Source organism: Lagopus muta, chromosome 2 (assembly GCF_023343835.1).
Source record: "Lagopus muta isolate bLagMut1 chromosome 2, bLagMut1 primary, whole genome shotgun sequence".
Taxonomy (NCBI): Eukaryota; Metazoa; Chordata; class Aves; order Galliformes; family Phasianidae; genus Lagopus; species Lagopus muta.
The window spans coordinates 26,776,018-26,848,106 of record NC_064434.1 but is presented as its reverse complement, the minus strand read 5'-3'; positions in this window follow the sequence as shown (position 1 = coordinate 26,848,106).

Here is a 72,089-nt window from a genome sequence, read left to right as displayed (position 1 = left end):
TTTCTATTTACCAATAAATGTAGGCATTCTTTGCTGAACTAATGTATCAATGAACTAATGAATCAAAGAATGTACTTTAGGTTTCAGAGGTTTAACCCAACATCAAGGCCTAGTGACTGCTGCTACACAACTTTAGCCTTAAATGTGAGAATGGTCCAGCTGGGAAGGAGGTTACACTCCTATGAGGGGGGAATGTATAGCTGAGGCACTCCACCAAACTACAGCCTGCAACCTGGGAGATGCAAAAGGGTCATAACAGGAAAACGTAAAACGATAGTCCCAAACAGAGCTTAGGGCTGACAACAGAAGTCCTTTTTGTTTGGATCTGGAGATGCAGATCCTTCTCTCTTAACGTGGCATCCCATGTTACTGACATCCCACTACCCTCCTTGAAAAAACTAGTTCAGTTGAACTTACAATCAAAGTAAACTTTGGAAAGACCAGCAAAACACCAAATTATCTATTCTTGTGTAATATGCTTTAGTGTATTATTACCACTGAAGTTTTTCTGCAATTATTTTTGACTGTGAGCACTGATTTTGTGGTAGATAGGATAATATGCTTTCATAGAATCACAGAAAGACATAGGTTGGAGAAGAACTTAAAGATCATCTAGTTCCAATTCTTCTGCCATGGGCAGGATTGTCACCCACCATATCAGGCTGCCCAGAATCTGATTCAACCTGGCCTCATCTGAGCATGAAACCTAATATTTCCAACCTTATGTACACATGAAGAAAAATATGGAAATTAAGCCACACAACTTTATTTTAATTTAGTAAGACTTATGCAACAAAATTCCAGTAGAAGTCAGTTTAAAGTCTTAGCTTTGCTGTTAATGGAGAAAGAATGAATAAAATCAGAAGGAACAAGATTGTTCCTACTCATCACTTCTGCATGAAAAGTAACTCCTCTGAAAAATATTGAGTTGAATTTAACTGCTGGTCCTATTGATGTGAGAGAGATTAACAAACTAATGTTACCATTAGCCTGTTAGCCTGTATTATAGTATTGCCATTCTCAGTAATAGACCATAAAATTCCATGCTGAATGGCAGTCTCTAGATCTAAAACTTGTCAGGCTTGTTGCTTGTGAACTCTTCTTGATCTATCTCCAGCTTTATCTGGTGTAGCTTCTATGCCAGTTTATTTAGCTGGCGAGGTGACTGCAGCACTGGTCACTTTACTTTTGCTTCTTGTGGCACCACCACAGTTAGCCATAAAACACAATTATACAAAAAAATAGGTGTTTGTAACTCTAACACAATGATGCAGTGTAGAAAACAGATTTGACTTGAAAACAAACTTCCAAAGCAAAATGAATATTCCAAGAAGCTGTAATAACCTGGCATTACCTTTCACTAGGAATTTGCAAAACAGTATTTGACATAAATGGAATACATAGGTTGGTTTAATTTATTTGTGTGGAAACTACAACTGATGTAAAGAGCACAATAACATTATGTGATAGAGCACATTCTCAGCTACAGAGCACTCTTTTTCAACATACTATAAGCTATGCATTTTTGCCAGCAACAAACAAGAGCCTGCATGTCATGGTCATAAAAATCTGTACTAGTAGAGATGACCCACTGTTTCACCACTGTTATGACAGCAGTGCCATAAATGAGAAGGCAATTTCAGAATCACATAAGTGTAGGACCATAATGCATTTATTCAAAATCTTGACTACTTATCCCTTCCAGGTTTAATTATGTAAGTATTTGGATACCTACAAATGTGTTTGCTGTTTTCAACAATAGTGAAACAGTGATTAGGGCAGTTTATCAAAAACACATTGTAGGAGGTTGTACATCATCTAGTCTACCCTTCCACTAAAGCAGGTTGTCGACAGTAGGTTGCAGAGGAAGGTATCCAGGAAATACTTGGGTATCTCTGGAAAATAAGGCTTCACAACCTTTCAGGGCAGATTGTTTCAGTGCTCTGTAACCCTCAAAGTAAATGTTTTTCCCCCATGTTCATATGGAACATGCTGTGTTCCAGTTTGTGCTCAGTTCAACAACAACAACAAAAAAAGATTGCTCAAAATCTTGAAATGAGTGAGAGCTAACTCGTTCTTCCAGATTTACTTGTATTTGCAATTGTCTACCTTCAATTTCTGTTATTATTTTGGTCATTCTTCCTTTGTCAAAACATTTCTGTGACTCTAGCAGGGCTTTGTGGTTATGAATAACTGACTTAATTTTGCGCTGCTTAATTATATTATCATATTATTTGTACTGTGGCTTGTATCTTCATTATATCTACTGTGACATTTACTTGCTGAAAATGTGAATGAGAAAAAGGGTAATGTTTTTGTCTTAGCAAAGACAAAAAAGGTAATACTATGGGAAATATGTTCCAATCTTCTTTATTTTGTTTCATATAAATAACTAATAAACTAAGCAGTGGAAGATTACTTCCAAATTTCTGTCAGAAAGAATAAATTTAAGCCTACTTAAAAAAATCCTCAGTCTTTTGAATAACTAATATTCTATCTAAATCTAAAATTCTATCATTTTTCTCCATTCTTAAGAATCAATGATCTCAAGTTGGAAGGGAACTATAATCAGAACATACACAAGGGAGTAGTAAGAACAGGAATCCTTAGAAAATACTGGCAAGGCAGGAGCCAAGAGTGAGTTCTCAACACAGGCGAAGGCAGGAACTAGGAGTAATTCCACTGTTCACAGGCAGGAATAGAGCAGTGATATGTACAGGGTCACCCACAGGTCCAGCAAGGCTAGGTAATGAGTAAGGCATGGGTCCATGGTGAGGAGTGAGGCTGTTCAGGGCAATGAAGAGCTACAGGTGCCCTCAGGACCTATATTTGCAAAAGGTATAAATACTAACAACCTAACAATTCAGCAATATCTGTAGATGTAAATTTATTTACAGGAGAAAAAATCTTTTATATTTACTCAGACAGATACAATTCTGATTATATTTTATTTTATTTTTCATGGATTTGTCAATTTCTGCAATATCATCCATGTATGACATTCTGTTGAAAGCAAAACTGAAGTTAGGATACAAAATTAAATGAAAATCCTTCCCCTCATTTAAGTATTAACCATTCTTTCTCATAGTTTTCTTACAGTTGTAATTTCATCTATATGCATTTAAATGTAGATTTGCCCTCATATTACTAAGGAAAGAATGGGGATATATATGCATCATTTATAAATACCCTCATGATGTATTAAATATTGCACTAGTAAGCACCAAGATAAAATCTTGGAAAGGCAACTAAGTGTCTAGATAGACGGATTATGAGTTCAAAAAGTAGCTGGAATGCTAAAAAGGAAGCTTGACCTTAAGGGAAATGAAGAAAAAGTACGAATAGCACTACTCATATATTAAATCTGTGCAGACTGCCAAATGTAGTTCTAGAAAGGTTATTACATGCTGCCTAATGAAGGACTTTGTAGGTACTAGAACTGAATAGGCTAGGATAAAGTATCCCAAACTGCAGTGTAAATACTAGTGATGAAAACAAGGCTTGCATAGTTGGGAGCTGTTTTTTTCTGCTAAATAGACCCTTAGGGTAGTATGGTTAGGATGTGGTTGGACTAGATAATCTTTTCCAACCTGAGCTTTCCATGATTTTATGATTGATTTTAACACCAATGCCTCTGAAGAGACAACTGATGTTGATCACTGTACTTGACAAAAAGCCTGCAGATAACAAGCCCAATAAACATTACCTGACTTTAATAAACCATTCAAGATAAAAATAGTAGAACTTTATCTTATTTCATAGAAAAGAAAAATTAGCATTACTTTTGACATCACATTTTTTTTCAGCAGTCACCCAATTTCAGAAGGACATCTGTACATAAATATATTAAATACTTATACACTCATTCTTGCACATGTTGTTCTGTGCAAGAAATTCTGTCAGCACATAGGAGGATCTTATATAAAAAATGCTAGTAATGACTTGCAAAGACTGTATTTATTTTTCTGAGATACATATGCTGTCATGTCTGTAGACTTGTTTCATAGCCACTTTAAAAAGATCAGATTGGAAGCACAAAGAAGGTTTTTGCAGCTGAAGGCTTTTCTTGCTGTTGCTGTTTCCAAACTATTACTGGTCTACTAAAATGTGTTACTGTTCCTACAGTCCCTACCATACTATACCCTTAAGCCATCACAGTCATAACCACACAAATAAATAACAAAAGATAAGATTGTGGTATTTTATCTTGCCTGGAAATCCATGTTTCTTATCTTTGAAACTCAGACATGAACCTGTATTATCTGTAACATTTTCTGTTCCACAGGAGCTTTCCTCATGTAACCATATGCAACAAACTTCCAAACTTTCTTTTATTAACCTTGCTAATTATTAAAGAAGCTTTGTCCCTCTGAATATTCTTATGTCTCCTTTCAGTTTTACAGTTTCATCAGCAGTGTTAGTGGTGACAGCACTGGAGATGGCATTCAGTCACAACTGCTAGCTCTAATAGATGACAAATACATTTTTGCTCTGTCAGTGAAGAAGCAGCAGAGCTTTTTTTTATATATATTTAGAGGATATTCACTGCGCTGTCATGAGTTTTTGTAAGTTTGACTCCAACAGTTCTATTCCAGCTACTAATATCTACATCAACAGGACTTCATTAAGGGATGTTGGACATATAATTTCAATAGTTGATATACTGATGGTATCCCTAAGATCTATAACATAAGAATTTTCCATAGATGGATAAATCCTACTCTACCTTACATAACGACAACAGACAAACACTTTGCTACAGTAGTAAAAAAATTTAAAATGAACATATTTGCACATAGAATTTTTAGTAATTATACATATTTATTCCAAGAAAGACTATGGTAATATCTGACAGTCATTGTAGTTATTTGAGTAATACACATCTTCAAATTTAAATTAGATTGCCAGTTGTAGATACTGCTCAAAAGAATGCATACAGTGGGAGTTCTACAGTTTCTTTCTTTATGAGCACATCACCTGTGCTCCTAGGGCTGACCCGTTGCTCACTTCAGGTGATTAATCAGAGGTTCAGGCCATGATTCAGCAGTTCCCATACATACATGATTATAATATTAAATTACCAACGGTCTTGGTTTAGTCCAGAAGTAGATGCTTGGATTTTCAAGGGAAAAATTGCCTTTTACATTTGGTTTAAATATTGATTATCTGTTTCATGTTTAAATTCTATGAAGAACAGATTCAAGCAGTGTAAGAAACAGAGGAGAAGGGTAGTCTAATAACAAAAACTGAATGAATCCCTAATGTCCTCAGACAAGAAAGAAATGTCACCATTTGGACAGTGGACTTTCAGATGCTGAGTTAGGAAACTCTCATAAACAGTACTACCAAAAATCCTTTCAAATGATGACAATATCAAGATTCTGGAATGCTTTTTCCAAAACATAGGAAAAAAAATGCCAGTAGCTGCTGTTGTTACAACAATAAAGAGCCATGAACTGTTCAAAGTACAAATGCATACCTCTATAGAAAATAGCAAGCATAAGAAAGCTACTACTAAGTAGAAATGCACCTTCTGCTTCTATAGGAGAAACACAGAGAAAATCAAAGAGTTGAGAACTTGAAAAGTCACAGATGTAAAATTATTATTTTGTGGTGGATTACAAAGATTGGCTTGTGACAAAAATCTGTGATTATGGAATGTTCCATGGTCACGTCCTTCAGAAAGAAATATGTCCAGTAAGAAAAGTGATCTGAATATAAATCTATCTTGGGCTAACTTAAACCAACAAACATATAAAATAGGAAGAATTGCTTTACAGAGACAGAAAGAAAATGAACATTACTAGAGCTGCTATTTGGTCAAAGGACAAAATGGGAGTGTGAGAAGAAGCAAAGAGTCTGGCAGGTGCTGTGATTCAGTGAGGAATTTGGATACAGTTCCTAGTAGAGTAACATATTCTCATTTTCAGAAGTCTGTTAAGGGTATCCAAAAACAAAAGCAAAAAACCCTGATTAATGTAATGGCTTGAAAATATGATTTACATAAGTCTTTGAACTCAAGAGATTATGAGGAGAAAAGTAGGATAAGGCCAGAGCATGTATTGTTCCATTGAATGATAGTTTTAATAATGATCAAGATTTAAAATATCAGTGTAAAAATCTTAATAATTAAAATGAAAAATGTGATCTTTCCCCAATCAGTGGGAGACACAATGTCAGAGAAGCAGAGGATGACAGAAGGTGTCTTGATCATGCAGAATATTACCTATAGTGTTCAAATTTGTCATCACAATGTAAAATTTATTAATTTCTGCTGAAAAATTTATTTAAAAATATCTATATAGGGGCTTTTTCTTGGTGCAGTTAAATAATTAATATTGTGAAATATTTCTACATTGATGGACAAAACCAAAGCTTTTTTGGTTTTATGACAGGAATTTCATAACCTTGGCAATTCATTTAAAATTTGTGGAGAAAATCTTTGCTTGACAAATACCTTCTGTGCATTAGTAATGTCTTGTCCCCATGTCGACTCAGGCACAATAGTGGTCCATTATTTGTAAAAACAATATTTTTTCCTAATAACAGGCCCAGAAAATATGCTAAAATGAAAATAAAATAAAATTCTTAATTTTTCCTGTTATCGAAATTATTTATAAAGATATTAGAAATTATAAAGTAACAAATATATGTTCTCCATTTAATTCTTATAGAATTCTATATTTCTTGTAAAATTTATACGTAACTTGAAGGCTAACTTGGAAAGTTAGCTCTGCCATTAATGGATATTTGACTGACTGCTAAAAAGTTCTTGTCACAGCAAATGCTCAAAAAGCATTATTGTCAGTAGGTCCAGTTTTCAAATTAAGTCTCAGAAAAGATATTTCTTATTTTTATGATGAATTGAAAGTCTGTTTTTCATCTGGATCTGAGTTTGGTATTAGTTATTAGATTAATACTACTTTCTGCACTTATCAATTGCAAATAGTGAAAAACAAAAACAAACTGGCTGACTAACTTACAGATAGCATCAAACACATCAAGTGATCTGAGTAGTCATGACCTGACATGACCTAGCTGAGAAAGAGTACTTTAGAAAGAATATGATGGCTTCACTTTTTCTCTTGGATTTTTCAGAGACTTCTGAATATTGGACAGCCATTTCTTTTACAGAAAGCACTCTCATGCTAGATTCAGTAGAGTTCTGTTTTATTTTTCCTTTGTTAATCAGGTAATGAAGATGGCATCCCTGTATTCTTCCCAGGTGACATGCCTTGTTTCCAGAGCTTGTACTCACCTTTCTTTGCCCTCAGCACGCCCAGCAGGTCCTTACTGAGCCACGCCAACTTCCTACCTCCTCTGCTTGCTTTCTTATTCAGAGGGACAGGGAGCCCTTGTGCTCTCAGAAAGACACCCTTGAAGAGTAGCCAGCTCTCCTCAACATCTTTGTTTTTAAAGACAGCATCCCAGGGGATCTTGGCCAACAGTCCATTGAACAGCTTAAAGTTCTCACTTCCTGTTTAATGTACATCTTATATTATTTTGAAATGTTTGTAGCTTTTACATTTATTTTTGACAGAATAGGTTCCTGTCATTAAAATCCAGTAACATTCAACTGATAAATTCTGAAAAGCTGAATAGTACATGATTGCATAATGGCTTTGAAATAGCTTTGAAAACCAAAATGAGTAAGTTTTTCAAAGAAGGACAGATAATTCTGGTTTGTAATTTTTCTGTGTCAACGTTGTTATCTTTAGATCTTTTTATTGTAATTAGTGTCCTGGATATCTACCTTGTTACACTGGGGAAATATATCTGATTTAGCTCCAGTGTTAGTACATCATTACTTGAGCAAATCTGTTGATCTTATACATTGTTGTTTGTTGTATAAAAGAGAAAATGCAGATTAAAAAAATATCTGTTGATACAAATCACAATTAATTGTGAAATATGCAACAGATGGTGAAACTTATAATCATTCTATCAGACTAATAGTATACTGTCTGCATTTTGGAATTTGCTTTTCCCAAAAGCTGCTGTTGGGCTCAAGCCATATTGACAGCTGGTATGTTCCTAACGTATTTAGTTTGATATACCTCATCTATTAGATTCTGTGCATTTTCCAAAATAACAGATGACAAGTGCAATTGACCACCTGGGAAAAAGAATCTTCAGTTGAAAGTTTAAAGTACTCTTTTTTGTGTGTGTTTTTGTTTTGGTTTGGTTTCGTTTGGTTTTGTTTTGGAACTGTAATGATATGAACTGCTTTTCTATTTTGGGTGACATTATTAACTACTAACATTCTATTTGCTTTCCAAAAGTATGGTATTTTTTTCTACCAACATAATGATCAAAAATAATCTGAGGACAACTAACAGATGCTGTAGCTATCATCCTTTTAGAAAACTATGTCATGCTTATCAGCATGCTTCTTCAAACGTGGTATTTAGGAATCATATTGCATAGACTGTAAATTGAATTATCAATCTCAGGCAGAGTTACTCTAAAATGAGTTCTAAACATATCATACAGAAAGCTTTATAAGATACAGTAATTTAATAAATCAACTTTTTCTCTGCAACAAACAACATACAGTGACATTATTTATTGAAGGTCTCTTATTTTCTATATAAAAGCACCACTACACGTTATTGATGTTAAAAAAAAAAAAAAAAAAAAAAGGGGGGGGAAACAGTACTGCTTACAGTTTTGAAAACACGCATTTATATGCAGTTTATATGTATTGTAAATGATTTACATTTGTTAAAAATTCAGTATTTTCTGATTCTGAAATTATTTTCAAACGTTGGTTCAGCTAGTTTTAAACTACAAGTCTAGTGATTATGTATTTATAAATTATGATATTCATTGTATTTATGCTCCAATATCACATTTACAAAGGTCTACATAATTTTTCATTAATAAGGCTATTCCACCCCAAATTACAAGTCTCTACTACTCAGTTTTTTGAGCTGTTCCCATTATGTAGCCCATATAATAGTCTTGGTTAAGGATTTAAGGAAAACACGTCATGGTTTTGTGATTTTTGGTTTTCGGTATTCCACATCATAACATCATGCGGGGCACTGGGAGTTTAACTGTTAATGCTCAAGTTCTGGGTACCTGCCCTGAAGAGAAGAAGAACTACATTCCCCAGGGGACTTTGTGGTCACAGAGAGGAGATAGAACTCCTGGCAAGGTCACCTGATGTGCTCTTCTTCATCCATGCTTCTTCATTGGCTCTCCTCCTGTTTCCCTGCTGCTCAACTGGACTGCGCATCTCACCTCAGTGTTGTGGTGAGGCCTATCCGCCTTTCGGACATTCTCTCTCTCATTATATTTGATTTATTAACTTCAATTCTAATTATATTGTATTATAGTGTGCTATCTTGCATTCCAATAATATATTTAGTAAATTAGTTTGTTTTGCAGATCGTTCCCGCTGTTGTTTTTTTTTATTATTATTATTTTGGGGTCCCCTGTTTCCTTTTTGCAGAGGATTTTGTGAAATCCCTCCGCCCCGCTAGTCACAGAACTGGGCTGAATCAGCCCGTAAACCACTGACAACACATATATGGTATGTGTTGGTATAATGGTATAATACAATAATCTGGTATAATACAAAAATCTGTTGTAGTTTCCATGGAAATAAATAGGAGGCATTACTTTCATGACAACCTGTCTATAATACAGTTCTGATTAACCCTGTACAGTTCATTTAAAAAATAGCAAGAATTTCCTTTTATGATTATTTCTTTAACCTTTTGCTTATGCTGTGTCAACACAGACTAGAACTCATGTGATACTCCAATTATTTGATGGATGTTGAACAGATATGATTGTTTGTTTTACATTTCCCTTGACAAAGGCTGTGACAAAACTGCCTGCCTTGTTCCTCACTGTCATACTTTCTTCTCTACATTCTCTTCAACATTATGCAGTACTCTTACACTGAAGAAATGGTTTGAAATATCATTTTTCTCCCAAAGGCTATCTTTGTTAAAGAGAAAAAATTTGTTTAACTACTTTTTATCCTTATCTGAGTTGGCTGATACAATGAAACTTGTTACAGAAGGGGGGAGTGAGGTGGAATATTTCAGGTCAAAACTTTAATATAGTTGTCTTGTAATTTCAGTCCTTCTCCTGTAAGTTTTGCAAAAATATCTAAGAAATGTCCCAACATATTTTGAAACACAAAATCTTGAGATTGAACACACAGCCTGTTAGGATTAATATCCTAATGTAGTAGGAACAATGCAGTCATTATGGAGACTCCCAGATAATATGATGAAGACTACTAATATATGAACCTATGAAGATGTGTGATGAAGAACATTTATGCATTAGTGCTGCCACCTTCCTAAGCCTAAGTAGTATTCATCAGTTTTATGAGTAGAGACTCCAATAGGTTCTTTAGTTTGCATCATCTGATAAACTGAACTATCCAGCAAAATGAATCATAACTGCACAGTAATTACTGTTATTGCAAAGATGAGAGTATGGAAAAAGACAGTGAGAAAATGTCTAATAGTTCTACTTTTATGTCTGGCAACAGGATTTCAGATACTTTAATGAAGAATTTGATATACAAACTTAGATGAATGGATGGGCAGATAGATGGACTATTATTTGTCTCTGAAACATACATTACTGTTATGGACATTAAAGTTATAACGTACGTATTTTTCCAGCTTGGTGAATTTTAGAAAAATGTAAGTATTCAAGCAGCTGAAATAAAGAAAAAAAATGCTTGTTTTCTTACTTAAAATCTGTTCCTGTTCCCTCTAGCATAATGACACTACTGCAAAGTGGGCACAACAGAGATCTCTATATATTACAGAAGAATATTTGGAATTTTTATTTAACCCCTAATGATTTTGTTTCCTTATAAACAAATAATTTGGGCATAATGCTATACTTCATTTCTCCAGGTTTTCTGGTTTTGAATTTTGAATTTCCTATAATGTATGTTATATTTGGTTTGTTATATTAGTCTCATGCTGATTTTCAATACACAGCACAGTAAGGGAGCAGCTCTGACACAAAGTCTAATTCAAAATTGGGCTGTCTATTTGTATTGAAATATGGTGTTCCTCAGTACACAGAGTGAGAGTACTCCATTCAAACTCTCTGCAGTCACTACTGGGGACCATATGCTTGATACCAGACATTATGGTGTATTACAGTCATCCTTGCTTCAATACTGAAAGCACCTGAGGAGGAAGTGCAAAAACAAAAACAAAAACAAAAACAAAAAAAACCAACTGAATGCTGCATCCTCCAAATTTTCTACGATTTATTATCACTGCCTGCTGTGTCAGCAGAGCAGGACTCGAGATCCCTCTTCAATCATTTCTATTTAGTGCAAACTTGTCTTCTCCAGAGTGACTTAAAATGATGGTGCTGAGTCAGTTACAGAAACCTATTCACTAGAAAGGATGTAAGGATAAAGAGTGCAAATCAGTATATTTTAAATTATGCATACAAATCTGTCTGTCTATAGGACCCAACAAGACTGTGGATCTGTGTTTTCATTGAAACCTATGTAGAAAGAGAAACAATTCTGTATCACTTTCACTTGAAGTCTACATTCTCAGTCTTTGTGAAACAAAAGTGAAATATTATTTTCATTACAGGGTAAATGTTATGGGTTGATTAACATACCAAAATATATATCTTTAGATATATGGATTCAACTACAAATATGCATTTTCGCAAGCAAACAAAAGGTGTTTATGTAGACTGTGTAATCAACTCCAGGATTTGTGTATGTAATCTATGTGCTATATATCCTTCCACCTTTTATTTTTTTTCTCCCATTTGTTGCAAAATCTGTGTCTCTACCGATTTTAAAACAAGGAAATAAAAACTAGAACAAGAAGGGAAATAAATTTTTGGATAGCAAACGGCAGAAAACTTAGGAAAAATAATCTACCAACATATTTGTTTGAGATAAATATGCTTCATTTAATATAGATTATACTGTATGTACAAACACATATATACACACAAACACAACATCTGGTACAAATAAATGAAGGAGGAAAAAAGAAAAAAAAAGAAGAAGAGGATAAAAGAATACTGAAGAAATCTGAGCTGAATTTTCCAGAATTTACCAAGTTATGACAAATGCAAGTATTGTATTTGTTAGCAATTGCAATATGGCAATTACAAAATACAGATCATTCTCTACAACGAGCAGAAAATCATACTGAATCAACACCATTAAGATTTTGTTAACTCATACTCCTCTCCTTCTCCGCCCCCCACCCCCCAAAAAAAGGAAAGAAAGTCAAGCACAAATAATACCAGATAAAACTGTAAAAACACAGTATTTTTTCAATTTTTAAATGTCAGCATTTTATTTCATGTTTTATTGCTTCTATCAAGTCCTAACAGCATTCCAAGAATAGACTCCAAGTGCTGATCAAGTTGGACATACTATGTTAGGATTGTGAAATGTCAAATAAAGCGACTGTTTTATCTGGCATTGTGAAAATCTTAGGGGTACCAATTTACCATGCTCAGAACTGACTTAAAGAAAAAAAATTCTTATCTTCTTATTTTCATTCTACCTCTCTCTCTTCTCTAATCCTCTCTAATCCACTCCAAAAATTATCAGCTAGGACCTAGCCCATGTCAAGTTTTTGAACTGTGGGTGGTTTTGCTCTAGCTTTGTTCTCAGAAGCGTCACAGCCCTGGGATCACTTTGTAGTAGAAATTGAATTTTTTCCACACTCTCATTACTCAGAAAGAATTGCGAAAGGATTTTGGACTAAAGCCACAGAAAGACTTTTATCACCCACATCTTACCTCATCATTTCAGAAAGGTTTCCCACTCAGGTGCTGTCTAACCTGTAGGTGAGTTCATGCATATAAGTCTTTATGACTTAGAACTACCTACATGGTTAAAGGCTGGCTTTTTGGCAGAGCTTAATCTGCCAGAACTCCAAGCAGATGACTGAGTGTTGCTGAAATAAGAGAAATTGACAAAGATCATATCTAAAAAAATCCAGGGATATTGAACATAGGATTTGAAAGTATTTCTTAAAATACTATATCTAGTTTTTGCCTGTCAAAATCAATTACCTGATTTATAAACATAACTTAAAATAAGCTGGATTTCTTGCTTCCACTTCCTAAGACTTCACTTGCTAGTGATTAGAAGACTCCTTTTAATTTCCTGCTTCATCTCAGATTTATACATATTTGTTCATTTGCCAGCATGAATCAACTCTTCACTGTCCTTGCAAATTTGCAAATGGAAACCTCACTTCAGCCTTCAAGGACTATTATTTTCAGTGAAATCTATTCCTAGACAATATACTTCACTCAAGTCTGCACTCTAGGTTTTGCCATTACCCTTTATCTGAAGGACCCCTAATGCAAAATTCTTATGGGTCAGAGCCTTCTCGGTGTCAAGCTGGGTTTCCTGATGATACATACAGTACCCAGAATGGTGAATAATTAATAAAAATATGATTGAGGGCAGCTTAAGGAGGTGTTATTCTTTAGCTGTCAAATTTAACCAGCTGTTAATTACCTTAACATCAAGTCATTTATGGACAGTGCTGTTCATTGCTTCCTGTTAGGTCTGCAGGAGAAGACAAATATTCCCATGTCTCATTTTAGAAGTTTATGCTAATTTTTTTTTTTTTTTTTTTAGATTCAGACTGCTGACCATTAGAATAGTCAGCCTTTCTACAGTCATGCAGAATTTGATGTTATACATGTCTGTCTGAACCAGTATCTATCAGCTAGAAGGGAATAAACAATGGCCTCAGTTTTGGGAAACAGCAGAGAACAGATACTGTGTGCAAAAAGTGGGTGACTGCCCTGGAAATAAACTGTCTGACTACAGCGAAACAGGCTACTGCCTTCAGGGAGTCTTGTAGAAACCATCGTTCACCTCACCTGGTTATTTAATTACATTCTCACTCAGACTAAAAGACAGTTGCCCAAGAGACTTAAAGAGCCAAATCTTGGTCTCAGTTCTTGTTCACAGCTGCAATGAAACATTTGTGCACTTGTTTCATTTTGCAGCCAACTCCTAAGCTACTTGGCACACCAGAAAATGCATATAGCATTAAAGAAAGTGTCCATGCTACATGTTATGAAATCTTTATTTCGATAGGAATTCTGAAAAAAAGTTTAGGAAAATCTAGTCTGAGTTCTAGGAATTTTTCTTCATATTGATATCTTCTAGAATTTCAATAATGCATACCTGTACACTATATCTCAGCAACTTCTAGCTGAAGAAAACAGAGCTTCTTGAAGAAATTCTTCTCATTAGTTTTCTCAAACACCCAGTATGTATTTTTCACTCAATTTTTCTTTCTTCATTTCTTGGGTAAACTGAAATTTCTTTCCGGTTTAACCTGTTGGAAAATTTTATCACACACCATGAACTCTGTGCCAAGAAAACTAAAAAGGGAGCTGGAGAGTGTCTCTCTGTGAGAGACTCTCTTTCTCAGCATGCTGAACACCTGCTCAATTCTCTTGCACAACATAAACCAAAATAGCATTGTGCTTAAGACATAGAGAAATCCTGAGTGTAAAAAGACACCATAAGAAAGGAATATATACTGGGAAGTATGCCTTCGATAGCATATTCTGCCTTTTGCATTACTAATAAGACTTTTTATTGATTATAGAATTTGGATAGTTAATATTATTATTATTATTCTATAGACTATTAACAATAGTCTATATTGTATTTTGACTAGATGATCTTAGTGATCTTTTCCAACTGTAATAATTATATGATTCTACAATTCTATACATTCAGGATAAGTGTCAGCAGTATAAAAGATACAACCCAATACTTGACATAGAAAATGTCATCAAAACAAATACAAATTTCTATCAGCCTTTCTATAAGTCATCTATAAATGCTGCAATCACACACACATACTCAGCACATGCCTGGTGTGGGTGGGTGTCACCATCAAGCAGACCCTACAGAGGTTATATGGTTGCTCCAGCTATGTGCACCCCTGTCTGATTTGCTGTGGATCCCTAGTTGGGTACCTCTAGCCCACAAGAGTCACTGGATTTGTCCCACACAAAGCTAAAGATGCCATGACTTCTAGTGCCCAAGTGGGGTCACTGTCCTCTCCAAACAACATTTATGTTTCTATGTTTTTTTATACCTGTTTTCAGGTTGAATTCTTTGTATCTTTCTGTAATCCCTTGGTTAACATTTGATATGTCTGATTATCAACTTCTTTTAAATTCTACTATTTTTTGAAAAGTACCCTTTTTGTTCTGCATATTTGAATCACTCTCCCTCTTGCAGTGACATTTCTAACTTACCAGCTGCTCTTATGAAGCCCATCTGCCAAGGGTGATCTGTGGGAGCTCTCTTACAGTCAGCTGGACTGTGTGTTTTCATACAAAACTAGAAGATGTAGAGCTCCTGGACAAGCAGCATGTGCTATTCCTCAGACCCATTAATTAAAAGCACCAAACTGTAGACTGCATCTAGGCTATTCTGCTACTAAAGTCAGACTGAACTGTCTGAGGATCATTAAATGCTCTCATTAAATGTAAATAGTATATATGCTATTCTAGAGTAACCTAGTATTGCCCCTTATTTGGTGGACAAATAAAATAACATGACCTTCTGAATCTCTGCCAATTTACAGATACAGAATTTCTATGGAATAGAAACTATAATGTCCCTCTGTTACTGGAGAGAGAGAGAGACTCTATTCTCACTATGCATGTAATGAATTTCATTTTGTATATGAGCCTAAAAGCTTATTTGTTTTTGCTATGTTGATCTCCCCACTGAAAATGGAGAGAAAGTTTCTAGAGATTGAACGCAGAGCATCAATACTATCTAGGACTAAACGATGCTCACAGCCTTGCACCTCATTAGATAGAAATCCCAGTTCTCTTATCCTTATTTTCTCATGAGAATAAGTGACAAAAAAAAAAAAAAAAAAAAAAAAAAAAAAAAAAAAAAAAAAAAAAAAAAAAAAGGGAATCACATAATGGCCTGGGTTGGAAGGGAATCTTGAGGATCAAGGAGCATGAATCTTCAACTTCCAATGCCACAGGCAGGGCTAACAATCTCATATTCAATACTAGACCAGGTTGCCCAGGGCCCCATCCAACCTGGCCTTAAACACCTCCGGAAGTGGGGCATCCACAACCTCTCTGGGCAGCCTGTTCCAGCACCTCACCACTCTGTGAAGAACTTCCCCCTGACATCCAACCTAAATCCACCCTCCCTCAATTTAAAACCATTTCCCCTTGTCCTGCCATTATCTACCCTTTCAAAGAGTTGATTCCTCTCCTGTTTGTAGGCTCCCTTTAGGTACTGAATGGCTGCAATGAGGTCACCCTGCAGCCTTCTTTTCTCCAGGCTGAACAAGCCCAGCTCCCTCAGCCTGTCTTCATAGGGGAGGTGCTCCAGTCCCCTGATCATCTTTGTGGCTCTCCTCTGAACCCTCTCTAACAGCTCTCTGTCTTTCTTGTACTGGGGGCTCCAGACCTGGACACAGTACTCCAGATGGGGCCTCAGAAGAGCAGAGTAGAGGGGGACAATTACCTCCCTGTCCCTGCTGGCCACTCCTCTTCTGATGGAGCCCAGGATACCATTTGTTTTCCAAGCTGCAAGAGCAAACTGCTGGTTCATGTTAAATTTTTTATCCATCAGGACCCTCAGGTCCTTCTCTGCAGGGCTACTTTAATAAAAGACTGTTCTTTCCAGTTTTTGCAAAAAACTGAATGTCATTTTTGCTAAGCCTGACTTCTTTATTTTTCTATCAAAAAAAGTAATTTTGTCTTAATTTCCTTGGCCCAAAAAAAGAGCTGCAAGGAAATTTGCCGTTCATGAGGCAAAAAGAAATCTGCTCAAGAAAGAAGGAAAAAGTCAGCTCAGGAAAGTACAAGGAAAACATCACTAAAATGAAAAGTACATGTACACATTGCTGATGCAGAAAAAAGGAGGAAAAGGGTGTTTGAGGGATAAATAAGTTGCAACGCATTGATTTTTCTACAGGTTTACAGCAAGCATTAGATCAGAAGAGATAATCCCCAAAGATCCTTCTTGTCAAATTCTGTATGAAATACTTGGAGACTGATGGATTTGTTCAACAGCATTTACAAGAGCTGACTGGAAATGCTGTGCTTTCCTTAAGATTTTGTAAGTAACTAGCTTCCTTCTGTCCTTTTTGTGAGTCACTGTGAGCTCACTGATTCATCAGTGATGATACCATGCATTGTCCCTGTCCACAGCCACCGGACAGAGTCAGACACTGTAGGAGGATGAGCGCCAGAAGGAAAGTGAGATGGAGATGGTCCACTCAGGATGGCTGCAGGCACAGATCAGGTAGTTATCTATTCCATGCCTTGAGATGTTGAAGTTATGGGATTAGGAGAGAAAATTCCTTAAATAATTCAAAAGCCAAATGTACCAGAAGATAAAAGATAACAGCAAGAGGCTGTGGAATGGCAGTGAATGATGGTAGCAGACACTTCTTTGTGGTTTTTATTTCGCCTGGATCATTGAAATTTTGTCCCCCCCACATAAAAATTCCCCCCAGATCCTTACAAGTTATATAGAAACCTCAGCTTATAATACTGAAATACTTGTAACTTTGATCACTTAAGGGAAAAAAAGAATGTATGCATAACACAACTGACAGCTCATAAGGATGTTTAGAATGGATATCTTATTTCTAGCTACAAATCAAACAAAACCATCAGTAGGACTCATCATTTACTTCCTGTCATTCATGCTTGCTTAATCACATCTAATATGAATAACTGTCATTTTTTTTCCAAAAGCACTTTTTAAAGATTTTAAAATTTTCATCTACATCAATGTGGCAGTATGTCTGAATTCATCACTGAAGCTGTATTGGGCATACTGGATATCTCCAATCTCTTTTTCTTGAGTTCAAGAGTGGTTTCAATGCAAGAAAGCAGCAAATAATTTTGCAAGAGAAGTAGATACTACATACTCTTCCAGCACTGTTCAAGTTTTAGAAAGAAAAGGATTTTGTGTTGATTTTCACTGGTTTTGTTTTGAAAATACATCACAGTAGAACCCCTTCATTTATCAGACCTCTTTCCTGATCCTAAATAAATGCAGGTTCTACACGTCTACCTCTGATTTACAGCATTTACCAATTTATACTTTATATTTTTTCAATATGTGGAATCTTCCCTTGCATCTTCAATAATCATAAACAATAAAGTACATGGTTTTTAAATGAGCCAGGATCACTTGAGAAACTTGTGGTTCTCTAGTTCACCTCCCATAAAGGTAAAAGGAGGAGGTAAACATCATAAATTATTTTCCTATTCTTTTTTATTTTAGCACTTGCAATTATTAAACATCATAGTTCTGCAAGAGGTTTCCTTCATCTTCTCCTTCATTGCCCAGTTTCTTCTAGGTATTAGTACAGTAATTACTACAGTAAAAAGATCTTTCTGCTTATCTTTCAACATTCTGCTATAGTCAATTTGATTTTAAATCCTAAACATCTATCAATCATTTACTCACCAGTTCTATTTTTATTCTCTTTTCAATAATTTTGTACTGTTATTCCCAAATTCTATCGATTCTGATTTTTTTTTCCTTCTTACCCATGTTATTATTAATCTTCTCATATAACACTGCACCAGATGTTGGAATTATATATATGTAAAAACATACAAATATACACACACACATTCTAATTAGCATTAAACATACTTTGTTCTTAGAAATGAGTATTTGTTATAATACAGAAAGAAATGTAGAAAATAATGGCATCTCTTTTCCATAAATATGCAATTGATTAAGAAACCTAGTGATATAGGGTTTTTTGCTTGCTTGTTTGTTTTTGTTTGTTTGTTTGTTTTAAGGTCAGTGTTTCAGGAATTCTTATTTTGGGCAAGGGCATGTGTGGTACTAAAATGATATAGTGCAAGTAACAACAAAATGAATGAGAAATTCATTAATTTGTTCTATGCACAATTATAGTGACTATGTGGGAGGACAAAGGAGCAATTCTGAAGCAAAAATGAATCTAAAGCAGGTTAAAAGTCATAGTCTGGTATCGTTGTGACACAGGCAAAAATCTAAAGTAAGTGAATTGTTATTATTCTGCATTATCCATTTTATGCAAAATGCTTTATAAATACATTTTCTGTGGAAGAACCTAACAGAAAATAAGTGTTTAATGAGAAAGGATATGTTGACCCCTTAAAATTACAGCAGATTTTCCTGTGAGCTTAAAATACTAGTGGAGGAGGAGGTCAAATGAAATAACTGCCTGACATAATATATGGATTCATCATGAACTTTTTAATTTAATACACCTTGAAGTCAGTGGCAAAAAGGTATGTTGACTGAAATAAAAAATACATTATATCTGTGTGGGCTTGCTGATATCTCAATTATAGATGAACGTATTATAGTACAGAAAGAAGTGGTTTTCAAGTACAGTCCACTGATCTCTTTTTGCCTTGAAAGACATATCCATTAAAGATTTTACATGGTGCAAAATACATCTATTCTTATGTCCTGCTATCTCTTTGCCTTTCCATTTCAGTCATTGTATGACTTCATCTATCTCTTCTATTTTCTGCATCTTTCCCCAGTAATAAACTCACACTCTCTTATTCCCAGAATGTTAAAACAAGATTTTCTAAGTTGAAGTGATATTTAAGACTTTCTTCTTTGAACCACATGGTTGTATAAAATAAATACTTCTTTTTTTAGGTCTTCTTAAGTTCCATCAACTATATAACATCATGATTCGTTTCTCTATCTGTAAACACCAAGCCCTGTTAAAATATCTATCAAAAAGCTTCTTAGCACTTAATGCTACTGGAGCTGGTGAACTGCTTTAATAGGCAGAGAAATGAGGGCAAAGGTAAACTTCTCTCACCTCTCAATAAGATAAACACCTGTCAATAAGACTATATAGTAACTACCAGGCTGTGACTGGCAGCCTAGAAGAAGGGCTGCAAAAAGGGAATCACAGAAAAAAATGCAAGTTTCCAGGGTCCCAACATGTGAGGCATTTTTTTTTCTTCCTTGCTACAAGCACACTTTTATGTTATATTATGCATGTAAGTTACAAAGTGTAGCTACTTTTATCTATCATTTCTCTTTTCATATCTTTGTTGTACTAGTCTATGGATGTCCAAACTTTTTGCTTGCCTGGGATGCACTGAATAAAGAGAAATTGTTTGGGGCTTCATACATTGTTCTGAAAGTAAAGCCTCCTACTTATTTCCATGATACAAGATACAAAGATCACAGTAACACCACTTAATAGAAAAAAAATCTCAGTTATAAAACAGTTTTTCAATTACCATTAGCTATCCATTTTTGCCAGCAGTGAATAAGAGTTTGTGTATCACACAAAAAAATGTGCACCAGTAGAGGTGACACACTGTCACTGCTGCTGAAACTCACCACCTATCACCTCACTGTGCTCACATCCACCATTTGATCTCTATAAACATTCAGCAAGCATCAATGAATGTCAGTGGGTGCATTTTTTTCTGAATGGATGAATTCAATGACACATCTTTGCTTCATATACACTTCCATGTCAGGCACCATTCTCTCAGACTGATGTCATTGTCTTCCTGTAAAATGGGTCACAGAAACTACATGTAGAAAAAAATATGTAGGGAAGGTATTGCTTGGATATCTTTTATCTGTAACTCGATTTAGCTCTTATTTTTAATTAGAGAATGTAATGTGTGAGAGCTCTCATCATGTACCTCCTATAGACTGAAGTATTCCATTTACAATTAAAAAGTATGCTGTTGATATAGGTTGGTTTGCTTAGTAATAGGAATTAATACATTAGTTTAAGAGCTGACATATTAGTTTAGCAAAAGGAATCCATAAGTGATTGTTCTAAAACTTTCAATTTCAGCTTTAGTGGGTGAACAATCTTGTTTTCCCCAATAATTTTGCACTGGGACATAATAGAATACTTTTATCTTTTGCCTCAATAATTTTGCCTCACAAGAAGCACAGAAGTCATAACAGAATACTTCTATCTTTTCCACCCAGAAGGCACAAGGGCATTCTCAGATTCCACATGTATTGTTTTAAAAAGTTGCTCGCTGTGGCCTAATAAGCAATGGAAATTTTCCAAAGTTGATGAAAGTGAGTCAAAGGTCTCAGTGATGAAGCTGATAGTGAAAAATGGGGAAGAAGTAGGTGGGCATTCTGCCAATGAGTGTGCCCAAAGGGACACTGCATATATTTGAGAGTCCTTGAAAAAGATTGGAAATGTATGCAAACGTACTGCATATGTATGTCTTACTCTTCAAATGAAGAATATGAACTCAGAGGATGTGCTTGCTTGTCAGTTTGCCTGGTATACATTGTGAGGAATATAGGAATGCCACTTTCTAACGCTATTGGAGATGGAGAGTTTTCTTTGATTTCGGATCCTTGATTTCGGATGACACAGTAGGCACCCACTGAAAGTAGGTGCTCATAGTTCCATAGTCTGTGATGCTAGGTCATGGGGAAACTATGTTTAGATCTCAGAACTATATGACAGATCAATGTGCTTTGCTCTGAAAGTAATGCCTCCTATTAATTTCCATGTAAAATACAGCAGATACAAAGAATACAATAACATTATTTGTTAGAACAAATTCTAAGCTACAAAACAATATTCTTCAATGAAGCCACCACCATTAACAAGAGCCTGCATGCTGCACTCATAAAAATCTACAGGAACAGGTGACCCAATATTGCCACTGCTTCAGTTACATTTTTTTCCCCAGTAGCCTTCAATATTGGTACAAGTGAGATTAGGAATTAAGTAAATCAGGCTACTCACATAAGGGTTAAGTATACTAAACTTAGAGAAACAATAAGGGAAAACCAGTGGGACATGTCAACATCTCTGCTGTCAGAACCAAAGGAACTATGCAAACACAGAAGGGAGGAACAGCCTAAAGAAACTGGTTTTAACCAGTTTGAGTGGGGCAATTGTAAGGTAAAAAGGTCAGGCCAAGGAAGACATCTGACTTCATCCCCAAGACCACCAGAGAGAGATCCTCGCTACCAAATGCACATGCCTCGGGGAAGGGGGCAGCATGTAAATGACTTCCCAAAAAAACAATGAATATGTAGATGGATCTTCTGAATATGTATAATATCTGCTTATAAATTTGTAATGCTTTTGCTTGTTGTTGTTATGCAAGTTAAGAGGAATGATCCCCTTTGCACTCAGTGTCTGTGCAGCACTGATTAAAACATACCTCCTTTTATAACTAGTTTGTGGTTATAGAGTTTGATTCCACAAGTCACAAGCCTTATTCAAGAAATTAGAAATTAGTTTCTTTATTAAACTGAGCACTTTTTGTTTTTCCCATTTTCTTGATGTATCTTTTGGTCTCCTCTTTTGCTAAGTTTTTTGCTAAAAACTATCGCACAGAATTCACTGTTTTGTGCAGAAACAAAACAACATACTTGAGTGAAACCCAGTATGTTGCATACATGAACTGACTGTAGAAAACACTAGCTACTAAACAGAAAGAAACAGGAGAAAGTTATAATAATTTGAATGAGTGATCTAGACTCCAAAAATTATATGTTATGCTTAAGCAGAGTTTAACCAAAAACTTTTTACAAGAATACGCTGATCATTTTCTATGTGTTAGCAAAATCATTATGCAGTTCTCCAAAGGTGTTATAATATACTAAATAACTCTAATGAATAAATAGATATAGTACACCACTAAGGAGGGACTAGGTCACTAATTAGGCCCGATTGCTGTAGACCTTATCTACATATATTTTTTGTGATATTCTACATGAATCATATTCTTGTGACCATTTTATGATTATGTACATTAAATTCCATTTTAATGTTTTAATGAAAGTAATATCAACAACAGCATTTTAATTCCTTGTGTTTTTCTCTTTTCTTTATCTTCATGCTTTTTTTTTTTTTTTTTTTTTTTTTTTCCTTATAGAAACAATAATGAGCAGGTGTATAATCAATGAATGCCCAGATGTTATAATCATGAAATATACCAGAGAGTTTGGCTAGGCAGTTAGGATCTCCAGAAGATATCCTTCCCTACTGGTAGTCAGCTCTTAAACGGGTCTAGGAGATGTGAAGCCAGGCTCCACCCCTCCACCCCCTACCGGCAGCACAGGTGAATTGCCTTCATCTGTGCTCGGGTGGCTGACTCGTTGCTCGCCTCAGGTGGTCAATCAGACGTTCAGGCTGTGATTCAGTAGTTCCCATACAGCATGTAAGGATATTCTGATGAGAACACTATTTGTATTTTCTTTTTGAATGCCATCTTCCTTCCCTGACAGCAGATTATTCCTATTTGACTAGTATGGTAACCATGTAACATCAGTGTTTTTCTGAGAACAAGAGCCAGGCAATACTAATGCACTACTTGTTAGTAAAAAGAAATATTTAAAGCTTGTTTTTGCATTCACTCTGGGAATCTTAGAATTCCAACATTCATGTCATATTCAGGCTAAACAGGATATACTAGCTGGTCATCTTATACGTTGTGCATCTAAAGAAGTGTATAGGAATATCAAGTCAATTGAGTAGGCAGGCCAATTTTTGCTCATTGAGTATTTGTTGTATTCCTCTGAGCCTTAAGGAATATCTTGCATAAGATGCTGTCTCGCTCCAATTTATAGGAGGGAGAGGAGGTTCTTTTATTATCTATATACCCGGCGTGAGATTAAGAAGCAACGGTTCAAATGTTGGTCCAACCAGTTTATTACAAATCTTAATCAGGGGAAATGGGGAAGGGGAGGACGGACACTATTATGAATTAGGGTAATGGGGAAGGGAAGGAGGGTGATAGAAAAGATAGGAAAGAAGAAGCAAGGAGTCTTTATAGCAGCAAGAGGGAGATAGTCACCACCATGGATCCAGCGCGGTTCGTAGTTCAGTCTTTGATCCTCAGTAGTGGTGGGTTGTCAGGCAGAGTCATTCTACGAACATGGCGATAATGGCCCTTTTTCAATGCTTCAAAGTGGTTGAGTCAGCTGTCTTTGGAATGACAGCTCAAATCCAAAGTGGTCGAGTCAGCTCTCCTTTGAGTGACAGCTCAAACCCAAGGTGGTTGAGTCAGTTCTCCTTGCGGTAGCAGCTTCTGGCTCTGGGATCTCAGCAGGAACCTCCTTTGTTCTTATCTTTCTGGCCTTGCCAGCAGATAAGAGGAAGCAGGGAGGCACCAACTTGTATCTTGCCTTCGCAGGATACAATGGTATCATCCCCCAGCCTTCCATAGCAAACAGGAGTTATTTGGTCGCAGGCTAGATCTTCTGCCAGTAAACTGTCCTGAGCACTATCTTCCGAAGGCAAACAGCTAAAATTGTCCATACAGTAATGTTGATTGCCATACAACAACACCCATCATTCATCTTCTAGACAAGTCAGTCTTATCACAAGAAATACCTCAGAAAGCAAGCTTTGAGTCAAAAAAAAAACAAAGAAGGATTCTCACAGATGCATTTTGGGATTACATTGTAGTTGTCCTGAATAAAGTTCAGGACCATAAACTTCCACAGCTCAAGAGAAGTGTTTTGATTTCAGTTACCTTTCCAACTAGAAATGGCAGTGTGTTTTAACCTTCTCTTCTGAAACCAAAACATAACATCATACAGGACACTATTAAGAAAAATAACCATACCCCAGCTGAAACTAAGACAATGTTGCTCTTCCTGGTTAATTAACTATTTGTTTTCAAGTCATTAGTAGAACTAATGAATCCAAAATCATACCTCTAAGCATATGAAACTAGTAATATCTCTGTGTATTTTTCTGGACTCATACCTTGCTACTTAAGAGGGAAACAAAACCAAAAACATTTCTATTTAATAAGCAAAAATTGGCATATTCCATCTATTTTCAAGCATACAATAGTTGAGGCCATGCCTTATTACACTGGTTGATGAATGAATAAAATGTTAGTCATATGTAGCTAATGGCACTAGCTCTTACCTTACACTGGGGGAAAAAATCATAATAATAAAAGCAGAAATGCTGAAGAGGTACCACCTGATTAGTGCACTTTTTGCATGTATAAGAGAAATACAGCATTTTAATTGTTCTGAAATAATTGTATATTACTTTGTGAAAATTGTACAGAGCTTCTTACAAATTCTTGTTAAATACAAAATCCTAAACTGTAGATCCTAAGCTACGAAAAAAAAGTGAAATATATATATATTTTTTTCAAAAATAATTTTTATTATGTTTCTTCTGAAGAATGACAAAAAATAAGTGAATAATAATAATAATAATTCAATTTAAAGAATCAATTTCAGAGAATATATTTTAATTTTCATAAAGTAGAAATGGAGATAATTTTGATTAAAGATACTACAATACAAATAAAGTAAATACATTGTTTGCACATTCTCCTTTTTGGTAACTGCAATTCTGAAATTTCTAGCTGGAGTTGATTAGTTGTTTATTCATTTATTTTGCTTCAAATCAGCCTAGATCTGAAAATAAGAATTTGAATATTTTCTGTATTTGATGTTGCTGTCATAGTTAGGGAAGGGCGAATCTTAATGGTTTGTATATTTCCATGTCAGTCACCAGAATGAATTTGTTGACATTTATGTCTTAAACAATATTAATGTATTTGCTGTCAACTGTTATTTGGCTATACAAATATTTATGTGCTGTAGCATTAACCACATTAGCATACTCTGACAAATAATCAATATTTGTATGAAACTCTGTAGTCCTGATGGCTAATCCGAAACAGCATAATTTGATGGAGGACTGTGAAAAAGATGTACATGATATTTGACGTACTCCTAAAGTTCTGCATATATTCTACAGTTTTCAAGGCTCCCAATTTCAGATTAACTGTTTGGATTCCAGAATTTCAACTGAATATTAATTGGTTTATTTGGAAATGAGTAAATAGAAAAGGTACTCAGTGCTAACATAAACTCATTAACTAAAGGTTTTGCATGGGACAGTCAATACAGGAAGTTATTGTATTAAAAACACCTCGAGGATAAAGAAGTTAAAGAAAAGTTATGTTTTTGAACAAGAAGGCTTTAGGTCCACAGAGAAATGGGGAAAGGTGAATTATGATGGAACAAAAAGAATTAGGCCTGAAAAGTGAGAATAGGTGTTGGAAGGAAGGAGGTAGTTTATTAGAATAAAGATGGTATAAAATAATATTTAGCCAAACGTTTAAGAGAGTCAATGGAGATGGAGAAAAATATTTACATCTTTCCCATTTCGATGAGAATTTCTATTCTGATAAACTTGTCCATTACATGCATTTCTCATTTCTTTATTTCACAAAATAGTTTTTGATTACATTGAAAAACGTAATGATGAACTTCCCTTGATTTCAATATCTGATTAGATCTGAAATATTCTGGAGTGCAGGTGTTTGTAATTCTGTCTCTACAGTATGGGAAAAAAAAAACACTTATGTTTATTAAAAATAATGTTTAGGATTTAATTCAAAATCCCCAAACAAAACTAGTTCCCTACTGTGATCATAAGCATAATTCATCAGAATGCAACAGTTGTTTGATAGCAACTTTACATTCACGGCCTTCTAAAAAATCATCGAAAGAAGCAGTGAGTGTGTCTTATATTTCACTTATAGCATAATATAACTGATGAATATTTTTGCTGAATAACCCTTGATGTCTTTGGGTAATATAAGGAAAGACTGTTTGGGAAAATTAATTATTGCTCTAAATAATAACCCTTTTAAATTCCTCATAACAAATTAAAAACCTACAGTCTTACTTTGATTTAAAGCAAATTCATTCACTAGGCTGTGAAAATGTACGGTTCTTATCTCTCAGGACATGTTAGTTGCAGAGGCATGCTTCTGAATATTGTAGAATAATAGAATGGTTTGGGTTGGAAAGGCACCTTTAAGATCATCATTAGTTCCATTCCCCTGCGATAGGCAGGGACACCTCCCTCTAGACCAGGTTGCTCAAAGATCCATCTAGCCTGGCCTGGAATTATTTCAGGGAGGGGACATTCACAGCTTCACTGGGCAACCTGTTCCAGTGTCTCAACACCCTCACAGTAAAGAATTTCTTCCTAATATCTAGTCTAAATCTACCCTCTTCTAGTTTAAGGACATTTTCCCTCATCCTGTTGCCCTGCCCTTATAAGAAGTCCCTCCCCAGCTTTCCTGTAGGCCCCTTTCAGATACTGCAAAGCAGCTACAACATCCCCCTACAGCCTTCTCTTCTCTAGGCTGAAAAGCCCCACCTCTCAGCCTGTACACATAGGGGAGGTGCTCCAGCCCTCTGATCATCTGAGTGGCTCTACTCTGCATCTGCTTCAACAACTTCATGTCCTTCTTGTGTTGAAAGCCCCAGAATTGGACACTCACAAGAGCGGAATAAAGGGGCAGAATCACCTCCCTGTCCCTGCTATTCACATTTCTCCTGATGTAATCCAGGATATGGTTGGCCTTCTGGGCTGCAAATGCATGTTGCTGGCTCATATTGAATCTTTCATCAGTCTACACTGCCAAATCCAATATATGGACTAATTTATTTTTCTAAAGACTTTGAAAGCAGTTGGAAGCTAAACAGCTTTATTTTTCTGCATTGGGCCTCAGTCAATTCATAGACTGAATGGCAAGTCTTACCGCATGAGACTGCTTTCATGATAGCCTTCCATGACCTCCTGAGTAATCAGACCATAGACTCTCATGCAGTATTTTTGGTATCAAAATTTGGTATCAAAATCAGAATTTAGGTTTCAGTTTTAGCATATATTTTCACAGCTATATATATATATATTTTCTCTAAAGACCTTGAGTAATGTTTGGCCTGCTTTTTCCCCCATAAAGATATTTCATTAATCCAACTTAAAGTTTAAATTTTAAAGCTTCCTACCCAGAATTACATTTTAAAACTGGACTATACAGTTCAGATCTGTTATGGCTTTTTCTGATTAAAAAAAAGGAAGTTGTGTAACAACAAAAATGTGGTTACCTATATGGTAATATTTGCCACTATCTTCTAGAAAAAAAAGAAAAGTAAACATTTTTAATTTTTAATTTCTATTGCCTTTCCAATTTGTTAAACTCCACTACAAGATAAGGGCACTAGAATGAAGCACAATGTATACACATATATAGCACAACAGTCCCACTATGTCATACAGAGACTTAATATTAATGTCTTAACCCTACTTAATATTTCTTGTTTATATACCTGACTATCCAATTAAAACTAGAAATAAGTATGATTATACTTTGCACAGTTTTTGCTGCCGTACATTATTGCTTAGTTTGTTGACAAAGGTGCTGACTTATATAAAACACAAAATTTCACAAGATCTATAACCCATTATGGTTTTTTGCTATTTGTTTTTTTGTTTGTTTGTACATTACTTCTGGTACATAGCAATCTTTGGGTGAAGCTGACTTATCATTTTATTTGTTATACAGTTGTTGTTCCACTACATACTTTATTTCATTCAAAGTACATTAAGTATATGACAAATTGGGAAATAAGGACAAGGAGTTAAAACTGTAAATCTATATCAAACTTCAGGCTTCAAAACTGGAAGCTGCAAATCTAAAAATAACTGTACTCTTCTGGTATTCCTGAAAAATCATCTTTCTTCTAAATTACAGAAATCAGCATTGCACACTGAATTCTAAAGTTTTACTATCTATGAATCACTAATTTCATGCCTCATTAAAAACTTTTTGCAAAGAGATATGCAGTTAACAAGCAAGTGAGACTATAACAAGTATGAATATTTTTGTAGCTGACATCATGTTATTTTAATAAAGCAAATCTACAGTAATTAGCTGAAGATTTACTCTTTGTAGTTTTTACTCATAGATAAATAGAGATCAATAATCACATAACTCACTATTGCTAAAAAGCATGTTTGGAAGATGTTTTTTACATTTTATTTAGGGACATGAACAGAACAGTACCATATATAATTTAGTTATAATGAATAATAAACAATAACACTGAATCCCAGTAGAATGGTTGAAAAATATTCTTCATGAATACATTCTGTTCCTATCTTCTTTGAAGAGTTATTTACTAATTTAAGATGAATCTTAATACAGATTACTATGTTAATGTTATTATCGGTGTGGGATTACTCTCCCAGAAGACTTTTGATTTTTTTTTTGGAGGAAATAGTGAACAGATATATTATATTGTGAAAAAAACACAGTTTTTTTGTACTGTTTTGAGCAGATCGGCAGTAAGAGAAAGTCTTTTGAATATTTTAGGTAATTAATTTAAACCAGTTGGTTTCTAATTACCATTTATGAAGTCATATTCCCTTCCCTTCCCTTCCCTTCCCTTCCCTTCCCTTCCCTTCCCTTCCCTTCCCTTCCCTTCCCTCCTTCCTTCCTTCCTTCCTTCCTTCCTTCCTTCCTTCCTTCCTTCCTTCCTTCCTTCCTTCCTTCCTTCCTTCCTTCCTTCCTTCCTTCCTTCCTTCCTTCCTTCCTTCCAGCAGGATCAAAACTGTAAAATATTTTCGGCCCATTATCCTTTGCAAGTTCATTTTCTAGCAGTGATAAGCATTCATCTCACACCTCTTTCAGGGGCTCTTGCCAGGCTGTTTGCAGCGAAACTGGTCACTATAATTCTCCACTGAATTCTGAGCTCTCCTTTGGCTCTTTCAAATCTAATTTCTTTGCTTTAAAAGCATATTCCTAGACACAGTAGCAACAACAACAAAAAAAATATGTGAATGTCTGAAATTGTCTCAAATCAATGAAAGGTAATCAAAATGCTTTGAGGACAGTTTTACACTTGAAAACATTTCTTTGGAGATGTTTGCTTTCAAATGGGAAGGGACTAGGGACTTAGTCAGGAAACAGTGTATCCAGGTTAATAGAGGAGATTGGAAATGATTCCATTGTATCCTGTGAAGACAAGGTACAAGCTTTCCTTCTTTCTCTTATATCTACTAATTTAAGTTTGCAAGGCCTGGAAGATAAGTAAAAAAGATCTCCTGTTGATACCCTCTAGCCAGAAGCTGTAATTCCAAAGAGCAGGCTCGACCATTCTGTACTACTGTCATGGTTTTATGATTTTTGATAATCAGCATTCCACATCATAACATTATGTAGTACACTGGGAGTTAGTTAACACTCCAGTTGAGCGAAATCTAACTAATTTACTACATAAGATATCAGAATGCAAGATAACACACTATAATACAATATAATACAATATAGTTAGAATTGGAGCTAATAAATCAAATATAAAGAGAGTGTTTGAAAGGTGGAAAGGCCTCACCATAATGCAGGTGAGACACGCAGTCAGGTTGAGCAGCAGAGATGAGAGAGAGCTGAAAAAGCGCAGGCCAGGGGATCTACAAAAGCTTATATCCTATCTCTGAACAGAAAGTCCTCTAGGGTATGTAGTTCTCTTTTGGACAGATGCACGGAACTGGAGCATTAACTTTTTAACTCCAAGAGCACCACATGATGTTATGATGTGGAATACCAATAACCAAAAATAAAACCATGACAACTACAATTAAAATTACATAGATTTGTTGTTAATCATCAGCTGACTAACACATTTCAGATGACCCACCACTACTGAAGGTCAGTATGCCCTGACACAAAAACTTGCCTGGATTTTGTAGTGGTGAACAGCCTTGCTTTGCTGTGTTTGCTATATCTGTATATCTGTATGTCTCTCTGTCTGTCCCTTTCCCTTTCTCCATCCTTTATCTTCATTTGCTCTTTAATTGTTTTTAATAGCTGTTGTCTAACACTGTCTTACCTGTAATGCTCATTAATCATTATTAGAAAATTAGCCAATTTTACCTCTGATTATTAGTTGATATTAAGAAAACTCTCAATTAATTGATTGAGTCTTGGATGACTGTATTGCTGTAGTGACCCCTGCTGAGTGTGTGTCAGTCTCTTGATCTTGATACAGTTTTCAAATAATTTATAGATTTATGGAATTTATGAAAGAGCTTTTTTATATGAAACTGTACATAGAAGTTCTGTCACAGTTACTGTAAGTACTTTATTATGTAATTTGAGTAGTGATTCATAGAAGTAATTACACAAACTATTTTGTTAATGCTTGCTTGCAACACCACAGTAGTCCTTAGATGTTGTGGATGATAATTGGGATGTACTTTTGTCGAAGGGGAGGTGTGTTGTAAGACCATTCTGCCTTAACAAAGCGAAAGAAAGAATGGAAAAAAGCTGCTCCTGTTCAGTTGAGTCTTTGTAAGCTAGGATCCACACATACTAGGAGGAATTCACCTAAAACATGACAGACAGTATCAAGACATTCCCGTTTGTCTTCCTTATCTTTGTGTGCAGAGACTTCTCCTACTGTCCTTGTATTCTACAGCAATCTTTGTAGCAAAATGAGTATTTAGAAGAAGTAAATGACCACCCCAAGGACTACCAATGGATAGACAGTGGACTATCACAGTGCTAGATGACTAGATGACATCCAAGATCTCCAAATATGGCTATGTCAGTTGGGCAATCATTGGGAGTGGATAGGAAAATGAATTTGAGAATGTAATGAAAATGTAATACATGTGAAAATATAATCTGTTCAAGAATGATCAGCTGGTGGAGCATTCTTGGAAAGTCATCTCAATGCTATCCCAATACGGAATGCTGCCAATAAAGAATATCTTGCTTAATGGTTACAAAATACTGCTGTTAAGTACTATGATTTCTTTGATTCAGTGGGAAGAGAATAACCTTATTTTCTGATTTGCATGGGATTTTTCACGAGATTGTCCTGACCTACACACCTACTGAGAAAAAATTATTGTGTTCATTGTGAAGATGAAAAGTAATTGAGGTCCACTGCTTTGTCTATGTGAGCAAAGATCAGGGAAAGCTTCTTCTAGTAAGTTTGTGGGTTTTTTTGTTTCCCATTCTTCTGCTGATTGGGATGCCTCCTGCTGGTGTCTGTCTATCAGCCTGCCCCATCAGCCAAGTATTAAGAGTTTTACATGAGAGCACCTCAATTAATGGCATAAGATTTCTTCCTTCTATAAAACAATTTCAGTTCCTGGAAATTTGAGATATGAAATCTTGCAGTCATAAGTTCTAAACGTGATGGTTTCTGTGCTTGCAGTTCTATGTGTAATCCCATCCAGAGCTGTGAATGTGTCCTTTTAGTAAAACAGTCCACAGACCACTTTCTCAGGTCAGAGGTTGGAGCAGTGGGTGCTCCCTTGGGGCAGCCAGGCAGGGCTGATTAATAGATGCCTTTTTTTAATAGTAATCTTTTAAGGACAAGGCATAGTTACAGAAAATATGGTATCGCATTACAATATTCTATTTAACACTCTGTAAGTCTCCTGCACTCTCTCATGAAATCACTGTACTTTACCTCTGATCTAGCAATAACATTTGTTTGCATGAAAAGAGGTAAAAGCACAGCTATGTATTTCAGTAATCACAGGGCAGATACCAAAATGTGATTGTTAAGTGGGAAAACATCAATTACCTAAACAAAAAAATCAAACACACTTAAAAGCAGCAATACTCCAGTGAGAATTCTTCTTTAGTAGAGTAATATATAATTATAATAAAAATTACAAATGATTGTTGAAAAGACTTTCTTTTAAAGTAAAACCATTGGAATTTTAAACATTGAAAAGAATAGATCATTAGAAGTATAATTTCTGGTTACTTGTTTGAAATCTAAGATAGTATTTTTAATGCAGCTGCAAGCAAATCTTATTTTTATAAGAAATTTTATGAGAAGTTTGCTTTGAAAGCAGGGACTGAGATGTTTAATATTCTATCAAGATAACTTCACTCATAACTGAGTGAATTGCTGTGACACCAAACACTGATGAAATCCCTATAAACGAGAGAAATATGCAGTGGACAGAGAAAGCGATCTTGCCTTTTCGTTCTGCAGCATTTGAAAATGGCGTTTAGAATGCCACACTTGGTTCATAATGCCAGTTCATTGAAATGGGTGTGAGTCTAGAAAAACATTTATATTACAAACATAGATGCAGTCCAGTATGCACAGTGGAAAGAGTTGTATTGTGGGAAACTTTTAGAGTGTGGCTTAATTTTTCTACTAAGTATGCTTTAGAAAATTCCTCTGTCCACTCTGTGTATTTTTATTGAACTCTGACAAAATATGTAAGATGATCTATAGTCTTGCATTTGAAGTCAAATATTAGATCATGAAATAGATGTAATTTCATAAAAATAAGGATAATTAAACATCACATTAGATTAAATGGGAAGAGAATAAGCTCATATTGGCCATGCTTGGGAGTTCTCAGCCATTTCAGTGGTTTTGAATTTAAAGGAGGTAGTTTTGTAAGAGCTGCTGTGAGACTTACTAACCTACACCTGGCACCAGGCTGTTGGATATCACCGAATTTCTCAAATAATATTAAATATTTACTCTGTAGATGTGTAAAATTCATCATAGAAGATCTTGTCCCATGTAGGTGCGGGGAGAACCACAGTGGAGTGTATATACCCACTGCAGTCTTTGGAGTGCTCAAACCCACATCTGGTGGATACACTGAAAGAAACTGCAGCCTTTGAGAGTCCATGTTGGAGCAGGTGTCTGGAAGGACATGTGGACAGTGGAGAGGAGCCCACACTGGAGCATTTTGTCTGGGTGAAGCTGTGGCCTATGAATGAGCTATGCTGAAAGTCTTTCACAGCCAGTGAAGTAACTCTTGAACGACTGTAGACTATGGAAAGATTCCTGGAAAGACAATTTTATGGAACAGATTGATCTGATAATAAGATAACTGATTGTACAATTGATTTATTTTATACTTCTTAATATACCTGTCACTGCAGTCATGAGACATATCAGTGCCATCTGCATGGTTTTTATTCTCTATCTTTGTTTTAGTAAAATATGGTACAGATTAGGGTTTTGCCTTCCAGGAATATTATAAGTAGATTTGCATCTTACTATATTTCGACTTTTGATAACTCTTAAAACCAGAATGGTGCTAATGGTTATCATAAAGTTAGAAGTCTTTCATTGGTACCTCTATAGACTATATTTGAAATAATTTTCCAGTTTTTCAGCCTCTCTAAAGTCTACTATCTCAAAAGTGCCAATATATTCGTATGTAAACTTAAACAAGTTTGACATTCAAACATATTGGTGTTCTTGCTGAATTCATGAAGATGATGACTCACTCAAAAGAATATTTTTTGAGTTGTGATTTAAGATTTGGACAAAGATACGAACATGAAAGTTTTATGAACAAGGAACTTAATGAATTTAATTAAGTTATAAAATATCAGGTTGCTGTGCAGGTAACCTACAACTGGAAAAAGACAAAGCCAAACAAAGTCCTCTTTTCATTAAATATACTACAGTTTTCTTTTACCATTTTCCAGTGTTCCACAATAGTAACATTTTAAACGTGTTTTAAGTATTTTGATAATATAGTGTATTAAATTATTCAGTTCTTTTCATTTACTAAAAAAAATAAATAATTTTGTCTTCATTTCCAAATTGTACACTCTGCAGATAGTGCTGCCATAGAAGTTGAAAGAAATTATGTTAACAATCATCATGAGAAATACATCTTTTTTTTTTTTTTTTTTTTTTTTTGTATGTGCAAAAATAATAACAACGGCTTCTACAGATACATAAGCTAGAAAAGGAAAATCCAAGGAGGTGTACCTCTCCTAGTAAGCAATACAGACAGGCTGGTAATAATGGACAAGAAGACTTGTACTCAATAATTTTTTTTGCCTCAGTCTTCACTGGCTACTGCTTTTCACACAGCTCTCAAGCAGACAGTTTGGAAAGTGAAGACTAGGAAAATAATATTCCTCTCACTGGGGATTCCGAATAGTCAGAATATTGATGTGTTTAGAACATCTAAGCCTGAGCTTCTGCAGCTGATAGGGGTTTTTCTTTGAACCTTTACGTATAATAGAGCTTTCTAGGGATGAAGAACTACAGGGTGAAACTGTGGAGTATAAAGATTTTCTTCCATTAGTGGTAACAATGGTTTAGTAGGAAACTTTACATGTTCATGAGAAGAGCTGACTGATCTGTACTATTAAAATGTATATATTATTAATTCAAAGATCTGCTTCATGTTAACACCATTAGGATTATAATGTAACTGTCATCCATTCCTGAGACTCCTATGTACCCAGAAGAAATCAGCAAAAATTGTTATCAGCAATTTGATATTTTATTAAATATATAGATATTTAATTTTTTATTATTTATATTTAATATATAAATATATTAAAATGATATTTTAAGCATAGTTGTAAAGATTATGAGTCTGTTTGATATCTTTTTATTTTTTAGTATCTTCTTATCCACATTGGGCAACCTAAACTCATGTCACATCTGATGTACTAAAAACATACTTGAACAGCTCTTCTAAACTGCCAGTGATTAAGCCTGTGCGTGTGTGGTATGAAGATATACTTCTAATAGGACTTATATCGGGATAAAAGAGCAACCTCTCAGACAAGAAATAAGTATATTTTAATTAGAATGAATGTAAGAATAACCGATCAAATATATTGTGTCATGTCTGTTATACAGGAACTATTGAGACCTTAAAAAAGTTTCAGTTAATTAAGTTAAACAAGTCAGTGCTTGAACAAATGTAGGAGTTATTAGCATGGCCAGAAAAGAAAGATGAGAGGATGACCTGCAATATCTATCTGTACAAGGAGGTTTCAGACAAATGCATACAATTCACCAATGTCTAAATTGTTCCAATGATACACCACTCAACAGTGTAGTTAAAAAAAGGAAAAAAAGTTTAATGAGCTGTTCCAGCAGTACCAGTAATTGCTTTCATTCTCATTAAAACTAATAAACATTAATTTCTGATGGTTATAGAAGGCACAGAACTGTACTATATCAACTATAAGTGTACAGATAAAGTAGAACTGAAGTGTTTTTTGACATGGTTCTTAGTGTTTAAGCTTTTTTACATCTTTGGGAAAAGAGGAACATTATTATTTGGAATTTGAAGAAAAGAAATTCATTAATTGAATTTATGGTCAGCTGGATCCTTCTTTTATTCCTTTTTCTAAATTTAAGTAGAGTAGAATAATTCTATTTCTTAAAAGATATACATAGTCAGGGTTTTTTTGTTGTTACAATTTTGGTGAGGTTTTTTGTTTGTTTATATTTTTGTTTTGCTATCATATTAGATTTACATGTTTTTCATGGACTTTTTATCTCCTGTTAACAGCCATAATTGTTTCTCTCAGCTACTCGTGTGATTTGTAATGGGTGATGTTAAAAACTTCATTCTATATGACAGTAAGTATAATAAATTAATACTTACTAATACATATTTACATTTCAAAACAATTTGTTTTCCTTCTTCTCTTGCAAGATATGAACCACATACACAGGCAATTTGTCTGCCATTTGCAATCAGACAGGAATTCCTTGACCCATCACTAGTGGGCTGACTAATATAGAACTGTACTGGGATTCAAAACAATTTTTAGAAATGAAAGAAAACTCTGTGAAGATAGGTTGTATTGAGTTAAAAGATAAGGACAGGGATAAATAACTTGATAGCTTTCTCTAAAAAGGGACCTGAGGGTTATCTTGAGTAACTGTGATACTGCATCACTATTGTGATTCTCTTATGAAGCAGTGAAATGGTCAACATAAGATTTCTTAATACTTCATATATTTGTGGGGAGGGTTGTGTTTTTGTTTTGTTTTGTTTTAACACGGATATGATTTCCTCTGTGCTACCAAGACCGGATTTTTCAGCACTGAAATGTGATCAAGTTGAGAAACTGGGGGTTAAGTAAAATTATTTGAGAATTAAATCTCATAAGATATAGAGTCATAGCTGTACTGATTCAAGAACTTTAGTATCAAGACCTTCAGACTGAATGCAGACTATAGTCTTCATTAAATAAAAGGATGATGCAGAAGACAATCTGTTAATCATGTCTATGGCATAGAGGAGGAGTATTGAAATTAATTTCAGAAAGTTCGTTTCCAGCTAAACATTAAGAAAAAATTTAGAAAATACAAATGAAGCATTTGTATAAACTGCCTGGGGAAAGATTGTGGAATTCATCAGTGGGGGGTCTTTAAAAACATATTAAACAGACATCACTCAGGTATTATTCCTCCTTGAATCATGGGAATAAAGCATAAGACTTCTCAGGGTCTTTTCTAGACTCATTTTTCTAACACATCAGTATGAATACTTGATTAAAATTACCTGATTGACCTCAAGAGGAGAATTTAACAAAGTAAGGAAAAGAACTAAGAAACAGATGGGAAGTATGATTATACTTAGAGATAGAATTAGAATTCATGTTTTTATAGGTTTAATTTGAGGAATATTTTTTTGCTGGGATTCAATGAATAAGTAAGTGTGAATTCTTGTAATTTTTATCTTCGTTGTTCTAATTCTATAGATTCTGATTATATAATTTTAAGCACAGAACATTAAGACATTTTGCTGATTTCAAATATGGTATGTATTCAAGGACTTTTTTTTTTTTTTTTTTTTTTTTTTGAACTGAAGAGACCTAGTTTTCAGTTTCTGTTGTATTAACTCTTTGATACTGTGAAAATATTAAAATGTGGTTTCAACTCTTGTCTTCTTTGGAAACAGTTGGATACAGCTGAATATAAGATCTTACCAAACCAGTAGCACAGAGTATACATCTCTAGTGATACTAAGCAACCAAGAACAAAGCCTTTAGATGTTCTGGCATTAATTTTGTCACTAAATTAACATGGGTGTTCCAGCATGACCAATGTTGGATAACAGCACCTGTTAGGTTGTAAGTATAGATCATGTCTGTAGGGTGTTTACCTCAAATAGATTGTTTTATAGTGAAAAAGGACCATAAACACTTCAGGTGGTCATGTTTAAAATAATAATTTAAGAAAGGGAAAAACACTGGTCAGTCAATGAAGAGTGAAGAATAAAAACACATGGAAGAGACAACAGTGGAGTGAGTGGAAATTGCCTAGAGGAAACTGCAGCCCATGGAGGTCCCACGCTGGAGCAGGGAAGAAACATAAAGAAGGAACAGCAGAAAAAAAGTGTTATACACTGACCATAGTTTCTATTCTTCAACCACCCTGACTGCTCAGATATGGAGGAGATAGAGAAGTCCAGAATGAAGGAATTAAGTTAATCCTGGAAAAGGGAGATGGGGCAGACAGGCAAAAGAAGTTGTCTCTGTTTCTCACTATCCAAATCTCACTATTTTATTGCCAATAAATTAAATTTATTTTCCCCAAGTTGAGTCTGTTTTGTCTGTGACAGTAATTTGGCTGAGATAGAGTTGGATGCAGTACACCAGGTGGAGTCTCATGAGGGCAGAGCAGAGGAGAATCATGTCCTTTCATATGCTAGTCGCATTGTTTTTGATGCAGCCCTAATTGGCTTCCTACATTGCATGCATGTATTATTGGCTTGTACCAAGTTTCTCCAAGTCCTTCCAAGTCCTCCTCAGTTCATTCCCCAGTCTGTATCTATGTTTTGGATTGCCCTGACCGAGCTGGGTGGCCTTTCACATCAGCCTGTGGTTTCCATACCCTTGCCTGGCCCAGGATCAGCTGTTGCCTCTGGGGTTCAGGAGCAAACTTCATCCAGCCAGTAACCTACACCACAGTAGTGGAACGGGCAAATTTTTTCCGAGGGTGCTTGTGGGGCCACATGGTGCACCTGTCCATGGCTGATGCTGAATCTAAACACAGAGAACAGCAAGGGTGCATGGTAGCTGGAGCACCCATATCTCCACAGGAAGTTTTACACTTGGAGTTTTAAGTGTTGGGCACAGGGGTAACACACAGCTAGGGATTGCATGTAAGTGGGTGGGTCTGTGTATGACTGTAGCCTTCCGGGATTAGTTACGTAAGTCAAGGCTGCTTAGCAAAATACAGGTGTTTATTGGCATTTTGCATATGTATTAATATGGTTATTGATACTGATCTGAATTTATAGTTCACTACTAATTAATTACATGCCACCAATATATAAATGAATCAATCTTGATTAAACTCAGTGAACTGAGCAGTATTTCACGGCAACAGCTTACTAGTGTTCTTTTTTTTAATAAAGATTATTTTTTTATCTGTAAAGTGTTATAGCTGGCAAACTGAAAGAATAACAACTGCACTTAATTGTTTTTTCCCAAAGTTTCTTTAAACATCTTCTATTTTTAGTGAATATGTCTATTAAATTGGGGTTTGTCTTTCTAAAGTAAGTGTTTACTTACAGACTTTGGTGTTGTGCTAGTTGACTTAGTTCACAGAATCACAGAATCACAGAATCACAGAATCACCCGGGTTGGAAGGGACCCCAAGGATCATGTAGTTCCAACCCCCCTGCCTAGCAGGGCCACCAACAACAACATAGTTCTGTTATAGTCAGTGGAATCTAATCAATACAGTCAACAGTTACTACATTTCTAAAAAGAAAATCATCTGACTACCTGCTGGATATCTGATTATATATCATACTAACATTATTTGAAATTTGTGAGCTATGGTCCCTCAGCTGTCTTTTAGCTATCATTCCATAAAGACTTGTTCTTAGGTTCTACACTTATGCTTTGACTAAGCTGGTCTGTTTTATTTGAGAATAGATGTTTGTCTTCCACAAACTGAGTGAAGCTATATTTATTTAAAGGGAAATAAAATTTTTTGTTAGCTAAGCATCTACTGACCTTATTGGACTTCTGGATACTCAGAGCATATATAGACACTTAAAGACAGACACCTAAATTCGTTATTTGAAATTGCAACTAAATCACACACTTTATGTCAAGTATTTTCCGACTATCTTAACAGATGACCATTTGGAATTTGTGAAAATGAGCTTTGCAATTAGAGATTTTCATGTAGGAGCATTTCAAATTTGCAGTTTCTTCTAGCGGTTCTGAACTAACTTGGTACTCAAACAAAAAATAATCTTCATTACTCAGTTGTAGTATGAGAATGCCTATTATTATCCAGTTACAATTCTCACCAATTTTGCATTTTTGTTTGCAGAATGGTGTATTTTAATTGAAAGGGAGGAGTTATGTTTTGTTCTAGCTTTGCTTTCCATTAGAGAACACTGAAAACTGTCAGTCCATATCTCTTCAAACTAAGAGGATTTCTCCTTCCCAAGTTCTGTAATCAAAAGTCTACTTTACAATATGGGGCAGATATTTCCTACAAGGGTAGCATTTAGGTAGCCGATGTTAGATTGTTCTTGTTCATTCTGTTTATATTTGCATGTTCTTACTTTTGATTCTGCATCCTGCGAATCTCATGCCAATTATTTTCTTCAAGTTTCTAGTTCTGCACTGCAAAATGCACTTCCAGAATTCAATGTTTATTTTTAAGATAAGGTAGTGTTACGTGTTACAGTAAAAGCATTTTCTTAATAGGTTGGCTCTTCACTTTTTCTGGACAGATTGTGCTTTGTGTAAATTACTAGGGTTTCAGCAAATTAAGCTACTTGATAATAAGACCTTTTTCTGTATATCTGGAATGGATAAATCAATTTCTAAATCCCAAGATAACTTAGGAGAATGTTACAGTGCTCTAAAAATTAAAACATTGCAGGAAGGAAACCATATAAATGATTTGAAAATGTAAGCTACTATTTGTTGGATGAATGTGGATGGTTTTTTTTTTTTAATTATTTCAGATTGCTATATTTTATTTTATTAGTAGTAGTGGTTTTTAATGTTTTTATTTATTTGTGTTTTTATTTTGTTTTTTTTCCTGAGTGTAAAAAATGTTTCAGAGCATAATTGGATTTTTTCATAGGCCAAAACATAAGGGCTTCTAGGTAAATATGAAGGCTTTGTTTTGTTTATTTTTTCTTAAACTCTGTTGAATGCACCATTGGAATTTATCTTCTTGTATTTTTTTATTTTTTGTAATGGTAAGGAAGGTAAATCACTGTCATGGTTTTTTTTTGTTTGTTTGTTTTGTTTTTGTTTTTTAATAGTAGGGAAGGTAAATCACTGTCATTTGTTCACCTTAGGTCAAACTAGTTTGATATACTTTTCCTGAGAGATTCATTTTCAAGAAGAAACTAATCTTTGTTGCTTTGTGGAATGCATTTCAAACAAGTATTGTTCTCACAAAATAAACAACATTTCATGAAATCTCAAAATATGCCTTAAACAGTGTAATGGTTTTAAAGCATTTTACTTAGCTATTTGGCAAATCAACAGATGTAGAGTATCACTGCGCATGCATAATTTATCTCCTGACAATAGTGATTGTACTTTTAGGAGCTTATAACACTGTATCTAGTGCATTAAGTCACTATTGATTGTAATCATAACACAGTTTGATTAATATTGAACAAATATTAATACACAATATTAACCACAAAACACAATGCACAATATTAAACACAAAATTCTCAAAAAAATTATGTACTCATTTTTTCTTAACTTAAATTTAGAACGTGATTGTTACTAGCAACACTTACAAAGGTTCAAAAGAGGGAAGTATTGATATCAGATTTACTTATTATGTAGAACTGAAAAAATTACATAAACTAACTAAATATTCGTATCACAGCATAACATTTCCTCTCATGTGAGAGCAAGAAACACATCAGGCACTTCACAAATCCTTCAGAAAAGAACTTCCTGGAGTTATTAGGATCTCTAGATGTTAGGAAGAAATTCTTTCCTATGAGGGTGGTGAGGCACTGAAACAAGTTGCACAGAAGCCATGGATGCCTCATTTCTGGAAGTGTTCAAGGTCAGGTTGAATGAGATACTGAACAACCTGGTCTAGAGGAAGGTGTCCCTGCTCATGGCAGGGGAGTTGGAACTAGGTGATCTTCACATTTCGTTACAATCCAAACCATTCTGATTCCATGATTCAAACTGAATGTTGCTCAAACATTTACCATTTGATAATATTTTACTGTTCTTATATATGTATTAGTCACCAGAATTTGTTCTAGACTAACTTATTAGTTTTCCCTTGAATTTGCTTTCTTTTCTCTTATATAAAAGGTTAAAGATGAAGGGATGTGTAAGCATCTTGTTCCTAAATATCTAGTATCCTTTTAAATATTTAAAGCTGTTCGAGAATTATGAGACAATGACAGATGTGACACAAGTTCTATCAGATAAATTGTCTTCTGAAGTGGTAACTTCAGACTTTTAGACAGCTGAATTGTATTCTACTTGGATAAAACTCAAGATTATTAAAACATCTACATTTTTCCATCTGTATGAAACCTCTGCGTTACTAGATATCTAAATGCCATTATAATCAAACTACATCTCTTCAGAACACTCAGTGGAGCTTGGGAAGCAATTTAGTTCATCCTACAATTCCTGAATCTGTCATTGACTTTCTGGTACTTGATGACATCTAAAATGTCCTAGGCTGTCCTGTCACCAGTTGACAGTCCATAAGACCTATGCCCCAGGTGTTTCTTCCATACTCCAGGTTTTACCAGCCAGTACTAAGTCTTTGCATTTAGGCAATTGAATCCTGCTCACTCAAGTGACTAGCAAAATCATTCTGGTTAATTAGTGCAATAGTCCAACTGTATTGATTAGATTACTTTGAATGTAAAGGGACTCATATAGATAATTATTATATTTATTATATATTATATATTACATATTGTATATTATATATTACATTATATATGTTATATATTATATATATTACGTTATATAAAAATATTATATTATATACTATATCCCCTATTCTGGAGTCAGAATTATCCTGTAGAAGGTTTGTTTTTGTTAAGAGACTACTTTGGTTTGTAGTTTGTAACATGAACAAATATTATATCGACAAAGGAGCAGTTGTATGTTTTCAGTGAGCGTTTAGTATATCTGCTGATAGAATTGTGAAGAACCACTGTTTAAAACTCCCTGGGGATATAAAAAACAAAGCAGCTTTTCAGCTTGAGATAGTAGTTTTAAAGCATGTCTTTTAGAGTAGCCTACAATTCTGCTGTTCTCACAAACAGCATGAACAAAGCATCCATATTCTCCATGCTCTAGATTCTAGATTGCTAATTATTTTCGATCTCCTCACGTGAGAACAACTCACGAACAACTATGGGATGTTTACCTGCCTAGTAGGTTAAATCATAACCAAACTTTAGAACTTGTATATGTTTATCCCCATTTACTGATATTTTTATGTAGGTACCAAAATTTATTGGTTGTGGCCATGATTCTGGTGCTTAGTAGAACGTGAGAAACTTATCTGTAGATGTTTCAAAAATATGAATATCCTGGTTGTATAATAATAATTTAATGCAAAACATATTGCAAACTGGCTATATGACAAAAAAAAAAAAAAAAAAAAAAAAAGGGAACATAATCTATGTAATACTGGGTTGTAATACAAGCCAACCTGATGATGTTTATCTATTGGATACCAGGAAGTGTATAGTCAGTTGGTTAATTATCTGTCTAAATATTCTGAGCATATATATGTTACCTTTTAAAGAGCTCATCTTCTATGAATTTTGGTTGTTCTACCTTATTCATGAAACATTATTTGTGTAAACAGCACCTCACTTTTGGAAATGATTGCATATTTCTGATTTACCCTAAAGTAAAACAGAGAATATAACTCAAATTAAAGACACATAATTTAATCATAATTACCTTGAATTATGCATAGCTCAGCACTTCTTTTTTTCTTTTCACGACTTTTTTAAAAAATTATACTGTAGAAGTATGTATCATTCCATAAAATAGCTGCCTGATTTCCCTGTTATCTTGTGTTTTGCGTCTCTGGTTGTCACTGTGTTCTGTATATAAAAGCTTTGAAAATTTTTTATTCTTCAGGATAATTCCCAAGTAATTATCTTGAAATTATGTTAATCTGTAAAATATATACAATTATGAGATTATTATATTTGGATAAGACTTTTTTATTTTCAACTTTTTTTGACTTTCATGGTAATTATCTCTGAAAAGAAATTAACTTCAAATTTGTATTTTAGAAAGACAAATGGAAATTTAATAAAGGAGAATTAGATTGGGAAATATATGGAGTTTGTATGTGTGATGTTTTATTTAATGAATCATGATGAAGTAGAGAATTGGCAAAAAAAGAACAAATATATTTTATTTCACTGATTATTTTCTTATATAAGCTGTTATACTGAATAATATTAAAAGTGGTGCTATATGTTAGTGATATAGTTTGTTTGATGCCAAATATATCAGTGAAGATTGTCACTAGTGACCAAACAATAGATCATGCATAACCAGTAGCACTATGCTGCAGCAAGTTTTCCACTGAGATTCTTTACCATCTGTAAATTGCATATGACCCAGATGTTATGTTCTCACTGAGTGCAGATTTGCCTATGTACTAGGATTTGTCAGATATCTATCTTTCATTTTTTCATGAATATTGATTTTCTTTCTTTAAATGAAATAAAAGTACCAGCAGAAAAGAAAAAAAAAAAGAAACACAAATAGCTGATTCCATCTGTCTTTTGTTTAGTATGCGCACTTTTCTGAGTTATCTGTTGGAGCTGCATCATGAAATTTCTAATTTTGACATCATGGTACATGGAAACTGGGCATTGCTTGCTGTCTCATTGTCATTGTACTGTGCAGTAGAACTGGAAGTAAGTTGAATGATCTTTTTGGATCTCACAGTTCAAAGAGAAGAGCATATTATAAAAAGGCATTTTTATATTGCATTAAATGTTGGCCTTGATACATGTCATCATTTATACCTATGCTAGTCTTGAAACTATGTATAAAATGAATAATTCTTGACCTCTAACAAAAACTACCTGTCCTGATGTCCTTCCCCAAAATGTCTCCTGTCTCTCTTTACACTTCATATTACTTTTCATTCCTTTAGATTTTGTCCTGTTGTTTAGAATAACTGTTTTCAGAAGATGAAAAAAAACATGAATGAGTTTCCCACATCCACAAATATTGCATCTTGAGTTGACCCTTATTTTTCAGCTCAGAACTCAATGAAGAATTTTCTCCTGTGTTTGACTGTTTCTTATGATGTGTAGGTATATGACTCCTAGTCATTCCTAACTTTGTAATATCAAATTTTCCACATGACAAAAAAAAAAAACCAAAAACAAAAAAACACTATTAAATATCATAGTCACTGAGATATCTATTTACATACCTCTATTAGCTTGTCAGGAAGAGTTGTATAGATATTAAAAGCTTTGCCTGCTTACACTTTGCATCAAACAAATAAAATGAAAATGTAAATAATCAAAATTAAATTGAAAAGTATTCATCATGGCTGAACATTTTTCTGCTTGTATTCTGCTTTCATACCATGCTTGTACATGCTGGCCATATAGCTATATGCATAGCATATTTTTCTTTTTATTTTTAATCAGTTTAAACATTCATTAAGAGATTTTTAAGATTAATCAAAGTAATTAACTTACAGATTAGATGACATGCTACTTTTAATTTATCACATTATAAGCAAAAACTTTGTTTTCAGAGCTCTCTATTTCTGATACAAAACTTTATACCCTCTGGGTTTTCCATTTTGTCATAGATTAAGGATTTACAAAAATGGTTCAATGCATTCTCAGTTCTAGGAAGAACTGGAAACTTATTCTATCTGAAAACATATTCTTCTGCATCTGCATGGGATCTCAGCTGGGAAGCTCTTACTCTTTGTAAAGTTAGCTCTTTCCTATAGAAGTCAGTAGTTTCTGTTCATCGGAGTTTCTTAGTCAGGAGATCAGTTTTGCTATAAAGAATTCCTTTCTTTAGCTGACTGTTAAAGCTTAAAAGTGGTAATACTATTCCTCGTGAGGAAAGCCAGCGAGAAAACGATCCTGGTTTTGAGTTGAATTTTCTTGTATGAACATTGGCTAACAACAGAACGCAGTGATACAAAAAGAAAAGACTAGAGAATATAAAATACAACAAAAACTTGTAGGAAGATATTTCCTACTGTGTAAGGCTTAACTAGGAAACTGGAGCACTAGTTCTTTCTATCTCAATGTATTCCCCTAAAGTGATCTCAAATTTTGTTCTGAGGTTTTAGAAGTCTCAGAAATTATTTGGAGTCTGCTGCTGACTTAAGGTATTCTATGACTGCCATCAATGGAAAGAGGATTTCATAGGATCCATAGAGCATGAGATGAAAAATAATTCCAATAATATATTTCCCCTGTTCTTCCTGTTCTGAGGATTTTTTAGGGAAAACTTTGAGGGACAACACACAGAACTAAAAAAAACCCCCAAAAAACAAAAACACTTCTTCAGAACTCTATGGTGTATAACAAAATTTTCATTCACTCACTTTTAATCAGGGAGATTTGAAGGTCTATGATATCCTGTTTTTCTACTGGAAATGAGAGATAAAAAGTAAAAATAAATAAATAAATAAATAAATAAACCTAACTCGACAGGAAGGAGATTAACATGAAATATGAAAATGTCGATATCATAATGAAGAGCAAATACAGCCACAAACATACATACACAACAATCCCAAAATGACATCCTCCGATGTATCATCAGTTTACCTCAACATGAAACACTTATGAATCTAAAGCAGTAAGTCTTTTTGCACAGAATAACACTAAAAGATATTAGAAACAGCAGAAAAAGATTGGGGCTTGAAAATTTGCATGTACAGCTCCACTAAATAACAAAGTAGCATTTCAGCTGTTATGTACAAAGTTTCTGAACATGAACATTCCTGAACATGAGTATGCATGTATGTGTATTGGCAAGTAAACACACATATGTGATATATATACTATATGAGTTCTACTACAGCTCACTCAATATTTATGCTCAAATTTTCACATCTGAATTTATATGTGTCGTTGGGGAACTATACAATCCCATGGTAACTAGATAATGGGAGTAAACATAAACCACGCTGATGCCAATATTCATTATGTTTTATTTAGGAAAAATAATTTAATAACAACAACAATTTACTGAGTTGATTGCAGGTAAGTTTTTAATTTCCCAGGCTACTGAAAATAAATGATTCTGCTGTCAATCGTCATATTTGCAATAAGCAAGTCTTATCTCTGTCTCCAGTTCTAAATCTGTGACAGGAGAGTCATAGTTTCTGTATGCAATAGAATCACCTTGAGAACTGTACATGTATTTTGTAGAGGCTATGGTTTCAATTCTCTTCAAATTGGAAAATACTGAAGTTCTGAAAACTAAATGTTATCATGCTGACATGAATGCACACTTGGAATACTAGTTTTTAATCTTTATTTATATAGCCTCATGTTGTTTATTAGAAGTGTTAGAAGTGTAATTTTGCATATGAACCATATTTACAGATAATTAAGGTAGTTATGATGTATAACATAGTCTTTTTTCCAACTAATGGAACAAGAACTATGCAGTGTTTTAGCTGAGTTATGGCAATCTATATCAGGTATGAAGGCCAGCTGTACTGTTCTTGGTGTATAAATTTCTGATAAAAGAGACAACATATCTATTTTAGCTTACAAAACTACTGGTTAGCTCAAGGATAACAAGCACATAAAATGACAAAAAAAGGAAATCTTTCAAAAAAACATACAGAAAATTTCTTCCATGCTAGAAGTCTGTAAGACTTATTTCCTTCACAAGAATAAGAAATAATTCCAAGAAAGACTCCAGCAGATAGGAGGAATATTTCTGTTTGTTAAAGAAATGTAAATTGACATGTATAATTTTTAATGTGTTGTTGACATACAATGGAAGAGATATTTCCAGTCTAAACTTCAAGCTGTGAAACAAATAACACCGTAAGTGCAGACAGACGTTTTAATTTATTGACTGCTTTCTAAGTACAGCTTACCAAATCAGGGAAATAAAAAAAGGAACAGGAATAGGAAAAATAAAAAAAGCATTCTAAGTAAGGCTTAGAGAATATTGTTGAAAATGTGTTTTTCTCAGGAAATACATGACAAACACCTTTTAGACACACTTTTATTTCAAGAAAAAGCTGAACAGGAAAGAATAATTTAAATTTGATCACTCTTATACATATTTCTTGCCAGCAGATGAAGATATGTGTAAAAATATATTATTAGCTTGTTTCCTTCTCATTCATTTTATGTATTCATGCACCCTCCTGTTCTTAAATCTGTAGTACTGATTTGGATGAATGAAAAGGCTTTTCAAATTAGTACTCAAAAAATTTCTTATCTACAGATGCTATCCTTTCTTTTACTGACAGTCTCACCCATTAAATCCATACAATACATAGGTGAATTTTCATATGTTAGCAGAGAAATATCTTCCTCAGGACACTGAGAGAACATGGACCAAATTTTACTTCAAAAGAATGTCTGTGAAGAAAGTTTCCTAATTCTACTCTTGTATTTCAGCCTTCAGTACTCTCTTAGGTCAGTTTAACCTATTCAGCCTGGGGCTAGTATTCTCCTCCTGCAGGTTTGCAGTTATAAATCTCAACATGAATGCTAGCATCTATCTGTTTATGATGTCAGACAAATACTTTCAAATCTTGAAGACAAAATCACACTGCATTTTTCAAAGAGTTTCACTATTTTAATATCTAAATATTTGATAATACTGATGTTCTTATCTGTTTATGAAATACCTAAATAATTCTAGATGAAAGAATACTTCCTTAAAAATATGTTTTAAAATATTTATGATAGATTTATGGTAGAATCTGCATTATTACTCTTTTTTTTTTTTTTTTAATCAAAAGATTTATTTCTCGTGGTGGAAAATAATTCTGTCCTAAACCTGCTAAGTTGGCAGCTTCTTATTTAAATATTTCTTTTTATTAATCATAGACTATTTATATCAATTTATTGCTCTTCATAATTAAAAGTGGAGTTTAGAATGTATCTTATATTACCCTGCAGAGTTCTTTTAATATTCTCAAATTAAAAGGTAAGGAAGAAACACAAGGGAAAACCATACCTATTTTTTATTATGATATTCTCTAAAACCTTACCTTAATTGAAGCTAGAATTTTTATTTCACTTCATTTAGATTGAATCTTTGAAAGTCATGTTTAAATATACCTTAGCCAGATAAGCAATTGCATTTAAGGCGATAAAAAACATGTCCGATCAAGAACTCAGATATGTTTGTTCCTTATTTGGCATATCTGACAGTTTTGAGGTTTTTGTTTCTTCTGGGAAACTCACAAGTCCACTTTACCTTCTACAACCTCTTCTTTCTGAAAGGATTTATACTGTATTTTGACAGATTGCTACCACAGATCGCTGTGCTCTGTAAAAAATGTTTCTACAGGAACATGGCATCTTCTCCCTAATTTAAATAATTGGAATGATATAATTTATCTATTTGATATACATTTGCAGTCTTTCAGAAACCCTTTGAAATCACTGGGAGATGGAGCTGAATGTCACAGAGGCATGACTACAACATATATACAATTAGAAATCTATACACAGTTTGCTATACTGAGATGATTATTTATACTCTAATGGAGAGTAAGCACTTTACTGGCATTATTTTTAATAATGGTAATGTCAACAGTGACTTGCTGTCGACAAAATAGATACAGTTCCACAAAGGAATCATACCTGTATGTTGGATTTGCAATTAAAAAGTCTCTAAATTCTAAACCAATATATAAAAATACATTTATAACCATGAAAATAACACGTACAAGCACTGCACATATGATAAATACTGAAACTAAGATTTAACTTAATATACTTCTCTAATATCTCTGTATAACTTGTGTCATTTGTCTATCTCAGGCTAGTCTCATGGTCAGCGTAAACAGCTTGAAATGCAACAATAAATAAAAACATACCCATATTTTTTTTCTCACTGATATTTCTGTATAACATTTCCCAGAATAAATATCAAAAACCTATGATATTGGATCATGGTTCATAATATTTTTAGGTTTAAAGAGATCTCATAACTCACAAAAGGAAAACTAAGAGAAATTACCTTAAAAAAAAAAAAGTGAGAGGATGAGTCTATGTTTGAACGTATCATATTATAGATGCAGAGCATGTACACACAACATCAATAACAACAGTCAGGCAACCAAACCCCTACTTTTAGTCGGAACATTTCATGTGATGCCTTGCTCAGGAAAAAAATAAATTGCAATTTCTACTTAAATAGAGTTGTATCAAGCAGATAATAAATGGTTCATAGATTTTAACCATCCATGAATAATTCATAAGATTCACTTCCACCTGCCAAATATTTGGATCATATGTTGTCTATCTAGAGTTACAGAATGTACCCAGTATAAATTCTGCTACAAAATGTCTAATGCCTGACACTACATTATTGTAACATATTATATTGAATTAGCCTGGAAGAAGCTTTAACATACTGATGTGCTAGTTTAATGGTTTAATGGTCAAATCAGGCCCCTTTTATCTACTGCATAGTTAATATCCACCCTTAAATTTAAAGAGTGGACAGAAACTAAGGACAATCAGCAAACTCAGCCATTTACATTTTAATTGTATGGTTGACAACATTCTGGATTTGGCTTGGTTGATTCACTGTCTTTTATTTCTTTGCTAACGAATAGAAACTTACTGTTCAATTCTCACTATCGATATTTGCACTGTGATAGCTCTTGGTGTCATGGCATTTATGGACTCTTATTACCAAGGAATGACATTTAACAGGATAGCATATCTAGAATATGAGTTTTGCTGAAAAAAAAATGAATATGATTAACAAAGGACATTTTTTGTCATTTACCTGGACATCTGCAAGGCTTTTGATATAGTTCCACATTCTTATCTCTAAACTGCAAAGATATGAACTTGGAGGGTGGAATACAGTTGATTTGATAGCATTGTTCCAAGTCATAATGAGATTTTTTTAATTCTAATTCTGTCATCCAGGGCTTTTCTGACTCTTTCTAATTTGCTACTTACTGAGAAAGTTTCTCAGTGTAGAGTTGTACACTCCAAATTAATATAAAATTTAAGTAGAGGTTGGTGTCATGCAGATTTGTGTTTTTGCCATTTAAAATGTTCTAATAATATGGTAGGAATTTATATTTTTAAGATTATCTATTTTGTGTATTTCTTACCATCTTATTATCTTAGACTTGATAACATAGATAACATAGTCAATTGTACCCAGGTAATCAATTCCTGTCTCTGAGAGTTTAATCTTACTTATTTACTGTGGTGAGATTAAAACATTTTTTTTTCTTTTAGAAACTTATGTTTTTAAGATACAAATTTGTGGGTTATTTAATACAGAAATATCTCAAGAATTTTTTGACGTCACTTTTGCAAGCCTCATTATGCGTCATTCATATTGAAGAGTTGTGATATTACATCTTTAACCTCTACAATGTGGTAATTAAGATATTGATAATTTTGTTTCCTACAGTGCTTATGGTCAGTCACAATGCTTTCATTTTCAAGAGTCTATCAAATTTTTACAGCAATACAGCTGACACATTGGGGTTTTTGAGTGTTTAATAATCTAATCAGGGAAATGATAAATTTAATTTTTGTAAATAAAGGACTTCATCAATACCTTATTTTTATTCAATTTTACAAGTAGGATTTTTGTCTGAGACATTGATCTAGAGAAGCACAGTAGAAATGCTCGTCAACCAAAATGAATAGTAAGATATTCAAATACATAACTATTATCCTGTTATGGGGATAGGTAGAATAAAACCTAAATGAAACATTTCTCCTAGCATAAATATGTATTCTCAGAATTTCAAGGGAATAATCCTATGTCACATATATTCTATGTTTTCAGTATTCCAAAGACACACAGAATTTTCTGCTTATAAGTAACTTTGTCACTAAATGTGAACCAGTTATCCATCATCTTAACTGCAACTGTAAGAGAACTGCCACCTGAAAGTTGTAAAGGATCTAGAGGTGCTTCAGCAGTGCGGGGCCTTTTAAAAAAGAACTACTGATTGCTACTGATTGGTTTGTGAACCAAGGAGGACCCTGCTGAGATTAAATTGCTGTGTATGAGGCCTACAAGAGAAACTGTTATTGCAAGAAGATTATCTAGCTTGTGTAAATGGAAGAATAGGATTTCAGTTCAGATAGATGCACCTTCTTTCTGATAAGAGATGTTTAAAGAAGAAAGAGCAAAGGATGTCTCTTGTAAGCACCCATTAAGATCCTGATCTCTCAAATGCCTATATGTCAGAATAACGAGTTCAATGTGTATCTATTTTTGCAATACAATTGCACCTAAGTAAAAATCAGTTTGCATCTTAAACTGAACTGAAAACTTTAAAGAGTGCAAAGAAAATGCATTCTCAGTTAGTTAAGACACTGAAAAGAAAGCAATCCTTTTGTGCTATTCAGTTTTAAGACTCAAAAGAGGCTATTCTGAGACACAAAGATTCATACTGAGAGGGAAGAGTGTAGTATCCAGTACATGGAAGTGAAATGGAGAAAATTGAAATATTGCGGATACATGAAGGAAACAGTATTCAAGGCAGAAAACTTTTAATGTTGAAATGGTGGAGTTAGAGCTTGAGTAAATTCAGTAACAACACTAAGATTATTGTAAAATTAGTTAAAATACATTTTGTAACATCAGGTGAGCACTGTAAAGAATTTGCTAAAATGCCTTTTCACTTAGACCAAAATTAAATGTTAGCTATTCTTTAGAATTAATTTTTATGTGTGTTCATATTTAGAGCAGCAAGCAGATCGTGGGGGAAATTTTATTTCCAGAATCTGATAAACTTTAACTCATATTTTGAAAGAACAGTTTTATTTAGTAAAATACCTTTGTTTTTCAATGTTCATATGTAAGTATTGCACAGTATACTTAATACAAACTATGCATTAATCTCTATGCATCTTTCAGTTATCTATCTATCTCTCTTCATCCATTCATCCATCCATTCATCCGATATTATTTGTATCCTGGTCAAATATTTAAGCTTAATAATATTTTGTAGCTCAGTATTCCATGTAGGTCACCTTGAAAGTAACGCCTCCTATTTATTTTCATGGAAACTGCAACAGATATAAAGAGTACAATATCACTATTCGACAGAGAAAATTTTCAGCTACAAAGCACCACTTTTCAACATAGTCATCCCAATAGCTGTGCATTTCCACAAGCTGTTAAAATGAGGCTTCTTACCATGCTTGTAAAAACATAAAACAATGGAGGCAACCCACTGTCACTGTTGCCACTGCTAAAACATGCCACCCACCACCTCACTGTACTCACATCCACAGTTTGTGATCCATAAATATGCAGCAAGTATTGATGAATATCAGTGGATGGATGCAATTTTTTTTCACATGGAGGAATTGCATAATCACAGAATCACTAAGTTGTAGAGGTTGGAAGAGACCACTAGTGATCATTTGATCACTGAGTTCAATTTCCCTGCTAAAGCAGGTTTCCTACAGTAAGTCACACAGGCAGACATCCAGACAGTCCTTGAATATCTCCATAGGAGACAACCTCTCTGGGCAACCTGTTCCAGTGCTCTGTCACCCTCACAATAAAGAAGTTCCTTCACATGTTTGTGTCAAACATGGAAGTGGATACGAAGAAAAGGTCTAAATATTCAGGTGTTAGTAATCTTTCTTCTTAAATGAATTTCTGATTTCTCTAATTATGTTAATTGCTTTTCTAACTCCATACAATTATTTCTTATTTCCTCACTTTCTTTTCAAAACAGATAATGAAATGCTGAGAAATGTATGAAATATTCCATGTGTAGTCTTAATAGACAGGACAGACAGTGACTAATACTTTAATGACTGATTATTTGATGTTGTGGCACATAATGTCAAAAACTGCATTGACCTTGGGTTATTTATCCTCTTGATGTATCACATTTAGAGCTGGATAGGAAATGTCAATACTGTCACAAATTTTTCAAGGTTTGGATTTTTATTTTTGTAAGAAAGCAGAAAAATAATTTAAAAAATAAGATTATCAACCAACAATTCCATTCAACTGTTAAGTCAGTTCAAGCATATGACTTTGACATTTTCCAAATGTTTAAATTTAAACTTTCTAAATGAGAAGCAATCTATAATTAACTCATACTTTTACATAAAGTTTGTGTGAGTGTGCACGTGTTTGTGAAAGGTCAAAATATGATATTTTAACAATGCTGAAAGATTTAGGAAAAAGATAAGATGTTGGAAATTACTTCTTCCTCCAAGAAACATTCACAGAATCAATAAATAGCATGCCCTAAGGGGGGGGAAAAAAAATTGCTGGCAGTTTTTTTACTACTTTTAATCTTAGTGAAAAATAAGTTTTAATTCTTTCTCTTATTATTATCCAGGTTTCATCTTTCTTCAGAAGGATTTATGGAAGAAGGTAAAGAATGTTCTTTTCCAATTATTATTATTTTTTTAAGTTGCATTTTCTTAACATTTTTCTGCACTTTCTAATTACATTTATATTCTTTTCCATGGATGATTGCTACACGTTCAATTGCAAGTTTCATTAATACACTTTTTATCCTAATTTTCAGATTGTTAATGATGGTCTGTAACAGGACAAGGGCTGATTTTTTCTCTTGCAGGAATATTATGGTAGATAATTCTAACCTGAAATATTATTCCTCCAATTGTCCCAATCTGTACATGTTTTATATCTTATTTTTGATTCAAACTGTAAGTGTAAAATTTCTTCTAAACCTGAATCAACTACTTTAACAAAAATAAGCATTTATTTAGTATGTTCTGTATCTCTCTTATTACAGTTCTGTAAAAAATATTGTTTTTTTTTTCTTCTGAGAATAGCATGATCTTCAGCAGTATATTCTGTTTTCTTGATGCCATTTTTATTATTGTGCCACTTATGTACACACAATGTAATTCCATGCACTTTCCATGACCCTGAAAACTATGACAAAGACGCTATTAAAAAATGTAATTGTCTAAATAGGATGTGGGCAGAAGAGAATGGCACAATTCCAAAACTCCTGTGATGATAAGATGAGGAAAAGACACAAGAGATGAATTTGCTGTAGGAGAATAACTTCAGGAATTATCCTCAGAAAAGGGGCTAATGGCTATGAATTTCAAGTAGATGAAAGCATATAAAAGAAATTTATTTAAACTGGTTATTTTACCACAGATTTAGCTTTAATGTAATCATTATTATGATTTTTATTTCAGAACTTGTGAAAAATTTGCTTTATTAATTGATGTTATTTACATTTATGAATTATTCAGAATGTATCTATCTTGGATAATAGATAATCTTCAACTACTGCATACCAGCATGGCTATTTTTATCCTAAATGTAAGAGTTTGATTCTGTATTGAATTGTATTAAGGTCAATGAAATATTTTTAAGGATCAGATTTTTAGGACATTCATTCCAAACTTTTTAATAGTGATTCAGAGAATTGTGAATCAAAAAACAAGGTTGACTCACACTAATTCAACTCAGTGGGTTTTTTCAGTTAGAAAGGAACCAAGAAATTTCTATTATAGAATCTTATTCAGAATTTCTTTTGAATCTTGTTTTGTCTTTTTTTTTTCAAATTTCAGAAAATAGATTTTATATTTTTTTTTTGGTCTTTTCTTCACTGCTACAACAGACATAAAAATATACATACATACTTTTGCTCAAACTTGAAATTATTTTGGAGGCTTCTGCTGTTACAGAACTGTAATTACTAGTTGAAACTACTAATTGTTTACATTTACTAATTGATGAAACCTATTTGCAGCACTTCTTTCACAGTGGTCACCAAAATCTGCCTAGGAAAAAAATTAGACAAATCCTGAAATAATTATGTTATTTATTTCATCTCAGTGTCATTCCCTATTATAAAATATGCCTGTAACTTTCTTGCTAGTGTCTCAATGTTTTTTTCACTGTTCACACATATAATAAACAGAGAAACAAATAAATAGTAAAAGACAAAAGAGGATAGAGAGGCTCTAAGGCAGATTATTTCAAGCAATACATGCATACTAGAGAAATAAAAAATTTCCCAGATGATTTTTGTGTGTGTGTGTGTGTGACATATTTCATGGTAGCATATTTTTGAAGAAAGTTTTGTGTAAAGTATAGGAAAAGGAGTTGTATTTTCCTTTCTTTAGTGTTTCAGCCTTTCTGAAAACCTGAAAATGCCGTACAATAAGACATTTCGAAGAACATTGAACTGCACAACAAAAGTTCCTTTCTTGAACAGATTATGTGTGCCTGAGTTATTATACTCAATTACTTACAGATGACTGAATAATGACATAAATTGACAAGAAAAAAAAAAAATTCTGAACAAAGACCAAGAATCATTTCCTCATGCAGAGAATCATAACAGCGTTAGGTTTACATTACGGATTTCAGCCATTTTGGGCTGGAAAAAATAGAAAAGTCACTGAATAATTCACTGACTGATCCATTAGAATCTTTCCTGTGGAGTATAAGAATTTAGACAGAGAAAGGGCCAACGCTTCTTCACCTTGGTGAGAAGTTTTCATGTACATTTCTATACTATATATATATATTTTTTTTTTAATTTTAATTTACTGTATTTTTTCTGTATTTTTTGACCAACAATTCCTTGGTCAACTGCCTATCTTCAGTGAGAAAGAAGTATAATAAAATTTAGTAACATTTAGTAATACAGTTTATATATGAAATGCTCAAACACATCAAGAGCACTGTGGGTACCCCATCCCTGGAAGCATTCAAAGCCAGGTTGGATGTGGCTCTGGGCAGCCTAGTCTAGTGGTTGGTGACACTGTCCACAGCAGGGGGATTGAAACTACATGATCTTTGAGGTCCTTTTCAACTCCAGCCATTCTATGATACTATAATTTTACAATTCTGATTCTTTGAATATATGATCTCAAATATACATGTGCCATCTGATTGTATTACTATTAAGAGATCTAGTAACTCTTGTAACAATTACCTAAAACAAGTACTTTAATTACGTTAAATTATTCATTTTTACCTTGTGTGCAATCTGAAGGAAGACTTTTGAACAAAAATACAGTTCTTTTTATTTTTTTGTTGGACACCATTATGTTGTTGTATCTTTCCTGTGTATGATCTTCAGGACACCTCATATAAGCAGTGTTGTATAAACTGGTATTATAAAGCAGATGTTCAGCTGGAGTAAATCAATACTGTGCTGCTACAGTTCAGCTATAGATTTCTAATTAACTTAATTGGTAATTAACATGTTTGAATACTAGTCTCAATTTTCTTTTGGATTAGAAACTTTTAAAGTTTGTTCTACTGATGAACCACTCTATTTATTCAAACCACAGTATATTCAAATAGATCTCTTCTTTGAATTGAGAAGTTGTGAACATGTTGAAGAAATTCATCTGTTGTGCTTAACTGTCCCTAATAGTTTGGATAAAGCTTTTTCTTATTTCTGCAGAGGTTCTGAACCGATATTCTTCACACCTACAGCGTCCAAGTACAATAATTTATATTTGCCCTAATATATTTGTAATACTATAGCAGAGATGTATGCATAGAGACATATTACTATTAAATAAAATCTGCTATGAAATTGGTAGTATGGAAGTAAAAATACGTCATATCTGAATATATATTATAGTCCCAAATAAGAATGAATTATATAATTATTACAACATTTATAAGGTTATGTTGGTATAACTGTAGTATTATAGATTAAGAGGGAAATGCTTTGTGAAAAATCTAAATTGCAAACCCTAAGCAAGATAAATCTTACAGTAATATTAAAATCTGTCTTGTACTCACAAGTGAATATCATGAACATACACAGAGACTGTTTCTGTGCATGAAAAAAGAACTTATTAAATTGCCACCTTAAACTACTGAATGGTTTAAAACTAATGATTAGCATTCAAAGCTACTATTTTTTTCATCACTCATTTTACCTTCTTACCTTTTATACAGTTTAAAATGTGAGTATCAATGAGATTATGCCTATCTTGTATTTTTTGCTTGTTTTCTGTCACTGATTTCTACATTATACATCTAGTCTATAAATTATCCACTTAGTACTACCATATTTACTCAAAGCTCTATTAAAAATTAAGAAATGTATTCTGAATTAGTAACAATGAAAGTTTAAATCTGTTAAAGGGATTTATCCAAACAGTTTTAATTTAGCTAGTTACCAAATATTTGTATTCTTATTGTTCTGAGAATTTCTCCTTTCTGTTGTTATCTGAGAAAATCTCTAGTGATCCTTAGACACTATTGTATACAGTATAAATTATCTCTGTACAAGACTTTAACTTGCTGCTTAGATTTCTGAAAATAATATGTTCCAAAGCTTCACTGAGGCACCATAAATATAATGTCATATATTTCCAATTACAGTTGAAACATCGATGTCCTGTTTAAGATGCAGATGAATTAATTTTCATTTCAATATTCTCACAGCTTTCAAGTAAAACATAGCTTTGTAATATATCATAATGATGTTAAAACATTTAGAATGATTCCACTGTTCTCTACCTAATATTTTTTCTGATTCACAGCTTTGCAATACTACATTCAAAAAATGACATGCTGTAAATTCTGATGCAACCTTTGCAGCCTGCAATTTGTTCTTTATTGCAGTCCCTCATTTCTTTGCCCTTCAATAACTGATTATGAACACTGCAAAACACTATACCCACCAAAGAACTCTTAACTGGTAGGTGTCACTGATTTGATATTTATAAGTTTCTGTCTGTGAACAAATGATTTATCTTATATATCAATAGAATTAAAAGCATTCTTTAAGAAAAGGGTAGATTTCCATTCAGAATCAGAAACTGTTTGCTATGTATATATTTACAACTAATACTGTTTATTTCACAGTAAAATTCCATATTGTTTCAGTTTTCTGCATTAATTACTAAGGTCACACTTTGCAAGTTTGTTGATCAAGGAACCTCTGTAACTTTAAGCCTTCAGAAGATATGGTCTAATTTTTAGTATATGTGAGGTTTTTTCACAAGTGTAAATATAGACATAAAGATTTGGATGCAATGACCTGAAATAAATCACACCTATCATTTATGGCTGCTCTGTAAACTGCTGTTCTGTATGAGAAAGGTAATTCTTGATTGTTTCATTAACTCCATCAACCAGCCGGTCATGGAAAACAGGAACAAAACAAAACATGTGTTAAATATAGCAGTGAATTTTAAAAAATGAGTGGACTGTGCAATTAAATTTTGTCATTGGACTTAATATAACAGTTATAAAAAGAGGCTTATGGAAATAAATATTGTCATTTGAATCGCAAACTATAAAATAAGATTAGAAACTTTGTTCATAGAAATATGCAAACTGCTGATCTGTGTCCTTATGGAGTTATGAACAACAAGATATATATATGAAATTCAAAAACTTGCTAGTAGATTAGTTTTGCAGCTCTTACGAAGAGTAGATAAGGAACTGTGCAGTCAGGAGGGTATTTCTTGACATGGAAAGCTACTTTGGTTAAGTCATGAGATAACATCCATTTGCAGTAACAATATCCTTTTTCCAATCTTAGCAACTAAATTCACTGGATCTTTTTAAGGGAACTACTTCATTCTTTCCACTTGTAGAAAGTTTACTCCGTTTTAGGGTTATGAATTACTTTCTTACCCTCCAATATTAATCAAGATTACTATTACACAAAGTGCCAAATCTGAAAATTTGTGAGGTTAGTATGTGAAGCTGCCAGTTCTGTTTCCTTTTATTCATTAGAGAAGAAGTACAGAAAATAATTTTGAAAGTGCACGTTAATAATGCCAAAACATAATTCAAAGAATGAGAATAGAAAGATAGCAAGAATGAACTTTAAGGTGAAGAACTAGGGTATGACACCAGGGTACAACCATTTATTCAACAATTTATTCTACAGCTGGAAGAGTCTACAACAGAAAAATAAAATCAATTGTCTATGCATGGATGTAGTACACACTACAAAATGTCATATTTAAATAGAGAGTTTTCTCTAAAAAACTTTTTCATTTATTTTTTCTCTCTCTATATATTTTTAAGTAATATGAATCCTGAAAGGAACTGAAGTTAGGAGAGAAAAAAATATGTTGCCTAGATGACTTGAATTTCTTTCTCATGCACTTTCTGGGAAACAGAATTGTACCTTTGACATCACTGCTATAACCAACAGAAGCAGACCTGGGCAAATCATTTAAACCAGCTTTTCAGTATATCTTTCTCACCAATTCACAACAGAAAGTATTGCAGTGCATTTCCTTTCACCTGGTAATTGTCATCTCACATTTAGACATCTTCACCTGAGCTCATCTGTTAAGGATCTTTCTGTCTTTGACAGAAACAAAACAAAACAAAACAAACAAACAAACAAAAAAAAAAAAACCACACCATATTTTAAGATGATGTACCAGAACAACACTGTTCTTCGGATAAGAGAAAATAAAATAGCAACAGACTTGTGGCTAGACTCATGGCTTTTTTTTTATTACTGCATACACTGATTGCCAGTGTACTTAAGCCTGAGTGAAATCAGCAATGTAATCATAAGCAAGAGGGAAAGGGAAAAGCCACCTCGTGTAAGCAAGCATAATACTGTTCTTGATTAGTCTTACCCACAGATAAGCAACATTTGGGAAAATTATCACCCTGTCATGTGATTTATCACAATGTTATACATTTTATCATCCAGGCAGCACTCCTGGGTAAGCCAACAAGAGGTACTCCAAGCTTAAGCTGGGGAAATACTCTTAAAGAGTTTTGACTTTTGCTTGTCTGACTGACTGGCTGACGCATGAGTGCCAGGTATTTTTCTAGAGCACTGCTGGTTTGTGAGCAACAGATTACTGTCTGGTGAATTGTCTACTCATATACCTAAGGAGAACACTGTCTAGAACATTAATGAATTATTGACTGAGTCAACGCAGCTGTGTGTCATTAGTGAATAACCCACTAATATCTTCAAGGGCCACTGTGATAAATCACAGATTTACTTCTGTATATTGGTTATGCAAGCCCACTATGTAAGTTGTTCTGAAAGTAATGACTCCTTTTTATTTCCACAGAAACTACAGCAGATACATTAAGTGTAATAACACTATCGGACAGAGCAAATTCTCAGCTGCAAAATATTATTTCACCATCATATTATTTACCATTAGCTATGCATTTTCACCAGCAATGATCAAGTGCTTGCATGCAGCTTGTAAAAATCTGCACAGCCATCTGGAGCATAGCTTCTCTTGTGTTGCTATTGCCATTTCTGAAATGTCCCACTGTCTCATTGTGTTAACTTTGGTTTCCATGAGCATTCAGCAAACAACAGTGAATGCTGATGGCTGCAGTCTTTTTCTTACTTAGGAATTCAACTACACACCTCTGCTTCATATACAGTTCCATGTCACAGAATTACTGAGACTTCTACTCTGTTCATGTCAAATGCCAGTTTGTCAGACTGCCCCTCTACTTCCTTCTGTTGCATGGCAACCCTGGCACGGCAGGAAGGTTCAAACTCTGCTGCCATACAACCAGTTTTTGCTTCTGATGTCATAAACCAACACAACTAAATAGGAGACATTACTTTCAGAGCAGCCCTCATACACAAGTGTTTGTCATTATCTCTTGCCATACCTGAGGAATGACTCACTACAAATGAGATTAACCAAATCTTAAAACTCTCTGTACTGAATAAAGGGACTCAAGTATAACTGATTCAGCTATCATCATCTGCAATATAGACACATACATTTCATCATTTGATCCCTGGCCCTGGAAGTTGGTTTTGTAGAAATGTACAATTCCCAATGTAATTGAAATTAATGGGACTTATGCTTTGAGTAAATCAAATTTACTCTTCTTTAAAACAAACGAAGCTTTGAAATCTCAAAATTCTCATAAACTTCAGTTACTTATATCACTGTGCCTCAGTTCCCCAGCTGCTGAATAGAAGTAATATCCTCTCACTTTTTAGAAGTTCTTTGAAGGGAAATTAAATACTATTTTTGAAGGATTCAGATGTTATAATGATGAATGCCATAAAAAAAATCCATGAAGAAGTTAATAATTCTGTCTCCACATCAGCACTTGAATAGTGGCCTAAGGCTACTCAGTGGATAATGAGGAGAAAATAAAATATTGAATAGTCACTTACTTACTGAATGCTATTCATGTGTGCTGAATGATGCAAATGTCTCACAGACAAAGCAATACAAGTGTCTAATTAAAAACTGTATTAAACTGCTTATGCAAAAGAACACAAATTAAAATTCCACACATTACTTACAGTCTAGTATTTTCTGACTTGTATGTTTCCCTTTGCAAATATGATGTTTCTTTTCTTTGCTTTTCTTTGCTTTTCTTTGCTTTTCTTTCATCCAATTCAAAAAGAAGTAAACAAAGAAAAAACAAGACAAATAGTATAATCAAGAGCAACCAGTTGCTGTATGAAACTTGTAACTTATGAAGCATGATTCTCTGAAGCATACTTCAAATATTTCAGTAGATGTTACCAGTGTTACCAAGTTAACTAAACTAGGTAACTAAATCTTAGGTCGTGAAGTATATTTGGCAGAAAATAATTCTGAACAACAAATTAATTTAACTTCTGGCTTTGTACAGCATTGATTTTATTTGTCAAATTGCATAAGGACAATGTACAGTATGTAGATCTTCCCAGTAAATCTGGGCTGTATGTTTTCTATAAACAAACAGTACTCATATCTGAATAATTATTTCTAAGTATTCTTTTATATTCTGATAATTTAACTGCCAGAATTTACTCCTCAAATATTGTAGTATTTGCTTTGCCTTATATGAATAGAAACAGTACAATAGTAGGACAAGTTTTTGCCTCCTCTTACATTTCAGACTACTTTACATCTAAGTAGATTGACCCACAGTCAAAAATGCACTGTTGTATTTTCTAAATGGATAGCTTCTTAACCCCTCCAAAAGAACTTCCCATGTTTTCCTGTTTTCATGTAGTCTGCCAAATGTTGTTAAAAACACTCTTCAAATATGAATGTATTTGATGCTCCATCTCAATTATTCTTTTCAGTTTTTCAAATATAAACATGTTATCATGCACACTGTGGTCATTTACATTTGTGTCAAAAAATAATAAAACTATCTGAAAATTTTTGAAATAATTTCTGACTTCAAAATGAAATAGCTTTATTCAACGTACCTACTAAACTTCTTTCTAGCAATTAATTTATTTTTATTTTTAGAAGAAAATTAAAATAAATTCGATTTCATTCTATGAAGTTTATAGAATTGTTACTGTCTTTTACAGTCTTCACTTCCATCAGATTATTGCTGAGCAAAATAAATCTAAGTAGAATAAGCTGAAAGTACTAATTCTAATCAGAAATTTAAATTCTCTTTCTCATATCAGTCCAGTTACTTTCATCACAGTATTCCACCTATAATTTCACACTTGCTTTTTACTGACATCTTTATAGTATGCATTTTTGTAGATCACATTAGATATAGGAAATATTCCAGAAACAACAGATTTTTAACTTTGGTGTTAGTAATTAGTGTAATCCTACAAAATAAAAAATGATGTTTCATTCTCTTAAATAATATTCACCATACATTCAAAACAGCAGCGGGTAGCCTAAGTGTTTCTTGCTTTGCTTCTTTTCTATAATTTGGTTAAAAAAATAAGTTAAAAAAAAAAAAAAAAAAAAAGAGTAAAAATAGTTCAGACAGCAAAAGCCATACTCAACTTGCAACTGAATGTAGAACTCAATCATTTTTGCATTTTTGAGTTGCAGTCTTTCCTCTTTTATGCCCTAGGAATCTTACCCTCACTGTTTGGCAGAAAAAAAAAAAAAAAAAAAAAAAAAATCCTTGAAAAAAGAGAAGCTGTGTGTGTGTTCAAATACATTCAGACCCAAAGTAACCGGAAGTCCAAATGTTTTGTTCTTTCTTTTGGGAATCCATTTGGCGCTTAGCTCTTATGCAGAAAGCAGAACCCACAATTTTCTCCATTAGAGACTAATTATAGACTAGAGATACAAATCTGTTTTCTAGGAAAGTTTCCTGCTCAACTTAATATTCTGCCTAAAGTGAATTGCATGTTTGGTCACTTCTCTTTTTTCAGTTTAAAATAAAAGCTATGAATTCCATTCTTGAAAAGAAAAGTATAAGTTTTAGGCTTTTCAGTGCTTTTCACCAAGCTTATGTATATTTTTTGACTTGTATCATTGCACTTTGCAATGAAGGGCATTTAAACGTAGTGAGTGATGTGCTTCCAAAAGCACCAGTGTCATCGTCAGTAAAAATGCAGTTTTATTTCAGATGTGATTTTATTTTAACTATTCTCCAATTATTGAGAGAAAGTTATTTGCACCTCCAATGTGTATCTTTTCAGTTTTTCCTTTTACATAAATGGCAGTAAGAAAGACTGCATTTATTCAGTATTTGTTAATCAAAGAGTACATTTTACTTTCCCACAGCTGTAAGCACACCAAATACTTTTAGGGGAAGTCTGTTCATTCTCAACATTATGGTTTTCTCTGTAACATTTAAGGTAACAGTCTCAAAACATAACATTCTCAGAGCTGTCCCTGTGATGTTCAAAACCTCAATAAACTCAGTATCTACAGATACTTTCAAATCTCAACTGAGTTTTACATTTTAAAATTTAAGTGTTAAAAGCCTTGAAGGGAAAATTCTGTTCTTGCTGTGTCTAAGAATTCTGTACAGGCCAGATGAGATTGCTGTTTTCAAGGACAATATTTACTGGAGTAATGTCCCATTCTGTGATCTTTTTCCATGATAAATACTGATGATGATCCCACACAAAGCTATTCCATGACCTGAATGGAAGCTGCATCAAGGTGCAAAAGAGTGTCACTGTTGCAACCAGTGCAATAATATCAATTACAAGACTTGCAAGACCAGCAGTGGCACAAGCCTCTGTGTCACTTTGTATCCTTGCCAGAGAGATGACTTTTAATACTCAAGGTAACTCATGTCATTGTGCATGTCATCAGGAGTCATAACAATGTAATATATTTAACTGACGAACCTCCAACTCCTGAATGAGCATTTAAGGAGGGTGAATACAACTGTGTCAGCAAGGAAAGTGTTTGTCATTTGACAAACTTTCAAAGAAGACATACAAAATGTATCAAAATGAATATATGCTTCACATAGCATATAGCTCTCTGAGAGATACACAATGTGGCTGTATAATGCTACAGCCTTTCTGTTTGCTGTGTCTCCAGCCCCCAGAGCCAGGGTCATTTCTCTTTGAAAGATGGCTTACCAAGTCATATTTTTCTTTTCTCTGTTGGAACTTAAACACATCAGTAACAAGTTAACAGGAGCTCACAGAGGCTGACACTCTGATCTGTGATAGTAAATATTTTGTCTCTGTGTGAGGCAAGATCTCCTGGATCCTGACAAAGTGTGTATCCAGGCAAATACTATGTTACAGAGATGTTAATCCCATCTGCTATCCCTGTCTGAGCTATCTGCTGCTCACTCAAATTCAGTGAAAGAGTATAATACAGTAATCCAGTATAATACAGTAATCCAGAAAACCTCTTTATAGTAGATAAGATTGCATTTCTGGGGACCAGTACTCTGAAAAAGTGATTTTGATACCATAATAAAGGAGAAGGCACAAAAGAAGGCTGTTGGAAAAGTAATTCAAAAAAAAAAAAAATTCAAAAAAAAGTAATTCAAGGGCTTATGTTACATGTTTTGCCTTCTTCTTTTTTTTTTTTTTTTTTTCCAGAAAATTTTGACTGACCATAAAAAAGCCTAATAAATAAATTTGAACTCATTTTATTTTATTTCACCTCAAATTGTCTTATATCTTTTTGTTTGTTTGTTTGTTTGTTATGGTAAGGATTTTTCATTTGTCCAAGTTGCAGTACTTCATTGCATTTCTGCAATCCTTTGGAAGAAAGTACCATAAAACATGCCTCTGTAATATAACACGATGCACAGCTTCCAGGCAACACCCTTAGATGTATCAGTGCAATATGTTCTAGATTAAATATTGTACTATATATGTGAAACTTTATTTGAGCACATTTAAGGAAATAAAAGTAGAATAATGCACTAGTATGCATTTTCTTCCCAATAGTTGATAGCTTCTTGTCAAGGAGTTTATCTGGATTTAAAGTCTTTTATTCATCTCTTATTTTATTGAAACTATATAAAAAGCATGATATTCACCATATTCACCGTGTGCGACATATTTCTGTGTCACTGTTATATAGTCACACTTCTCCTATGCAATGCATTCTGAAACAACTATTGATTTTAAACCATGTATCTTCTCATAGTTTACAATTTTCTTCCAAGAGATTTCATTACTGAAAAAATTAGATTCAGCACAACACTGTTCTTACTTGACAATTGTGAGTGATATATTTGTCTTTTTGCTATTTTAGTCTTCACATCTGAAAAATTGGACAAGAAAAATCTATTGTGTTCTTTTTTTTTCTTCTTTCACAAGAATATGTGACCAAATCATTATCTGATCCATTTATTATTTACATAATTTATAATTTATATCTCCATTTATTATTTATATAAAGGAAACTACTGATTTCAGGAGTTGGGTTTATCCAGCATTTGTAATATGAAACTCTGCATATAGTCATTCCAAGGGAAAATAAGTAGACATCTTTACTTTTCAATTCTGATGTATCTTAGATTCTTTTTTTTTTTTTTTTTTTGATCAGCAACAAAATCATTATTATTTTTTTAAAGTTTTGTATTAATTCAACATAAATGGTTCTAAATAATACATTATTACTAAGAACATGCAGAAAATAAAATGAAATAAAATAATTACATGAAATTACCTAGAGCAGGTGTGCTGTATGATTTTATGATGACACATGGTTTCACAGAATAAAGCTCAATGCCTGTCAGGAAGTTTTGTGAAAGCTACATCAGCTCATCAAATGTTTTTACATCTTATACATCAGAGATTCTGCTTTTCAAAATTGTAATATTAAGCCCCATGTGTATCATCAAGTAGAATTTTGGGTCATTTTCAAATTCTATTTTTGTTTCTTTTTGCCTTAAATTCCAGTTTCTACTTTATTTCTTCAATTTTTCTGTAGTTAAAGAAGCTCTGATCTTTGGAAAAAAAATTAATCCCCATATTCACAACTCAATTTATAAGTATCTTAGAAAAAACCTAAGTTTAGTAACATAAATCTGATTTCTTTTTTAATATCAAATTAATTCCTCCCATCTTTGTACAAGTCAGTAACAAAATACAGTCTTAATTTTAGGCATAGAAATTAATCTTAAGAAAAATAAAATTGCAAATCTAGCCCATATATATTCTGCTATTAAACTTCAAGAATTGTAAAAGAGTTGCTAGATAATTCATTGTGGAGTGACAGAAACTGGAAGAGGCAATAAACAGAATGAATGATTCATTTGTAATTTGAGACAAAGCGAAAACATTTCAGTTGCTCTTCTGTACCAAGCAGATACTGACTTAATGTATTATCAATACTAAACGCTGAGATATGCAGATCACTTATCTGAAAAAGAATGTATCTATGGTGATCAATGAGAATGTCACTGATCATTTTAAACAGAGCATACTTTATGATTAGTAGTGGGCTGTTCAAGATGCTCTGATACTCAGCTATACATCAACATCAGGAACAAGATTAGCTTAAAAGAAAACTATTAATCATCCAACTAACTCCCCCGTTACTAAATGTAAGTAACCAAATATCTGCATCTTACTTGCTAGATAAATGATAATATAATACTGGAACTTTTAAATCTTTTTAGGAAATACTATGCATACACGTGCAGGCACTTATAAACTATGTATACATATACAAATACATATGTCATATTGCAGTATTGACAGCAGTACACAGTAATGGGTATTTTTCACTTAAGTGTTTATTTCTAAGCCTGGTCTCTCCCTTTAAAATAAATAAATAAACAAACAAACATGGTTTGATTGATTAGCTAACAAAAGGCAACAATCTTCCAATGCAGAGAATGACTAGAGTGACCATACACTCTTCCACATTCTGAAAAAATATTGTGCAGCTGTTCAGTCAAGCAGTCAACCAAAACTGAAAGATAATCAAAGTTTGTTAAAGATAACAATTATCTTTCTTAGAAATTAATAGAAATGCACTGTCCGCCAGTATTAAACAGTACATTACTCAGTACCTCTATCCCAAATCCACAGAGTTTCTGAAATCAATCATCCTATGAGCCAAATGAATCCCTTGGTTTGATTCTTTCCACACTGAAGATCTTTGATCTGATTCATTTCAGATTTTCATTTAATGATTTGAAAGAATGAAAGAGAGAGATGCATCAGACAACGGGCATTATTCTTTGCTCCGACAAATTTAATTCCTGAAATAAATGAATGGCTTTTACACTGAACTGTGAAGAATCTGGTTGCATTTTGACTCGGTACTGCTCTGCCGATGCTTAACAGTGAAATCTTTCTGCCTTTCTTATATAGTGAAATTTTTATAATAAAAAAAAAGATGGCTGATATTATACTGTAGACATTTTTCATATTTAATTCTTTTAGATGTATTCTGTTCATTCCATATTGGCTGTTCTGGAAGTGCTGTGCTTTCAATTTCCCAGTAAAGCATTGGAATTCAGCACAAACATCATAAACAAAAAATTAATTACTAAGCACATTTTATCTCCATTTGAGAGAGTTTTTGTTATGTAAAACACTCCATTATATTAGTACTTTTGACAGAATGCTTAGCTATTCTTTAGCAATTCTTTGTTTGTTTGGTGATATAACTTCCTAATAGCTAGTAAAGGGACATTCAACAACTGAACCAAGCACTCAGTTTAGATAGGAGCTTCCCAATTATTTATTCTTTTTTAACAGGTAGGCAGCTGGGTAGGCTGATGATTGCTTTCTGGCTTTGATAGTACTTATTTAAAACTTGTGTTAGTCTCCCCCTTTCTTGGTAGGCCATTTTCTTTTTCTCTCCAGTCATCTGTGATGAGCTTCACTAATAAACAGAAAGCCTCTTTAGATTCAGGTTGAAATTTATTATTTTATTCTGTCTCACATGCTTTTGTGTTATGCTTGACTGATTCCTTTTCAAATACTATGGCTTGTCTAAACATCTTATCCAGAGTGATGAAGCAGGCTTATCTTGCTTAGGACTTCGATCTCATTTTTGCAATTTCTCTATTTTCTTGCTGGTAAGGAGCCCAAAGCTTCTGATTCCATGGATTCGAAAAGTGTTACTGATTTTTTAATCAGTTTCTTCATTCCATATTTAAACCATGTACATAAAATATTTCATTATGTTGTCTTTTGAATAGTTTCAGTGGCAAGATCCTGCATTCCTTTTGGGCTTGATAGTGAAGGGAAAGTATTGACAGCTTGGACCTCTGATCAGCTTATTTTTCAGTTTTGGCCATATATTTAATTGTTTAATATTAATTCCTGTATTATTCCAGATGCATTAGAAATGCTGAATAAGACGGGCAAGATTTGTATTATTTAGAAGAGATGCCTGGTCATTTGTTGTAGGTATGGATTCCTTGAAGAGACCTGTGTAAAACCTTATTTACAAAGCACCTAGCTCCATATATTGTAAAAGATTAAATGTGCTTCAAGTCATTTATAGTCCTAAAATTCAGAGCGATCTGAATCAATTCTATCTCAACTTGAACACCTTCCTGAGGTCCTGAAATTGAATTAGGAGAGGACAAACTGAGAGTTAACCATTGCATTGGGATGTGAGTAAGGAGAGGACAAGATATCCATTAGGAATGCAGGTAAGCAGGATCTGGGCCAGATAAGAAGAGAACACTTTGGAAATGCTATTGTAAACTTGAAGAAACATTACAGAGGAACAGGTCAGGATCGGATTACTTCTGTTGAAGATAGTGAGCCTTCATCCTATGACCATCAGAAGGAGACCCCCACTTGCCTCAAGTGCAACTCAACTTGCAAAGGGAGGGACCATATGCTGCTGGGTTCTTGGAAATGTAATGAATACGTATATGAATTAGGGGGAAATCACTGATTATAATAATAACTGCATTTATTCGGCCTATATCTGTACCAAGCTTTTGGCCTATGGTGTGCAAGTTAGGAGGAACAATCCCCCTTGCACCTGGTGTCTGCACAGCACTGAATAAAACATACCTGCTTTTATAACTACTTTGTGGTTATAGAGTTTGATTCTGCATGTCAAAATGACTGTATGGCTTCCCTGTGTGGAGGGGTGAATGAGCCTTGGTTTTCTAAAAGTAAATATATATATTTTTGTTCATATCATCACATCTAGAAATTACATATTGTCTATGATGGATCACTGTAGAATACAAATTTAGAGTTTTTTATGTTCTTAACTTCCTACTTTATGCCATATTGAGAAACCTCACTGTGGAACTCATTTTAATATAGTGTCTAACCCAATAAATATTGTCCAGTAATTTTCTATAATAAATAATTAGAATAATTATCCTGAGATGACAACGTTATTTACACTGTAAATAAGAGGAGGGGCACTGAGATGATCGGAAGACTAAAACACCTCTCCTATGAGGAAAGATTGAGGGAACTGGGTTTGTTTAACTTGGAGAAGATAAGGCTCCAAGGAGACCTCATTGTGGCCTTCCAGTACTTGAAGGGAGCATACAAACACAAAGAGAAATGGCTGTTTATGAGGGTGGATAGTGATAGGACAAGGGGGAATGGTTTTAAACTGAGACAGAGGATGTTTAGGTTAGATGTTAGAAGGAAGTTTTTCACTCGGAGGGTTGTGAAACACCGGAACAGGTTGCTCAAGGAGGTCGTGGGTACCCCATCCCTGGAGGCATTCAAGGCCAGGCTGGATGTGGCTCTAGATAGCTTGGTCTGATGGTAGGCCATCCTGCACATAGCGGGGGGGTTGAAACTTGATGATCACTGTGGTCCTTTTCAATCCAGGCCATTCTTTGATTCTATGATTCTATGATAATACAGTTGCAACTCAACACAATCAGAAGAGAGAATAAACTTTCTGCCTTCTGAATGTTCTCAATTTTTGTACTGAAGGAACCATAAAATAAATAAAAGGATAAAAAAATCAACTGCTACAATGTAACTTACATGTTAGATACATTGTAAACTCCTGTTAGCAATTGATTCAGTTACAATACATAGTAAATTCTGTTATAAAATTCTGATTTTTAGCAGATTTTAGATTTGACTTCATTTAAATTCAACAATACACTATAATATCATTTGTATTCTATAAAAAAGAAATACCACAAATATTTTAGCATTTTGTCTTAGGTGTTTTCATATAATAATATATTTTTAAGGCATCATTAAAATGTAATCTTCTATTATTAAATATTACAACATATTTTAATAGACCTTTGGATCAGGAAGAAAATATAGATCTTGAAGCACCTTTGACCAAAATTGTGCAGAAATTTCAGTTTTACAAAGAGTATGAGAAAGCATTATCCTGGCATATTGCAGCTTCACTTTATCTGATTGAATAGTTCTGTTATCAACATATACAACCACTCAAAGTAGCATATTAATTAGTAACAATAAATCATTTTTTAAAAATGTATAAATTATTCTGATCTGCATATATTCCAATACATACTGCAATGATATGGCTAGTGTTTTTGTGCATGGATTTTAGAAAATACTTCTTTTTTGTTTTTGTTGTAGGTTATGGATATATTTCAGAAACACATATAAACACTTGTGCAATATGAACTTTCTTAACACTTCTTTTATCCATGTTCTCCATTTATTTATTTTATTGGGAATTTCAGGTTCCTCTTGAATTATAAGGCAACTTTGTATATCCTTTCCAAATGAATTATTTGGTAATTGCCAGTGGAGGCCCTGGGAAATCAATACTCTTCTGAAAAGGAGAATCTCTGATAAGAAAAAAGAAAGAGAAAATTTCCCAAGTCATATCACGATTCCTCTTACTGCCTCCATGTTCTAACATTTTTATTGATCAACTAACAGATATTGTTCTTAAGGAATATGGAATAAGTACATTTATGATTAATTGCAACTTCTCTTAGTAACAGAAAGAGAATAAATGGTTTTAAAGTAGATCTAGCTTCTCAGATCCTTAGAGAATTAATGGAAAAAATATGTAAGACCCCAATTCAAATAGCCTTTAAAAATTAACTTTACTAGTTACTTTTCTCAGACTTAGAAGCATTTTGTGGCTCAATTTCAGTACTAAATGATACAGAAAAATGCCTAAAAAAAAAAAAAAAAAAAAAAAAAAGTATAAGAAATTATAAAGTATATAGCAGCAGTGTTTGAAAAG